The following is a 72,089-nucleotide window of genomic DNA, read 5'->3' on the forward strand; positions in this document are numbered from 1 at the left end:
AATCCTTTAATAATAAGTATTCCTAACAAAGCCTTACTTATTCTTAAGTTGGGCCTCGTTGGGCTTGTTAGACCAAGTTTACTTAATTAATACATGAGATAATGACAAGGCCTTTTATAGCCAAATACCATAGTCCAATAAGTATTAATCTAATTAACCTTTAATTAGACCCAATGCGTATAAGCTTAAGTCTAATCTTAAGCCTTATTTTAATCTCAACTTTAAGCCTATTTGTATATGACCCAAAAGGTTCCTAACATGTTGAAATGAATTATGAATTAAAATCTTTTAATTCATTACTAATTCCCTAATTAACTTAATTTATATTTCATAGATCAAGATTGGCATTTAGTAATGCATCATGACCATCCAAATGTGTAGGAAGGATTAGTGTCAACTAATCAACCTTGTTGTAAATGACTTGTTCAATATAATTTAATTTTTTTCATTATCCTTATATCCCAATTAGATTACAAAGAATGTAATTCAAAAGTTAACTTTATATTTGATCCAATTTATATTGCCATTAAATTGTGACCTTGATCTATGAATCTCAATTCATAATCAATATGTTCAAAACTTTGCGCAAAGATTTGTATAAGTTAATACACTATCAAAAAACTATAGGTTATGATCCCATGTAATAATTACCTTGGGTAATGAATCCTTTGTTGATAATCTCATTATCTCCATGTGACTCTTATTATACCTAATTATTGTTCCTTGAGCACCTCATGGTTAGAAGTACATAAGATAGTATTAAAGTAGAGTGGTCCTCATATGAGATTAATAGATTATCTCAAGTGTAAGAATCACAATTTACATAATCATTTACTAGAGTAGTTATCTATAGACATAGGGAGAACTTCCATATGGATCACTCTTATAAGATCTTGTTCAATGTACTTATTCTTATAATAAGCATCCACATGTTTTATCTCAGTATCCCTAGAGTTGAATCATATGAGATTGACTGCTTACTTCCAAAGTAAGATGATAAATCTATTGTGGCGTTTGATCAATATCCACATGTTCAGAATTAATTTATTGATCAAACTTCGACTATGAACTAGTTTATGAATAAAACTTTATTATGATAAGAATCTCACAATCATAACCACTTTATGATTTCTCTCTCAATGCCTTTTAATAAATAGATGGTATGCCAACACAATTTGTATAAACTATCATAGATAAACCCAAACAACACATTGCCTTTAGAGTATATACTTACAATCTTCCACTTGTACTAAAGCACACTATAATCAATCTTCATGATACTTCATACCGAACCCTTTTATATGTTGATTATGTTTTAGTTGAGATAATGGGTTAATAAGAGGATCTATAAAATTGTCTTCCATGGGTACTCGTGCTATTTTTATTTCTTTCATCTCGATGAATTCTTAGTAAGTGGTAGCTCCTCAATACATGCTTGGATCATTTATGAGACCTTGGTTTCTTTGCTTGTGCAATGGCTCTATTGTTATCATAATATAAAGTAATGGGATCAATAATTCTAGGAACTATACCTAGTTTAGTAATGAACTTCTTTATCCAAACTATGTCTTTCGCCGCTTTAGACGTAGATGTATTCAGCTTCAATTGTAGAGTCGATAGTAGTGCTTTCTTTGGAACTCTTCCGGCTTACTATCCCACCATTAAAAGTAACAACAAATCTTGCTTGCATTTTTTAGTCATCCTTATTTGATTGGAAACCAGCATTAGAATAACCTTGAACTATGAGTTCTTTTCCTACATAAACTAGAAAGTTATATTTAGTCCTTCTCAAGTACTTAATGATATTTTTAACAGCCTTCTAATGACCATCACCTGGATTAGCTTGATATCTGCTCGTAACACTTGGAGCATAAGATACATCTAGTCTAGTACATAAAATGGCATATATGATAGAGCCTGTTATAGATGCATAAGGAATTCTATCCATCCTCTCTTTCTTAATTTGTGTTTTAGGACACATTTTTTGGAAAGACTTATGCCATGAGACATTGGCAAGAAGCCCTTCTTAGAATCTTCCATGCTAAACCTCTTTAGTAATTTGTTTATGTAACTAGATTAGGATAGTCTAAGCAGCCTTTTAAATCTATCTCTATATATCCTTATTCCTATAATATAGGGTGCGTCTCCTAAATCTTTCATGGAGAAATTCTTAGATAGCCAAGCCTTTATAGATTTCAATAAAGGTATGCCATGTATTAATAAAACTTCATTGACATTTCCTATTAACAAAATATCATTAATATAAAGTACTAGGAAAATAATCGCACTCCCACTAACCTTCTTGTACACACAAGGTTCATCTAGATTTTTTATGAAATTAAGCTCCTTAATTGTCTCATTAATACGAACGTTCAAACTCATTAATCCATGAATTGATATTTTCAGTTTGCATACTTGATCGAGATTTATGGATTCAAAAACTTCAGGTTATGTCATATTCACATCCTCGGCCAAATTTCCATTAAGGAAAGTTGTTTTGACATCCATTTGCCCAATCTCATAATCACAGTAAACAGTTACGGTAAGCAAAATCCTAATGGACTTAAGCATAGCAACAAGAGAGAATGTTTCATCAATGTGCCTTGTCTTTGTTTGAAACTCTTTGACATTAGCTTACCCTTATACGTTTGTATATTGTCATCCATGTTATTTTTTTTCTTAAAAACCCACTTGCACCCTATAGACCTTATACCTTCAGGTGGGTCCACCAAAGTCCATACTTGGTTTTCATACATGGAGTCCATTCTAAATTTCATGGCTTCTTGCCATCTCTTAGAATCATGTCCAACATTGCTTCTTGATATGTAGTAGTCTCATCACTTATGAGACACGCTTCATTATCCATAAAAAAATCCATATCTCTTGGGGATATGTCATATCCTACTAGATCTTTGAAGTTTTTGAGCTTTCGGCTGTACATCTAATGTATCTACCTCTTACTAAAGTTCCATCTCAATCTTAGTTTGTGTTTCTTGAACTTCTTTAAGTTTTATCTTACTCCCACTACTTTTTTCAATCAAAAAGTCTTTTCTAAAAAGATAACATGTCTTAAAACAAACACCTTTCCTTTAAATATCCAACCAACTTACATTTATCAGATTTTGATCCAAGCTTATTTGACTGAGTGCACTTCACATAAGCGTCCTAAATCTTGATATGAGACAAGTTTTGGCTTGTGACCAATCCATATCTCATATAGTCTCTTAACACAGATTTGGATGAAACATGATTAAGGATGTACATTGTAGTTTCAAGTGATATCTCAAAGGGATAGGCATATTAGCTCTTAATTAGTTAATTTTTAATTAGAACCAAAATATATGAGCTCAAGCCCGATGCTTAAAGCCTCATTTTAATACTCATTTAAATATTATTTGTGTGTGACCTAAAAGGTTCCTAACATGTAGGCAATGGGCATGGATTATGAATTAAACTATATTAATTACATGTTAATTCTCTAATTAACTTAATCCATATTCATAAATGAAGATTGGCACCTAATAATGCATTATGATCATCCAAATGTGTGGAAATAATTAAAGTGTTTTAATCAATCTTTGTAGTGACAATCTTACAATATAATTCAATCCTTTGATCGTACTCTTATCCCTATTGATTCATAGAGTATGGATGCAGGTGTCAACTCTACAATTAAACTAATTATATTTGTTCTTGATAATTTCATATAACATTTTGAATAATATCTATGAAACACTTTTTATAATCTTGATTCAAATAACCTTGGCCAAGGATTTTCATGTTAAGCATATCAAGAATCATCTAGATAAGGTCCCATGACATATTACCTTGGACAATAAATTTTTTATTGTTAACTTATCATCTTCATAGGACTTTTACTATACCCAATGATTATCCCTTGAGCACTCCGTAGATAGGAGGACATAAGATAGTATCAAACTATAATGATCCTCACATAAGATAATATACTGTTATCTTAAGTCTAAGGATCACGTCTTACATGATTGTCACAAGAGTATTGTCCATAAACACTTAGGGTAAATTTCATATGGACTACTCAGTGGAATTATATTCAATGAACTTGTTCTTGTAACAAGCACCCATAAGCTTATCTCAAAATCCCTATTCCTCAATCTTATGAGACAAATTATTTACTTTATAAGTAAGTGATAAAACATTATGGTAATCTTGAGCATTTTATTAATATCTAATTATTGATCAAACATCGACTATGAATAAAGTTTAGGAACATATATAATGAGAATCTCATCATTATAAACTCGCTTTATAATTCATGAAAAAGGATTTGTCACTTTTTTTTATCTGTATGCTCACAACATACAATATTAGGAAACAATATTATACTCTTAGCCCCTTCATATACTTATTTATTCAAATTCCAAATGATATCAAACTCTATTGAATATCATTAGAATCGAATATATCAATTTTGTGAGGCTTGTAAGTTCTTTTGAACTTTTGAAGTTATCATACTTTATTATTTTGGGATATTTAGAATCAAAGATTCTTTACATTGTCTTACATTTTAAGAATATTCCTTTTAGGAATCTCACTTTGAATTCTATAATTCCATAATCAAAATATATAACTTGCATAAACAAAATTCTATTGATACTTATAATTACATTACCAATCAACCATTTGATTAAGTATGTAACTTATTAAGTTTTCTTTGCTTAACCTTTATGCAGAGATTTTCATATTAGTTTTTCTCAAAAACTCACTTGCACCTTAATGGATCTTTATCCATTTAGATGGGTCTACCACAGTCTTCACTTGGTTAAATAATATGGTATCCATACAAAATTTTATTGCTTGATGCCAACTTTAAGAATTAATGTCAAACATTAGTTCTTAATGTAGCAGTCTCATCAACAATGAGATATATTTGCATATTCTATAAGAGATCTCCATTTCTTATAAATATGTTGTATCCTACTATATGATAAAATTGTGTATATTATTAGCTTAAAGTTATATGTAATACCCGGAATTTTTATTTATTTAATAATAAGTTTTTATTTAAGTTAATTTTAGCTTCATTTTTATTTGGTTTAATTTGAAATGATTTAATGTAAATTTTAATATTAGTCAATTAAATGAATTATTTTTCTATACCCAATTAGTTTGAAATTTTAAGAATTAATTAAGTAAATTATTTGAAGGGTAGATTATATTTTGGTTATTCTAATTTTTCTCCAATGTATATGTATATGTATAAATAAAATTATATATATTGGAAAAATTATGGTAGAAATTGTAAGGGATATTTTTATAAAAGAATTTTAGAAAAATTAGTATTTTAATTGGCTAGTGGTATTAAAATTTAAGTTGGAAAATAATTAGTAATTTGATTATTTAATTTAATTGTGTGTAGAACTTAATTGGAAAATTATTTTTGAAATAAGGATTAAAAGTGTAATTTTATTTTTATGGGGTTCTAATGGAAATTTGTGAGTTTGGTAATTTTATAAATAAATAGGTCGATCAGGGGTATTTATGTAATTGTGTATTTTTAATAATTCTAATTTGGCCCAAATTGAATAGTTAGGGGCTAAATTGAAAGGCTAAAAGAAAGTTTAGGGGTTAAATTGGAGTTCTGCTGGATGAAATTGTAAGTAATTAAGAAGGTTAAGGGACCAAATTGTAATAAGGAAAAGTATGGGGGCTTAATGTCGATATTGAAAGGAAAGAAAATCGGGGAAGAAGAGAGAGAGAGAAAGAAAGGGGGCGTCGCGCATGAAGAAGAAGGAGGAACCTGCGGCATGGCGAGGCAGAATCGCAGAGGCGGCCCGAGCTCGCTTTTGCGGCCTTCCGGCTGATCTTGGTGGCAATCGGCTCCACTCGAATAGAGCTTCCTTTTGGCGGCAGCGGCGTCGATTTTGGTGGCCGGAGGAGAGAGTTCCGGCGAAGTGGATGCAGCCGCGTTTTCTGGCTTTTTCAGCGAGCTCCGGCGGAGGATGGACGATCGGAGGACGTATCCCGACTCTCCTCAGCTCAAACTTCGCAATGGCATCGATTTCGTGGCGATCGGACTCCGTTTGCGAATCGATGGCCGAGATCGTCCGTAAATCTCTCCAGACGATCAGGTGTCAGATCGGAAAATCGGAAGCGGGGATCGTCATCAGCGCGTCGTTGTGAGTCCGATGGTGTGTTCGGATCGTCGATCGGACTCCGGCGGCCGGAGGCGAGTCGACCGAGCGATCGAGCATCTCGGTAATTTTCTCTGGCCCGTTGATCTTGGAAATCCTTTGATTTAAAATTGTGCTTATTGTTTTGTGTTGTGTATTTCATATTTGTGAGTCAAAAATAATTGTCTGTCAGTTTGCCTGCCTCGTGTTTTGTGCTATGTAGCGGAGTCGGAAAAATAGTGAAGTTTGGGGACCCGACTCCCGTTGTTTAAATTGTTGGATATTTGAAGTGTTTTTCTGGCAGGTCCTGGACCCGTTTTTACGGGGGATAATTTCCGTATTGTAGGGGAGGTTCTGCCGGATTTTCGGTAGAATTCTCCCGAGTCGAGATTCTTAGACAGTCAGTCCTAGGAGTCTAGATCTAGGATTAATGATCGATTGTTTCAGCGTTTTGATAAATTGTTTTCCATGACTAGATAGTCCGTTTGTTCGGCTCGCTCCAACCGAGGCACCGGAGCAGAGTTAGGAGGTCGCCAAATCTGTGAGTTAAAGTCATATATCGCTTATGCACGTGTCATGCATAAAATTTGATTTGTTACTGTGATTATTCATTTGCAATTTCAATCTTTCATTTAATTATTATTATTATTTGCATGATGTTTTTAATTACCATTTAAATATGTTTTTCCTTTAGCACCAATTTTAATATTGCATGATGACTCGGGATGGGACGGCAGTAGAACATAGGAGTTGGATGAGTGTTCCAGTATAAATCTGAGAGAGATGAGATAGAGAAAGGACAAATAGGTAAAGTTTTAAGAAAGAAAGATTAGGATCTGCCCTGGTCGAGCATCGCTCTCTGGGCTTAGTAGAGTGTGGTTGCCGGAGTAAAGGTCCCTGATCGAGCTTTGTTCTCTGGGCGCTGGCTTATTTGGAAATTTAAGTCACTAGACTAGAGGTAAGGTCTCTGATCGAGCTTGCTCTCTAGGCGCCAGTCTTATTGCATAAGAGAGCCGAAAGGCTAAGGCTGAGAGTTAAGTGACCGGACTAGAGGTAAAGTCCCTAATCGAGCTTTGCTCTCTGGGCGCCAGTCCTGTTGGAATGAGAGAGTTGAGATATAAGTGACCAGGCTAGAGGTAAGGTTCCTGATCGAGCTTTGCTCTCTGGGCACCAGTCCTGTTCTGGGGGACATTTACCATTAAGCGATTTATATGAATCTTCTTGGTATATCCAGATAATAGGTAGGAGCATAAAATGAAACATTCTAGAGCTACAAAGATAGTTATTAAATCGTTAGCACCTCATAAAAACATTCCTCCTAGAGTAGTTGTTAATACGAATAAGAGAAACTCTGTTATAGCCATTTCTGTACATTCAATGTACTCTACGGATAGAGGAATGAGAGAGTTAAGATATAAGTGACCAGGCTGGAGGTAAGGTCCCTGATCGAGCTTTGCTCTCTGGGCGCCAATCCTGTTGGAATGAGAGAGTTGAGATATTAGAGTTGAGCTTGGTCGAGATGTGAGTTTTGAAATTGATCGAGATGTTGAGTTGGGATTAGGGTTCTACTGAAGTACTTCGTCCCGTTGCATGTGGAATTATTTTTGTTTAAGCATGGCATGACACATATGTTTTAACATGACACGTATGGTTTGCGTGATTTATTAATTATTTTAAATTTAAATGAATGTGATATTGAGATGTTTGAAACTGTTTTAGATATATGATTTTAGCTCACTCTCGAGACTGACAGTCTCCATTTACTGTTTTTCAGATTCGTGACTTTTAGTCTTCCCGCGACTCTTATTCAGTAACCTGACTCCTTCATCATCGGGTGGTGTTTGATTTGGTATGTCAAATTGTAAAAATCTTAGACCCTCCGCAGTAGTAATAGTAGGGATATCAGTGGTAATTTTCTGTAGTTTCGGGTCTCGCCTAATTCTTCGGGCAGACCGATTTAATTGTGTAAAATTTAATGTTATTGTAAATTGTGGTATTAATAATAGTAAAATTTGAGTTGAGGTTGGTTTGAGTTAGTGAGTGTCAGGCTTACTACGGGATTCGGTGGCCTTACACCTACCCATTCGCTAGTGCCGGTCACGGGCCCACGGATGGGGTCGTGACATTATACATCTTATGCTAAACACCTTCAAGCTTTGTTCCATTATAATGCTAATTTGTTTATCTTGATCTCTATCAAAATTTATCAAACTCTCACTTCTTTCATAAAACTCTTTTCTAGAAAGACAACATATCCTAAACAAATATTTTTATTTCAAGAGTATAATAGTGTTGATGTCCTCAAACCCTTTTGGATATCTAGCTTACGTTTATTACATCAAGCCTTTTAGTTTCATCTAATTGTGCATGTTTCTCTTAAACATCACATACTAGTCTATATCCTATATAGACTTTATTATGATCGTATTATAAATTAAACATATAGGAGTTAATGGTTATAAGAGTATACATCGTATGAGAAGTCTTGCGACACTTTTTATTAATCTAACTATGCCTTATAAAGTTAAGTTTCATCATCTTATGAAACTTTATCAATTTGAGTAATTTGCAAGTTATAGACAGTCTAGTGATGATTCAAGTATTCCATATCATGATCTAATCTTAATATGACACTTTACCATAACTCTTCCTAAAAACAAGCATACATCCTATGTATAGGTTAAGAATTCGGCATATATGTCTTTCTCAAAGACAACTTGATAATAATATTAATTTGAGTAATTGCAAGTTATAGACAGTCTAGTGATGATTCAAGTATTCCATATCATGATCTAATCTTGATATGACACTTTACCATAACTCTTCCTAAAAACAAGCATACATCCTATGTATAGGTTAAGAATTCAGTATATATGTCTTTCTTAAAGACAACTTGATAATAATATTAATTTGATAAGATTTATATGTTACATAATTTTTTTTATGTTATTTATTTGTCTTAATAATAATAATACAACCCTTATGCCAATTTAGGATCACTTTAGGTTTTCACAACAACGTTTTGTTTTTTACTTTCATACAAGCTTTTTGTATGATATTCTAGAAACATAAATCATTTAACTAAACAATGTAACAATTTCCTAATATTATTTAATGAAACAATTGGTCTAGAAAAAAAAATTAAATAATAATTATTAAATTCTATATAAAAAAAATAAAACTAATAACTAAATTAAATGGCAACAATTGCCTTCAGGCTAGTCTATTCCTTCTTTTTAAAATTAGAAACTCGTTCTTATTTCTTATCCTTCAAAATAGCGAGATAAACCTTGCAGTTCCTTCTCCAATGTTCTTTCTTCCTACAATAGTGACATTATCCTTTGTCTTTATTGATACCTCTAATAGCCTTTAAAGCTTTCTTGGACTTTTGAGCTTTCTTTTCCTTTTTTTCTTAGACTTAGTCTTAACAGCCTTAGAAGATTCTACCATTAAAATAACTCCCTTTTGCTTTTTTATGGTGCTCTCTGTAATTTTTAATATATTAATAAATTCAGTATCAAAGTATTCAATTTATTCAAATACAAGTTCATACTAAACTACAAATAACTATCAGGTAGAGATTATAAAATTAAGTCTATACTTAATTCATGGTCTATCATAAAACCAAGACACCCTAGATGTTTGATATATTCAAGTATTTTTAGTCCATGTGCATTCATAGATGCACATTTGGCCATCTTGTGTCAGAATAATTCCTTTGAGGTCTCATACATTTTGGTCTTCAATTTCTCAGCAAACATTTTCTTTGAATGCAAGATAATGGTTTGAGCATCATATTCTCATGTTATTTTTATAGTTCGGAAGGCATCCTTTCTAACATCACACAAACAACTTGGTCAACGTCTTCTTGATGCTTTTTGCACTCTTGCACCACCTCCTTGGGTGCATCTATGACAGGAAGAGGCACCGGAGGTGTGTCTAGCACATAAATCTTCTTTTCTTGTTTAAGAATAATTCTCACATTGTGATGCCAATCAAGAAAGTTCAGCCTAATAAGCTTGTTCATGTCAAGAATATTAAGCAAAGACAGTTTTTCACTCATCTTTTCTTACAATCTTCCAATATAAAGATAAATGAATATAAGATAATTTACACAAGTAACTAATAAAGGTCTTGCAACTAGTTACTTAACTCCCACTACTTTTCGATACAAATTAATAGCACTTACTTTCAATTCGGGATGCTAATGATTAGGCTATCCTAGTGGGCTAGAATCCCGTTTATTTTAATAAGACCTTAATTTTGATCAATAAACTATGTTAAAATAAATTAGTTAGATAACTATTTGTCCATTGTATCTCTCTACGACTTCTAGATCAATTAGGCGACAATAAAATTTTTCTAAACATAATTTATAATGTTCTAAACATCATATATATTTCACCTAATTTATACCTTTATCTTTATTTAATCAAGGCTTTGTGTATCCAAATTATATAAGATAGTTAAGTAAGACTCATCAATTAAAATAGAGAACATATCCAGATAATAGGCAATCTTGAGTTTGCTCCACAAATTGACCTATGAACAAGACTCTCGTTCCTATTTTAATAATAGAAGACAACTTAATCATGTCCTTAATATTGCACGACATATTTATTATTAAAAGGTGATTAAAATCTCATGCTTTAGTATGAAGATACAAATATCGAATATAAGATTTCATGATTTGGCATGATCATGCATATATCATACATCACATATATAATATAAGCCAAGCATGCCAAACTGCTATGGATGATTATGAACTTTCTAAACTATTTATCTCGAGTCATCAAAACCTAGTTATTGCCTTCATGATCTCCAAATCTTGAAGCAATATCCCCTTCACCTCTATTTGACACTATATCTTCATCCGGATTATAAAATAAAATTATATCTAACTATTTTAAAACTATATAACCATTACATAAAATTTAGAGAAAAATTGAGTTGCATTCAAGAAGAGTTAGATGTGAAAAGAATTTTATAACCCAAAAAAAATTAGAGAAAGGCAAGGAACAGAGTCCTTATTTCAAAAATATCAAATCAAGATATATAACCATTCAACACAATCACATTGGTCTTTGTAGTCCATAACCATCCATTATTCCAAACATAATCATACTATATAAAGCATAAAAAGAATCAAGATAGCATAATTCAAGTTATATAATCATTGCATGCAATTAGGATTAAATAGGGTATGGAGAATTAAAATAATTAAATCATATTCAAAAAAGAAAAATTCTCCTATTCTAAAATATAATTGTCGACTAAAATAAAAATTAGGACATAAAATCAACCTTTGACTAAACAAACTTTACTAATCCTAGTCATACTAGGAAACCAAGATTTAATCTTAGTTGTAGTAAGTTACAAAGAATTAAAACTAATTAAATTGGATTTAATTAATAACTAATTCATATAAAATATCATAAATTTTAATTTTATATCCTTTTGGACACAAAGTAAAACATTAAGAATAGAGTCAAACTTATGTCTTAATCAAGACAAACAACCTAGTCATACTAGTATACTAAGATATAAGTCCTAGATTAATTAGGACTAATGAGAATTTTAATTAATTAAATCAAATTTAAAATATAAAAATTTCCTTTAATTCTTGTGATTTTTGGCAATATCTAAAATTTAGGATTAGAGTTGGACTCTTGTCTTAATCTAGACAACTACCTAGTTCAATTAGGATTCTAAAATTACTTGTTCTTGTCATAAAGGATTAATAGAACTCGTATTAATTGAAACAACTTTTAATTAATATCCTAATCATATTAAGGCAAGTAATTATAATCCTAAGATATATGTCATAAGACAATGAGTTATATGTCAACTTGTATAAGGTAAGCCTTATCCTTATCTAAAAATCCCTATAAATAAGATCACCTCCTTATTTAATAAGATTTAAATATCTAACAAGACTAATTAATCACATTAATTATAGAATTAATTAAGTTCCTCATGGTTCATCATCAAGAAAATCAAATTTTCTATCAAACAATTCAAGATAATCAAGATTCACATGGCAATCATTAAGAAACAAGGCAACTATATAAGAAACATATCAAGATTTAAATTAACCTTCAAGATTGATTTAGGAACTCATCTTATGCATGATCTAGGTTTGATGTTCTTCCTAAAAAGGCTTACCATTACACCAAGAACACATACATATGCCAAATTCCACAAGCAACCCATACTATGCGCATAACTCATCAAATCAACACTTGATTTGTATGTTGTGTGCATATATGGTGTTATGAAAATCAAACCTTAAATTTCTAGAAAACTAAAGATCCATTATTCATCTTTTAAATCATATTCATTAATTTCTAAAATATCATATCAAAACCCATATATATATGCACATGCCGAATTCTTAGGATGTGTAGTATATGCATAGTTTTGCATTGATCATCAAAAATACAATTTCAAATTATCTTGAATGAATTTTGAACATCAAAAAATTATTGTAATAATTATCCATGAATATATTCAATTAATTTTCTCATCCAAATTTGATTAGAGATTGGGTGTTGATGATTACGTCAAAATTGTCTATGCCTATGGCATGGACTCCTAACACCCGAATCATAATCAAAAGAGATCCAAAAACTTTATAAACTTCTAGATAATAGATTCTATTCTTTAGGGCTTATATTCAACAAGAACCATCTAAAAATTTTGACATATAGTTATGACAACCAATAAAATCTCTAAAACAACCTAGAAATTCTAAATTTGCATGCTTTTGATCAATTAACGTTATGCAATCATTATGACTAAATTAATCAATGACGACTTTGATACCACTATTAAAAATTGATATATAAACATAAAGAAAGACACAACGAAAGCAAAATAATTTTTTTTTTAATTCCCACCAAGGATTACATTGATGTAAAGTAGTCATAATTGATAAGTGCTAAAAGCACTTACTATTGAACTTTATTTAATATAGATTTTACCTTCATTTGAGTTTGATTTGTTTGTTCATGCTTGATTTTTAGCTCTTCTGGGAATTTTAAAGATATACATGTCAAGGAGTTGAATGGAATCTAAAAGCATGAGAATCGAAGAAAGGAAAGATATTTTTATCCAAGTTTAGTCTGACATGGGGAGCACAAGCTGTCTGACCTTCCTATGTGAGTTTTAAAAAATGGTCGAATGTAAGATGCCTCCAAACGGGAAGCTTACAACCTTATGTGGCCTTCCTGTATGATCTAGAAGAAAAATTAAAGCTACGAAAAGTCATGGACATCACACAATCGTGTGGCTACCTATATGGTCCCCATGTCAAATGTATTATTTCACTATTTAAAGATCTTTTAATTTCATTTTAAAGAGAATTCCATCATTACTTCATTTCTAGATAGAGAAACTATTAGAGAACTCATTTTTCTTTCATTTCTTAGGGTTTTATTAGTTATTATTCAAGGAAGAATATCAAGTTAGAAGACTTTCATTATCTATCATCTATGAATAGTTTAAAATCTTATTTATTTTATTTCTCGATTGCAATGTGTAGAAACTAATTTTCTTTCTATTTAGGTTTTGATAAACCTTAATTTGTGTTTTATGGATTGGTTCAAGTTTATACAATTAAATCTCTTCTATAAGTTGTCTTATTCTTTTGATTGCTTAATCATCTATTTCAATTGATAAGTCGACATATTGATTGAGATTTATTTTCATAAATTGATTAGAGATAACTATTTATGAATTGATCACATCTTAGGGATTGAGAATTGATTGGAATACTAGAGATAGATCTACAAGATCATTTGATTTAATAGTTTCTTAAGCTTAATGCATGACCTGAGTGAGTGGGTTTAAGAAAATAATTTTTCCCTCCTATCAGAAATTAGGAGTTTAATCATTTAAGAAAGGTTTTTATCTAATTTTATAGAATGCCAATTTAACTCTTGGATTTGATTTAATTGTTGTTTGATTCATGTAGTATTTAACTTATTAGGGAGATTCATTACCTGAACATGCTTGTCTTTGATAAATATTCTAATTATTTTAGTTCTCATTTTTAACATTAATTTACTTTTAAATTTCACTATGTCCTTGCCCCCTAACTCATTCTAAACTATACCCGATATATATATATATATTATTTATAAAATATAAGTAAATAAATGTAATTTTTTGAATAAATTATTGAATATTATTTATTAATAATAGTTAAATTATTAAATAAATATTTTTAAAATATTAATAAAAATATATTTCTAGCATAAAAATATACAAAATAAATATAGTGGATATTATCTGAACTCACTTTATAAAAATATTTTCTACCTCGTATCCACTCTGGTCCTTGACGGGGCAGGAGTGGAAAAGGCCAAACTCGATCATTGCCATTCCTAAATAAATAGTAAAATTAAAAAAAAAGAATACTTTGTCTTCAGAAACTCAATAATTTATCAAAGTTCCATTACCACTCCAATTTGTATTTCTCTACCACCACCTCCCCCAAATCACTATCATCTTCACCGTTACTATCACCATCACATTGTAAAACCACTATAAGCAACAAGTACCCTACTACATCTATCTAAAACCATATAAATCATATTATGTTAATAATTCAATCTAGGTACATCAAAGATTCCATCTTTAACACATATTTAAAAACATCAAATATTTATCTTCAATACAAGATCAATTATATATTTTAATTGAGTTATTACTAATTAATATGAGATGTAAGATTTCAAGACAAGAGAAGAAAAACTAAAGATGATCAAAGCCAGTGGATCGAATCTGGTCTGATTTCTAATTTTGAGAGATAAAGAACATTGACGATTGATTTAATGGATATAAATAACTAGTGAAAGTGGTCGCTATCATATTTTTTTTAATATTATTATGCTACTATTTGGCTTTGTTTATATGTTAAAATAATCGATATTTTCTTGTTATTCTTTTGTTTGCAATGAGCTTTCGATAGCACTATATTATAACATGTCCATGGTAATTTTTCCATCAAGTTTGATAATGATGGTTTGTAGTGCGTAAGGGAATTATTGTATATGAAGGAAGAATTTTGAGATTTTAAATTCGGTCTGAGAATTTTGTTCAATTTTATTTAGAAGAAAACAAGATAAATCTTTATCTTTTATTATAATTAACGGAATCATTGAGAATATTATTATTTTGTTACTAATGAGCTAAAATGATAATTCGTATAGTTGAGATGTCTAATTGAATTAAAATTGAGTTTAGGGACTTAACTAAAAAAATGACAAATTTGGGGACCCAAATATGTATTTAACCTTTAATTTGTTTATTTTATCATTTTTATTAAAATTGAAGTAGTTATAAATTTAATATTTTGTTGAGGATAAATTAATCATTGTAAGTGGTTTTTTAAAATAAAAATTATTATTATTAATTATTATGTCAGCTACGCCACTAGAAGATAAGACAACTCTAGAATACATTATTATTGTTTTATCGAATATTGTATATTACTAATGAACTAATTATTTACCCGTTGCACGACTATTGTTATTATTATACTTATAAAATTAAATTTAAAGATAAACTTGATAACATTTTAATATTTAATATTTATTTATAATTAAAAACAACAAAAAATTAAATATTTTTAAATATTCTTCTTAATATTTTAATATTTTATTAGTTTAATAATGTAAAAGTTATTCTAAAAATATTTATATTATATAAATTAACACTATCAAGATAATTGATATCACTACTTTTTAGAATTAAAAATTATTATAATAACTAAAAATTAATTTATTGGTGAATATAATATTAAAAATAATTTATTGTTATTTTCTAGAATTAGAATTATTATCTAATTAAAAGACTAATTTATTAGTTCATATAATTTTAAAATATAATTAATATACTATTTCTTAGGATAAAATTAGAATCATTATCTAATTAGGAAACCAATTTATTAGTTAATATAATATTAAAATAAAATTAATATATTTTTTATGATTAGAATCAGTATTTAATTAGGTGTAACTTATTAATTAATAAATTAATAAAAAATTATAAAATTACATATAAATTTAAATTTTATATGTTAAAAATAAGTACACACGTCAAAACAAAAACTCTATGTATTAAAATATAAGCACAAATATCAAAAGAAATATATGTCTAAAAAATTTATATATATAAATGGTAATACCTATCATTATTTGTCACAAAAGGATATCTTTTAAAAATCATCAATAAATTAAAATCACGAGTAATATTTTATGCTTTTTCCTTGTGATTATTTAAAAAAAAAGATTATCTATCATATATTTAGACAGATAGTCTAGTTTACAACTGAATTAGAACTCAATCACGCAAATTTAAAAATCTAATTTAGACAATGTTTCTAATTTATAAATTGATAAATAATCTTAAAAGAGATAAGACCGATTAAATTTCATCTCCTTATGAAATCTGAATTAGCACTGCACTTTAACCGACATCCGAATTAGTTGAATGCTCAAGAAAATATAAATATTAACTTATTAATGTTAAGATCTTAAACTTGTGAATTTAAGTTTATGTTTAAGTTTAACCCACTTATATAAATAAAATTTCAATACAAAAATCATTAAATTTTTATTTAGTTAATTTAAATTTTAATATCTCAAACAAAATTAAAATTAAACGTAATTCAATTTAAAACGCTAAATAAGTTAAATTATGATTCTTAACTTTCATGAAATGTAAAATTATTAGAATAAATGTTATAAAAAATATATAATATGTAAAATTATTAAGTTTCTTCTAATTTGATTTAAAATGGAATAAGTTAAATCATAACTGTAACCTTAAATTGATTCTCAACCATTTGATATTAGCTATAAACTGAATTTTCTATGTCTAAACTAGTTCACAATTCCACCTTTTAATAATCGTAAGGAGTTTAGATAATTTTTTCAACTATTATTGTTGTTACTTGATTCATTACTATTGGATCATACATAGGCCTGAACTATACATAGGCCTGACCGAAGACTGGTTCAGACTCAAATCGGATAGAAACTGGATTAATAAAAATTAGATCAGAATCGGTCATATGTCGAAATAGGCTTAAATGACCGCTAAATTGGGAGCACTTGTTTAAGGTTGGTTTTTCCAATTGAAATTGGAATGATAGTTCTGATTCCAAATCTAAATAAAAGCTTAAAAATTGGTGATCCAAATTAATTAATTTTTTATAATTATAAAAATTGTATATAGATTTGTTAAGATTTGACAATTGAATATTTAAACTTTTAAAAAGTATAATTTAGTGTGTGAAATAAAAAATTATTAATATTTAAGTGTATAGAACTAATAACCTATATAAAAGAAGTTGAATAATTATAAAAATAGTATGCAAATTTGTTAAAATTTGACATTCAAATATTTAAAATTTTAAAAATTACAATTTGGTGTGTAGATATAATAAATACTTACAATTGAGTATATATAGCAGGTTAATAGCAATTACAGATTTATAATCTTAAAAAATATATTATTTGCTTAATAAATTAAAGAAAATAAAATGTCAATTTTTTTAAAAAAGTATCTATTTCTAATAGATTAATACATTATTCTTATTGCCACCATCTTTAAAAGATATTTCTATCCAATTTTGAGCGATATTTTATCTTTTTCAACCCATTACTATAAATATTTAAAATAAAATCGATCATTTTTTAGAATGATAATTTTAACTATAATATTAATTAGTACTATATAGCTTTATGATATGTATAATATTTATTTAAATATTTTTATTATTTTTATGAAAGATTTATCTTCTTTTATATAAATATCATCTTTCACTATAAAAATATAATAGAGTTTTATTTATCTACATTATATTTTTTATATATCTAATGACTGATTTCACACGCTTAAATATTAATATTTTTTAATTTCACACACTCAATTGTAACTTTTAAAAACTTAAATACTTGATTAATAAATTTTAACAAATTGATGCACCATTTTATAATAAACTGATAAAGATAACCTCTAATTTCTTGTTGATTTTCTATATATATTTAATTGTAAATATTAATAGGTTTATATATCAAATTATAACTTTTAAAAATTTACACAGTTAACTGTTAAAATCTAAGAAAATAAAATACACTTTTTGGTAATTATCCCATTCTTTTTTTACATTGGTTGGAACCACCAAGAACTAGCTGATTTCAAGAGCCACATAACCTGAACTGGCGGTTCAAAACCTGAACCGGCAGTTCATGACCCGTGGCGGGGCCTAATCATACGTGGATTGCAACAACTGCAATCACCTCAGTGTGTCCCACTCCCACACCACGATGACGCCACACCCTTTGCTCTACTCTCTAATAATTTCTCCAGCCTCCGTAATCAACTTCTCCAAAACCAACAAAACAGCCCACTCTCTTACCGATCGAATTTGAATCCCTCCACAATAAATTTGCATTCCATGGCTGCCTTCACTAATAATCTCTTATATTCTTCTTCTTCTCTTCCCCAATTCCCTTATCAACATAATTTATCAAAGCAATTCACTCTTAAAACCTCTCCTTTTACTATTATTATTCCTCATCATTCCAATTCTTCTCTCATTCATCCCCAAAATCAAATTCCCAGAAGAAGGTAAAGCAATCAAATCTTCAATTGAATTTGGGTTTCCTTGTTAGGTTGTAATTTTATCTTCCTGGATTTATTTCATCTGCAAAATAAAAAATACAAATATGTATGACATATTTCTTTAATGCTTAATCAACCTAATGATTGGTTTAATTTTGTTGTAGCAGGATTGTTTTGTATGCTTCCACCAATAATACAAATGCACCAAGCTCAATCCCATTGGTCAGCAGTATTCTAGCTTTCTTGATTTTTTTATTAAATTTCTCCACTTTCAAATGCTAATTAGATTGTTGGAGGAGGGAAAAAGATTATTATGTGAGACATGAGGTCATTACAGTAGGGTAATCTTGTTATTATTATTATTACTGGTATGGTTAAGCAAATTCAAAATTAGTTATAATGAAGCAAGTTTAAGCCACAAGAGTAATAAAATCATTAGGCATTTGGATTGGAGCCAGGCATTGATGGTATCTCTTATTTTCGCTGAAAGTTCAAGTTATATATGTTGGGTATTTGGAGTTTTTGCAATGCTGGTTATGGATGCAGTTAAGAGAAACTCGGTATATATGTGTAGTTGAGGATATCAGTTCAGTAGTAATGGAGTTTAATTCATCATTTGAATTGATCAGAGTCATTTATGTTAGCATACATGTGAACAAATGATTTTTCAGTACAAACTCTCAAATGTCCCAACTTGGGAGCTAATTTTGGTTGATTGTGGGTTTCGGGATGGAAGGTTATGGTGAAAATTATGAACCATAGGAAGACTTGTTACTTTTCTGTTAGGAAATCATTCGGAAAGGTTAAGTTCCCTAAAAAATAATAATCACTTAGAAATTGTTGGTTGAGGGATGCAGTATTATGCCAAGTTGACATTATATTTTTACAAAGACTGGGTCTGCTGTTAAGAATTTCTTTTTTCTTTTTTCTTTTCGTTCTAAACTGTATTGTTCATATTCATTGGTAGGAAGCATGGCATTTGGAGGTGTTATATGTGGTTACTGAGATTAAGTTTGACATCCCAACATGTTTCTGTTTTGGCTGCAGAGTACCCTGGCTTAACCTGCCATTTATGGATTAGAAGTTGCATGGCTTTATTTTCGGTTTTCCCTCTTAACTTAGGCACTCTGTCTTGCACTTCCCTGTACCAGGATGTATAATCTTCTAGAATTTCATCTGAATACCAAAAAGGGGATGCATTCTGTCATGTGGGAAGTAGATGGGAGGGAAGCTTGGAGAAAGAGAATAAAAAAGGGTCTTAAACAATGATTTCTAGCAGCCAACCTATAATATCTAGCTTTGATCGCCTGCAGAATGTTTGTAGGCATAGATTTTATTTCTTATCTATGCTGAGATGTTTCATCTAAAATTCTCTATGGCTCTGTTTTTTTCTTTTTTTCCTTATTTTCCCACTGAAAAACTTGGGTTGAGAAACTATCATATAAATACATAACCCGTGATACATGCACAAAATATTTTGGGGTTGGGGTTGGGGTTTTACGCTGTACTACAAATGCTTCAGATCCTATTGATCCTCATGTTTGAGAAATTATTGTTGTGATTTGGTGTCAGTGGTTTTTTTGGCTTGATTATTTCCTTGTTGGTTTCACTGTGTCTCAATTTAATGGCTTGCAAGTTGGTTTTCTTCCGTAAACAAATGGTGTAGATAGTTGTCTCAACTTGAAGATGGTGCACAAAAGGCCTTTCTTAGAAGGCCCTAGTTTCTTACTAGAAAGTTGTTGACTTTGCATGATTCTAAACTTTTATGGCAGATCGTCAATAATGACAGACAAGAAAGACTGCAACCTTATTAATTTGATTGCATATGATATATGGAAAAGGCTACTTAGCCCAAGAGCTTTGTACTGGTTTAGTTATCCTGCTCAACATGATATCTTTCTATTTGTAGCAAATGATGCCCACACATCATTTTTTCTAGGACTAGTAACATTGTACTTGTATTGAAGCGTTTGTGCTTCAATACAATATTTGATCTCAGACATTTTTACTTAATATGTCATCTCTTCTTTTATTATATATGTGGATGTCCACTATGAAAAGGGTGTTTGTGTGACACCATAATTTCTCCTTTTCTTCCAAATAAATAGCTGTTCTACATCCACGAGTCGTTATGTATTTTGTTTGAAACTCTTGGAACTTGGAACACTTGTGGCTTGGATTGTGCTTGGTAAATGTTATGGGTGCGTTTGGGATTGCGGTTGGGTGTTCAAAAAGCAGGTTTGGAAATTTTTTGATTTAATATATTGATTTTTTTTAATTTATTTATAAACTGCTTTTCTGAAACCTGCTTTTAGAAAATGCATAAATTCACCTGCTTTTTTGAGAAAAGCAATTTTCAAAACTTAAAAAATCATTCAAAATAAAAATTGAGGTTGGAAAAGCGCTTTCCCAAACTCAATGCCAAACTCACCTTACATAGATTTATTAGCATTCGAGTTTTTATTCATTTGATTGGTTATATGTTAAAGACCATTATAAGAGTATAACTGTTACAGTCTTGCGTTTGGCATCAGGTTATGGGTCTATAATTCACCACAAGATCGAAAGAAGGTGAAGAGTGTTTGCTGGAATTCTTCCTTTTCGACCTATGTTGAATGATAAGGGCTCATTAGAGAGAACCCTACGATCTTTGAACTTTAGGAGTTCACAACCTTCAACAAATTTCTTCTTGTCTTATTCCATTAGAAAATAACATTTAAATAGTTACAAGAGAGGGTAGGCTAGCCTCTAACTCTTAAAGCCTACTTGCCATAATTAAGAACAAACAATTAAGGAAGACTATATAAGGAAGATCCTAAGATTTACCTATAATAACTAAATAGGAAATTAACTAGCAAAATATTAAGAAAGACAATTAAGGAAAACTTAATGATTCTAAGAATTACCTATAATAGCTAAATAGGAAATTAATTAGTAAAATATTAGAATACTGTAACGTCACTCCCTCCCTCGGAAATGCACTTGTCCTCAAGTGCAAAGATAACTGTTGCTGTTGTAGAAAATTCACCTTTCCCTCTTCATGCAGCCTCTAACTTGTAGTCTATGGAGCACATATGCCCGTATTAGCATAGATAGAACTTTTAGGCTCCAATTTTACCTTATTGTAGCCTCATCCATCCTTGGGTTGTTCATTATTTTCCCAAATTTTCATGGAGAACAGCCTTGTGCATTGATGACCTTTTACGTACTGCTCCTCGCAGTTGAAACAGAGCCCTTTACTTCACCTTTCTTCCATCCCTGCCCTAGTGAGACGTTTCACCATCGATGGCCTAGTTGGATTGGTGTTGATTTTTCATTGCATAGGTGGAAGGCTATTATTTTGCCACCCTCCCTGTCTCTCATACAAGTGGGCCAAACTCATTGCACTAGTCAAGACTTTTGGATGTTGAACTCTACCTCTAGTGCAATATAATCTTGCAAACCATTAATGAATAATTGCACCTCCTGCTCTGCAATTAGAGGGTTTGCACATGCTGCAAGTTGCTTAAACAAATGCTGGTACTCCGTGACTGTCCTATCTTGCTTTAGTTTTGCTAATTCACCAAATTTATTATTGCGAATAGGCGGGCCAAATCTTAGATTATATTGTCGCTCAAAATCATCCCAACTCTAGTAAGGTCAGTCTCTTTCCATCTTTAAAAACCATAATTGTGCGTTACCTCTAGATGGAAAGATGCCAAGCCCACTTTATCTTCCTCAGAGATATGCTGGTGACGACAAAAATGTTCTCATCTATTTAACCAGCCTAGAGGGTCATCTTGACCACTATAACAAGGAAAATCCAGTTTGGAATACCTTGGCATAAGAACCACTCTCAGCTGGTTCCAAACTACTATTTATCATTGTTGGCTTTGTCAACTCTGCCTCCACTGACACTGCTATCCTGATGTCCACTATGCCATGCTGACTTCGCTGCTGCAATCTCTTGGGACAGACCTTCCAATTTCTCAGTTAAGTCTTTGTCCCTATGAGCCATCTCTTCAGCTACATGTAATTTGTCATCTTGATACATCTTTATAAACGCCTGCTACTGTAAACTTTATAAATCACTCATTTCAGCATGCTCTGATACCAAGTTGTTACGGTTCTCCATTTGGGATCGGGTTATGGATCTATGATTCACCATAGGATTGAAAGAAGATGAAGAGTGTTTGCTGGAATTTCTTCCTTTTCGACCTGCGTTGAATTATAGTTAAGGGCTCATTATAGAGAGCCCTACGATCTCTGAACTTTAGGAGTTCACAACCTTGAACAAATTTCTGCTTGTCTTATTCCTTAAGAAAATAACGTTTAAATACTTACAAGAGAGGGTAGGCTAGCCTATAACTCTTAAACCCTACTTGCCATAATTAAGAATAAACAATTAAGGAAAACTTATATAAGGAAGATTTTAAGATTTATCTATAATGACTAAATAGGAAATTAATTAGCAAAATATTAAGAAAGACAATTAAGGAAAACTTAAAGATTCTAAATATCACCTATAATAGCTAAATAGGAAATTAATTAGTAAAATATTGGAATACTGTAACAATAACCTTCACTAGTAGGCTTTTATGTGAATCTAATTTTTTATAAACATGCTTCGCATGTGACTTGTTATTATATAAACTTGTTAAAAATCTCATAGTACATATATGTTGTTTTATTTAGTAAATTAATGCTAAAAATATTAGTATAAAAAATCAAAATAATAAAAAAATATTTTCTTTTTATGTTACTATTGTTAGTTTTTCTTTTGCACGTGATTTGTAAATTTATAAATCCAATTTTATTGTATATCAAATAATCTTTAGCCTAATATTATAAATATTCTGAATTAAGTTGAATATTCTAAACTAAATTACAATAAATTTTTTCTTGTTATTAAATTTACTTGTAAATGTGAATGACTAATTTCATAATTTTACAGTGACTCTTTATCCTAAATAAAATAATACCTTTGAATAAATTTTGTTAGTTTATTATCTACCTTCTATAGTAAATGACTTTTTATAATTAAACAATGATTCTTCTCCTAAAAAGGAGCATATTTTAATTACATATTTACCTCATCTTAAGATAACAATTAATAAAAGATTAGTAAGGGCTCTTAATTAAATTTATTTGCTATTCCCTATCGTACTTTTTAAAATATTCTAGATTATAAATATTCAAATAAAATGAGGATTGTTGCATGTATAGTGTGTTAAATTCAACATAAAGTTTGCGATTTTTCCCTTTCACATATTATTGTTTTTGTTTAAATTATTTTCTATAAAATATATATTTTTATTGTATTTTAAATTAATATTTTGTTTTAGAAAAATTAAAAATTTATATTAAAATAATTGGCATAAGGTAACTTTAAAGGCAAATATAATTATTACTTATGTTTAAAACTGCTTAAATATTAATTTTTAATATCTGCTTAAATTTTATTTAAATTTAAACATATTAATAAATAAGATAACTCTATTTTTGTCAATTCATTAAAACTATATGCCCAGTTGATCCAAAACTATTTTCCCCTGATAACCACTTCTATATATAATATGATTTATGGTATGTATGGTACTTGCAGAATTTTGAACAGGATGCCGATGTTCCTATGCCAGTACTTCTGATAGATCAAGATTCTGATTCTGATGCAACAAGCGTACAAGTAAGCTTTGGAGATCGGCTTGGAGCTCTCATTGACACGGTAAAATAATCTTTTTTACTAAGACCATTGCTGCACCGGAAATTGTACTTTCATCAGCATGCATCTCCAAGAAGCAGTTAGCCTCTGTAAAGGGTAGTTGGCCCTCCCACAAACCCCAAGCTCCCCATTAATTGTATACTGTGACCCACGGCCTTTCTCATAGAATGAAAGGCTTTAAAGATATCATTTTGATAATATGTTTCTTTTCATTTATAATGCATACTGAGGTATCTGCAGTGATAAAGATTTTTGAGTGGAAGCTTAGGCTTTGTTCACTCGAGGAAAGTAACTTTCAATAGGAATTATTTTCTGTAAAGTTATTTTCTAAGAGAATTAATTATTTATCTTTTTTTTACTATGAGAAAGACTGAAAGCCATTTGGAAATTGTTCTTGGTGTTTGAAGCACATTAGAAAAAGTTGATATTGCTTAAATAAGAAAAAGATGCGAATGCTCCATATTTTTTCATTTGGAGTAAATTGGGATGGTCATTAAGGGAATTAGTTGTGTTTGGTGATGAGACAGGTGGGTACTTTCCAATGTGATTCTTTTACAAGTTCTTGTCGTTTTATATCATGTAAATTTCTAGAGAATGGTTACCTATTTGGAGAGACTTCCTGTTTCCCAAATAGGAAGTTTCTTTTCTTGAAAATGGCTTAATTTTCTCTTTTAGATAAACAATTTTAAGTGACAATTTGCTTATGCACATCAAACACCAAAAGCCTGCAGAAAGTGTCTTTTAGTATATTATTTTTCACAAAATAAACAGTCTCTAAGTCATCAATTATTTATGCCATCAGAGATAGGGTGCTTTGGCATACAACCACCATCGGCTTGAGCCAATGCATGTGCTTCAACTAATATTATATACAGCTTCATGCCCAATGTGAACTTTAATTTATATTTTTGGACTGTGACCTATATATTTGTTTCCTTGAGCTAATGCGTGAGCTATTATCAACATCATTATTCAGTCTAAAATGGCCTTGATGACAGACTTTGGAGCTGACCTTGTAAGAAATTGCTTAATGCATGATTATTTACTTAAGGCATTCTGGAATAACACAATGAATATAATTGGTTTATCGTAGGACAGATGAAGGCCTTGAAAGATTTGGGATTGGATGTGGCAAAGGGTTCTGTTCTCACTGAAGGATCTGTCAAGCAAATAAAATTCTTCATTACACGCTTGTGAGTTATCTTTTTTATTCAGGTTCTGTTCATTATGAAATGGTTTATCATGTCTGTTTTTCTGGTTTGTTCATTATCTTGTACCATTAGTTAGACAGTTTCCTCATTTTGCTGCATGCAATAGGTCAAACTATTTTCTTTCAATGGGCACATCTCCATATAAGATAACAACAATCATCTACATAAAATTATTTCAACTGTATATATTGATGTTCCATTTGCCCTATGGTTTAACCAGCTGACTTAGTTTTGGAGTGTTTATCCTCCTGTTACTAGAAATTTTACGAGTTAAATCTGGGTTTGGATATGAGTTGGTTGGATAAAGCTTGAATTTGAATCAAGTCTTAACTCAGAGATCTTGTCAGAATCAGCTTTTTTGTCAACATCATACATTAAAGAACAGACTTATGAAGAACCTCGTGAGCTAATAGCTTATCATATGTGTGGTGCTTTTATCCTATAGTTTGTCTGAGCTCCTGATTTGCAGATGTATTGTTTCCTAGATCTGTCAACAAATTTGCAATTGAATACTAGTGACAGAATTATAAGAGGAAACTAGATTTTGAGGCAATAAGAGACTTGGAGAAGTAAGAGAGATAATTCCATGTTTCAGTTACTTTGCCGGTAATTGGATTGTATGAGAGAAAGCATGAACCTCCATAAAAAAATTGAAACTGATGCGAAAGAATCTTCTGGTTTATCTCTTGCTACTCTTTTCAGAAACTGGTGCCCCAGCCTTCTTTTCTCGCTTTTCTTTGACACTTAGAGAGTGTATTTCATTGTGTTTTCATCAATCTGCATGTATGGAAATTTCATAAGATGTTACATTACTTGGTTACATGAACATTTAAAATATATACATATGCCAACATATCAGCCTGATAATTACATAATACTATATGTTTTATTACAAGTCTTGGCATTTAGAGATTGCTTTTGATTATGCCAGAGACAGTGGGCGCAAGGTTGAAGATCCTGACATGCTAGAGAGAATTCGACTTACCATCATTAACAATCTTTTGAAATACCATCCGGTATGCATATTGAATTCCTATTGTTGTCTTAGAACCTTACTTCTTATTTTCTATGTTATCTTTTGAATGCTACAGGGTGCTCTAAGAAAAGTTTATGCTTGACATCTACATGTTATGACAATGAATTTCTCTCTTTTGGCTCTCTTGCTAGGAATCTAGTGAGCAACTTGCTATGGGTGAGGCTTTTGGAATAAAAGCTCCTGAGAGAAAGGTAGCACTGCCATTTATTTTTTATTTTAACTTACTGAACTTGTCATTACTAATTTGTTTTACCATTTGTCTCCTGATCTTAAAGTGACCTGGTTAGTGCTTACTCATTCTCTTGAATATTTTACCTTCAGTGTTTGGAACATGTTTGTATAAGAGTAATTATTAATGTTCGCCATGGAGAGTCAATTGAAGCTTGATACTTCTAATTTGTGATCTGGCTGTTGCTTTGACATAAACTTTCTGACATCGCCATACAGTATTGCACTATGTTACTGAAATAGTAAACTAAAGAGTCTCCATGCTTAATAGCACTCAGCATGATACTGTGTTTTTGTTGATATGCCTCTATCATTTTTAGTTGGTTGAGGATTCACACCTTGCCTTATTCTTGGCTTTGAGATGATTTAAACTTTTTCAGATATTTGCTTCGTCATAGTTAGGCACATATGCCTCAAAATATTACATTTATGAGGAATAATAGTACTTAAATGTGTCTGAACTTTGAAGAAAGTCATAAATTAACAGCTAAGAGTGCTCCAATATGTCGAATGTATATGCTCAAATCCACAGAATATGAAACCTCTTGATGATGATACCACTGGATTGTAGGTTATTCATATAAAATGAAATATTTACCTTGAGCAAGGTGGCTTGTGACTGCAAGATTTGAGTTCTTTGAGCACTAAATTCTCATGGTGTTATAATGAAGAAAATTAAGAGATGGATACTTTTGAACCTGAAAACGACTGAATGATCTTTATTTTCTTTCTTGAATTTATGCGTACAGACTCCTTAATCCAGATTCTAGTATGAAGAACAACATTTAGTAAGACGTGATCTTTCCCTCTAGTTTTCTGTTGGCTTATTTGTTAAGTGGTCTCTTCACATCTGGTGACACTGGTTGATTGCATCAAAGTTTATTTTACGAAGATCTGATGCACCATCTTCCTGTACTTGCTACATATAATTAAGCTTTTTGTATTTTAAGATCGTCAGATGTGTCTTGCATGTGCTTTCAAATTTGAGCTAGATTCTTTATTTTTACATGGCAGCTTGATGTTGATATTGCAACTCATATTCATGTAAAAGATGATGGACCTAAGAGGAGGTATGCATCTTCAAAGAATAGCAATTTAGCATTACATTTCAGGAGCTATATGTGTTATTCTTTTTCACAACATATTAAATTAAAGGAATCTTTATTTTGTCAGCTTGCTTTACATTGAGACAGCAGATAGACCTGGATTACTTGTAGAAATGATCAAAATCATGGCTGATATTAATGTTGATGTCGAATCAGCAGAGATTGATACAGAAGTCTCTCTCTTCCCACCCCCAAAACACACACTGACATATGCCTTTTAAGTATTTGTTGCCCTCTCTTTTCATTAACTTCTCCTTGTCACATCCAGGGATTGGTAGCCAAGGACAAGTTTCATGTCAGCTACAGAGGTGCAGCATTAAACAGTTCAATGTCTCAGGTAACAGCTGACTGTGGCAGTTGTTTGAAGATTATTGAACATCCATTGTTGGGTTATATGAACTCTCAATTCATTTGCTTGCTTTTTCCTGCCTCAATGAAGTAATGCTGGTAGTCATGAATTCATTGTCTGCGTAGGGAATGTTCTTGCTATAAAAGCCAGACTTGAATTGACCTTCTTTGAATTGCTTATTTCTAATTCTTTTACACACTGATCCTTCTCTCGATTTTCTTTTTACTCTTCAGGTGCTGGTAAACTGTTTGCGTTACTACCTTCGGAGGCCAGAAACAGATGTAGATAGCTACTAACACTTGGAGCCACTTTTCAGTTGGAAACCGAATGTAAAACGGTCTCTGTACCAAAATCATATTCAGCATAAAGTCACCTGTTAAGCTTGTATGTATATCTCTAGATACTGAAGGACATGCCCTTGAATTGAAATCTGATGCTTGTGGAACAAAAATGCCTGGGACCCCATCCTTCATCCTAAGAGATAATCAACATGGAATGTTGAAAACTCAAACTTTGCTTGTTTCTTGTCTAGCTATACTTTTGAGGATCTGTACACTTCCAGTGTTGAAGTCAGAAGGCAATGAGATCAGAAAGGTTTGATCTTTTCAAACAAAAGCTTTTTCCTTTCTTAATGAATTGAAACAATAGCAAACATTTAAAATAAGCTAATAGTTAATTTAATTGGATATATATATATAACATATATATATAGACGGTCATAATTAATAAATTTGGTGGATTAAAAGTCAATAAACATTAGAAATATTAATTTATTAAATTTATGAAAAATAAAAGTATTAAATAATATGAGTAATTTATTCTAAGCAAATAATATATATATATAATTAATAAGTTACTTTTTAGAGATAAATATAAAAAGCATTTCGTAGGTTTTCTAATTTATAATTTCAAATATTTTTTTCAAATAAAGAGAAGGATCAAGTATTTTTTTCCAAAAAAAAGTATTTTATCTTTAAAACATTTTGATTCACAAAAATTTAGCCGTTTTTATTCCATTTAGTCTTTTATTATTATGTTAATAATATGAGTTTATAGTTTAATAACGCTTAGTTTTTTATTTAACTATTAAATCTATTTTATCATATTAATAACTTTTTAAACTATAATTTGATAATAAAACAATAAAATTAGGAGTTATTAAGCTCTAAATTTATTTTATTAAATAACAATATGATAATAAGAGTGAAAATGAAATTTTTTTAATGGTGAGATTTTTTTTATTACGATTTATAATTAGATATTTTTATTTTTCTGAAAAATTATATTTAAAATTATAAAATGTTGAAATTATATGGTATTTTTTTATACCTATTTTAAAGTATTGTTATAAAAAAAGTACAAATTAAATACAACGATAAAAATAAATATATTCTAAAACAATTCAAGATGGTTGCATTCTTTAATTTTTATCTTATACTTTTTTTTTTTGTATTTAGTAATTTGAAAATTTATCGAATAACTTTTATATTTTCAAATCTACCACCAATCATTAGCATTGATATAATAAAAATTAAGAGAAAATTTATATTATTTATTCCTAAATGTAGATTCGGTCGAAGTCCAACAATTTTATTAGGCACAACTTAAAAGCATGTAGAGAAATTTATATTATATACACTTAAATCTAGAATTAATTGTAAAAGTTCTTATTTTGTTTTGTTATATTTTTATGCTTTTACATTATGTTTTTACGTTTTCACACTATACTATTTGGAGTGACTCATGTTTCAGTATAAAATTTAATACACCAGTGGATTAGTGAAGTTTGATTTTAGTGGAGATGTTAATTTCATCATTTGAAATAATAAATACATGTCATGAAGTCCTTCATTATTTACTTTCTTATCATGGCAAAGACTACTAGCAATTTGCTCATGCATAATTATATTATTAATTTTATATTTAAAATTTTATATTTATATTATATATAATTTAACTTATAATTATAATAGTATAAAAATAAATTATATTTTTAATTTTATGATATTCTTATTTACACCTATATAATGTATTTTTGTGAGATTTCTATATGTATTATATGCTAAGATAAATAAATATGAGAAGTATATATACTTGTCAATTTTAATTTTTTATATATTTTATTGCAATATTAAACAGTTGATACTTCATTCAAAATCTATTACTTCTATTAAGTCATATAGTGAGATTTTTGCATAATCTTTTATTCGTTGCTTTAGTATTGTTGCGACTACTAAGATTTTCTTAGTATTTGTGCAAGTATTGCCACTTTTTTTTCGTAATACAACAGCTGCGTAAAATAAAGTAGAAATAAGAATTAATATAATATTAAAATAAAATAATTTAAGAAAAATATGGTAACTCAAATATACTTAATGAAAAATAAATAGCACATCTACATATACCTCGAAATATTTAATATTCTAAAAATATTAAATTAATAAAGTACCATTAAAAAGATTTAAATAAAATAAAAATTTATATTATTATAACAAGAACCCAATCATGTTCAATATATATCTTCACAAAAACAATTTTAAATAATCTACTTCTTTTTTCTTTAATACATATAAATAAAAAATTAAAAAATTAATAATATGTTGCATTGACAAGTTGATCGGTGTTTTTTTATGGAAAAGAAAAAGAGAAATTGGTTAAAAGAAAACATGTTATAGAAACATGAGAAAAAAAAAATCAGATTAAGAGCTTTTTATGTTATATAATTAGTTACTTTTGAATGATTTTGGTTGATTTTGGGTTTATATTTGGTTGATTTTCATATCTATGAATAATTGTCTTCAATTTTTTTCTTGATTATATATATATATATATATATATATATATATATATATATATAGTTTTCCCTTTTGGTATCAGAGCCTTTCCGGATTCTTGGGAAGAAAAGATTATCTGCATATAAGAAATTTTAAAATCATTTTAATCTACATCATATCTCTAATAAACAAACTTGTTCATTTATGCACAGTAGTAAGTCCCGTCTGATTTAAGGGCAGTAAATCTGGTGGTTTGGTCCACGTTTGTTTAGAAAGTTATTTTGATTTATTTTAAAATGAATTTAGAACCTTTTTTCCTGTAGATCTTTTTCTTTCTCAAACTCTTCTACCTCTGAGTCTTCAAGGTCAAAAGGATTAGTAAATAGTGAGGAAATCACTATTGAAGATTTTTCATAACATATTGATGATTGAAAAATACCCAAGATTCAAAGGAAATAAATATATGAGTTTTCAAAGTTTCATCTCTTCAAAACTGATTTTACTATCAAAACTGAAGAAAGAGATATTCAAATTTCAAAGCCTTTTGAAGAAATTTATCTTTTGAACCCAAAGACCCTCCAGAAGTATAAAGAAAAAGGCTATAAATACATTCATATAGGCCTTGTCCAGGTAAGAATAAAACCCCTTACCAGAGAAGGTTTAGATACTTTCATCTTAGCAGTCTTTACCCCCTCTTCATCATCACCATCTGCAATAACCCAAAATCTAGAAGCAGAAATCAACATGATTTCAAAAGATTTTCAAATCAATAAAAAGCTTTTACATGAAGATTTCTATTCAAAGAAAAACCATTCCAAAAAACTTTGGTTTTTTAAACATTTTCCATAAGAAAAGGACAGTATCCAGGAAAGATACTACCAATTTTGCATACAAAATAGAATCCAAATTAAATTTTTTGATTGGTTTCAGATTTATTGCAAAGAAAATAGTATTCTTTATCATTTCAAAGAAAAACTCATTAGTCCTGTTACTGTAAGGAACAAGACTCCAGAGTGGAAGGTCGGAAAAAACCAAACCATCCAGTCTGAACATCCTCCCTTTAGGAAAATAACCATTTCTTATGGAGAGAACGAAATAGAAGCCGCACCTTACAAATTAGTAGGAGAGGAGCTTTAGAAAAATGTCAAGAATATTGTTCAGCAGAACAATTTCTCAAATACCTATCTTAACACAATAGGGAAACAACTTGTTAGGATATAAAGCAAGATTCAAAAACCTCCTACAGTCATCACCTCTCCAATCTCCAACATTGGTCATCCAAAAGAGATAAGCCAAACAGAAAAGCTCAAAAACCAGTCTTCAAACCCTACCAGATCTCAAAGCCTAGTCAAGACCAATTTCAGAAGCAAACTGAGTTTGCTAGAGCAGTCAGGGAACATCTTAGCAAATTAGCCACTTCTGAGTCCTCCAAAAACCTAGTACCTAATACTCCTCAAAGCAGTAGGAATATCAGTGCTATAGATCAAGCACAAAGAATGAATCCGATGATTCAAAGCTTGAAGGTGTCACTGAAAAACCCTCCAACATCAACAGATTGAGATGGCAAGCCCCTAGATTGACTTGACATACTTCTAGGAATACTGCCCCGGATTTAGGGATAGAAAATAGAAATAATATCCTCACCCAATCTAGATTCAATGCCTCTTCTGTCTATGAATGGAACATAGATGAAATGTCAGAATACAACATTCTTGGTCTCTTACAACAGGTGACCATGGCAGCCAATACCTACAAAACCCAAAGCGGTACCTCTGATAGAGCCATTGTTGAGCTCCTTATAGTTGGATTTTCTGGCCAGCTTAAAGGATGGTGGGATTACCATCTCACACAAATACAGCAGCTCCAAATCCTAGGTGCCATCCAAACCACCATAGAAGCGACCCCCATCTTAGATGAGCTAGGAAATCCTATTGAGGATGCTGTGTCAACCTTAATCTTGACGATTTCCCTCCATTTTATAGGAGACCATTCTCTACTAAAAGATAAGAACACTGAGCTTCTCAGGCAATCTAACCTGCAAAAAACTTAGCAACTTCTAAGCTTATAAAGATACTTTCCTGACCAGAGTCATGCTTAGGGAAGATTCAAACCAACCTTTCTGGAAAGAGAAATTCTTAGCTGGTTTACCTAAGATACTAGGTGAAAGGGTTAGGAATACCATAAGAGAAGCCCATAATGGCCAGATCCCTTATGATTTCTACACTTATGGTGAATTAGTTAGCCTTACTCAGAAAGAGGGATTGAAGATTTGCCATGACCTTAAACTCTAAAGACAACTCAAATGGGAAATGAAGAAGACTAGGCAGGAGCCAGGTAGCTTTTGTAATCAATTTAAGTATAATCCCATATAACTTTCCCCTACCTGCAAAGGAAAATGCAAAGAAGATTTTTCTAAATCTTTTAAGAAAAAATATTTTTTCAAAAATAGGAAAGCGCCCAAAAATAAAGAGAATTTCTACAAAAGGCCATCCTCTTCTAAATTTCCAAAACAAAATTCCAAAAAAGATTTTAGCAAAATTACTTGCTACAAATGTGAAAAAAAGGGTCACACTTCAAAGTATTGCAAGTTTTCTAAAAAATTTCATGAGCTCCAAATAGAAGAAGAAATTTTGAACAAAATTTCAGCTCTTCTTGTTGATTCCTCTGAATCAAAATTTTTGAATAATGAGGAAGAGTTTCAAATTGATGAAATTAAAACCTCATCCGATTATTCTGAATCAGAATCAGATGATATTCCAAAGAATATTAATATGCTCACTAGGCAATAAGAAGCTCTTCTTCAAGCCGTCAAGAATATTAATGACCCTCAAATCCAAAAATAAGTTTTGAAAGAAATTCTAAAAACTGAAACCCTAGTCCCTTCTTCTAGTAAGAACACCTATGATCTTACTATGATCTTGGAAAAAGGAAAAAAGTTAAAGAACCCTCTCCCTACTATCCAAGAACTTCAAAAAGAAATCAAAACCATTAAAACAGAACTCAAAGATTTGAAAGAAAAACAAAAAAAAAACGATTTTGTTTTGCTCCAAAGCTTGATTCTTAAATAAAATAGTGATTATGATTCTGAAGAAGAAAATGATTTTCAAAATCTTGAGGTTTCTGAAAATGTCCCAGAAAAATTCATTAATGTTTTAAAAGAAATAACCTCAAGAAAATATTTGATTCAAATAAAACTCATTTTCCTTGATGATTTCCAGATAGAAACTATAGCTTTGTTTGATACGGGAGCAGACCTCAACTGTATCAATTATGAGCTAGTTCCTAAAAGATATCATCAAGAAACTAAAGAAAGGCTCACCTCAGCCAATAGTTTAAAGATCAGAATTGCGGAAAAACTGAAGCTGCAATTCTAAACAACAATATTGCTCTAAAAAATATTTTTATTCTTACAAAGGATTTACAACAAACTGTTATTTTGGGAACTCCTTTTAAAGACATTATAGCTATCCTTGGGTTAGACGAATTATCCGAAGAGGATCGCTTAACTGTAGCAAGAGCACGAAAAATTGAGCGTTTCTTATCACAACCCTTTTTTGTAGCAGAAGTATTACGGGTTCCCCGGGGAAATATGTCGGTTAGCAGAAACTATTCATTTCAAAGTAACTACTGCTGGTATCATTTTTAAAGCTAAAGATTCAAAGATTGTTTTTTCTTTTTTAGAAAAACCCAAGAAGAGAAATTTCAATCTTATAAAAGCTCACTCAATTTATAATTTTGAGATAAATGCTTTAATTAAAGGAAAACAAACCCAGCTTTTCCACCTAAAACAAGATATGGGTTTAAAAAGAATCCAAAGCCAATTGCAAAATGATTTTGTCCAAAGAAAAATTTATGATTTGCAAAAGAAAATTAAAAAAGAAGTTTGTTCTGATCTTCCTAATGCTTTTTGGAAAAGAAAACAGCATATGGTGGATTTACCATATGAAAAAGATTTTAGTGACAAACAAATTCCTACCAAAGCCAGACCTATCCAAATGAATGAAACCCTTGAAAGCCATTGTAGAGTAGAAATAAAAGATTTAGAGCAAAAGGGTTTAATTACCAAATCCAGATCCCCCTCTAAAGATTGATACAAAACTGCATTTACAGTTCCATTTGGCCAGTACGAATGGAATGTGATGCCTTTTGGATTAAAAAAATGCTCCTTCTGAATTTCAAAAAATCATGAATGATATTTTCAATCCTTATTCAAAGTTTTGCATTGTTTATATCGATGATGTGTTAATCTTTTCAAATTCTCTAGAGCAACATTTCAAACATTTGGAGACATTTTTCTATATTGTTAAGAAAAATGGTCTAGTAGTTTGAAAGTCCAAGGTATCTTTATTCCAGATAAAAATTAGATTTCTTGGACACTACATCTCCCCGGGAAACTATCACCCCAATTGAAAGGTCTCTAGCTTTTACTTCAAAATTTCCAGATAAAATTTTAGAAAAAATTCAATTGCAAAGGTTCCTTGGCAGTTTAAATTATGTCATGGATTTTTATCTAAATTTGAACTGTTTAGCAAAACCCCTCCATGATAGATTAAAGAAAAATCCTCCTACATGGACTGATGAGCATACAAAGATTGTCCAAAGCATTAAAAAGCAAGTTTCTGAAATTTCATGTTTACACCTAGTTGATCCATCTGCATTCAAAATTGTTGAAACTGATGCATCAAATTTAAGTTATGGTGGAATTCTCAAACAAGTTCAAAACAACAAAGAATGTTTTGTTCAGTTTACTTCTGCACACTGGAATGATACACACAAAAATTATTCAACTATCAAAAAAGAAATTCTTTCGATAGTTTTATGCATTTCAAAATTCCAAAGTGACCTTTTAAACCAAAAATTTCTTTTAAGGATTGATTGTAAATACGCGAAAGAAGTATTACAAAAAGATGTTCAAAATATAGCTTCAAAATAAATTTTTGCCAGATGGCAAGCTATTCTTTCCGTTTTTGATTTTGAAATCGAATACATAAGAGGAGATTCGAATTCAATCCCAAACTTTCTAACCAGAGAGTTCCTTCAAAAACAGGAGTGACAATGCCAAGAAAATCGAGAGCAAAAGACAAAGAAGAAAAGCCAACAACAAATACAAAAGCTGTTCAAAGCCCAAAAAAAGGAGATTTTGCCCTCCTCTTCAAAGCTTATCAGAACCTGGACTGAGATCATCTAGGAAGAAATAGATAAAAGCAAAGAAGACCCGGCCCAATTTCAAATTCAGGAGTGGCTTGCACAGCAAACTCCCGAGTTTTTAAAGATGGTCGAAGAATATTCAAAGCAAGTAGTAGAGCTTTACCCCGAGATTTCTCCAAAGTCATCCTCCTCTTCAAACAAAGGTAAAAGTAAACTCTCTATTCCTTTTTCAAAACCCGAGATAGCAATTTTTTCTCAAAATCTACCTCAGAGCTCTCAAAGTATTTCAAAGCCTAACTCACAAGAAATAGTTTTGTCACAAACAAAACTTTTCAAAACCAATAAAAATGTAGAAAAGTAAAACTTTCAAAGCATCTTAACTATTGAGGAAGGATTCTGTACAGAAAGCCCCTCAAAACTTGTTTTAAAAGTTTTCCCTCCAGGATGGAACTTTAAACCCTGGAATAAATCAAAACCCCAATCTTACTACCAGTCTATCTATGAGGTAACTGGTTCTGCAAAATTCAAACACTTCAAAAAGCATAAAGACCACAAAGACCCAGTATATTCCTCATGCACCATCTAAAAAATCCTTCACCCTTCAGATTGCGGAATGGATTTACATTCACCAAGATCTTTTCCAACCTCCCTCCAAAGCACCTACCCTTCAAGCCTAAATACATCTTTCAACTATTGGGATTACCAACAAGCTTGGTTTAATACCTTTCTTTTACAAAATGAAGGACAGAGCCATTCTTGGCTTTTCTACTTCGACACAAGCACAATCCAAACTTCAAAAATCCCATATTGGTAACCACGGTGGAATTGTTATGGCAACATTCCAGAAACCATAATTCTAGAAGTTCTCCCTTTGTTTAACCTATTCGAAGCTCACTATAAACCCAACAAATAGAAAGACGTTTTCCTCCCTTATTTCTATTTTGTTCAAACTTCTTTCTCCTCTGGGTATGTGTATGGTATTTCCATTTCAACCAAGCAGCAGATGGAGAAATCATCCTTGCCCGAAGATTCAAAGTTAAATGGTGGGATAAATTCAACCACCAAAAAAATTATCTTTAAAGAGGGTACAAAGTTTTCTTTCAAAAAATAGCTTCTTGCCACCTCCGAAAGAACATACCACTTTTCTGGCATAAAAGTCTTTCATTATTCCAAAGCTAGCGGTGGCTCAAACAGAAAAAGATTTCTTACAATTGATCAAACAATTGTCAAAGACCGCCTCTTCAAAAGGAAAATCTAAAGCTTCATCTTCCTCTTCCAGCACTAGCTCAGCAGCAATTGATCTAGATGGTGACTCGAACGAAGATGACTGTTTTGGGATATTTAAGCCCATCAAATGATATGTTTGTAAAGCCCTTGGGTTGAAAACCAGAAATGACAGTCCAAGACAATTCTGCAATGGGCCAAATGCCCAACATAAAAAAAAAGTCTTTAAAAGAAAAGAAAATAGATAAAAGACTTTCCACCGTTACTTTTTTAAAGAAAAAGATTCCTCAATGATGAAGCGTGGCAGACAATTCCTGCAAAAGACGTGGAGCCCCTCACTCCATTATCAAAAGCATCCAAAAGACCTGGAGCCCCTCACTCCATTATGAAGAGCATCCAAAGCAAGAATTATTGAGCCTCAAGGCTGAAGACCTCTATAAATAAAGGAGCTACCAAAGAAGAAGGCGGACTGAAAAATAACAAGAAACTCTTGTATTCTTCAAGTCATACAATTAGAAATATAGTGAGAAAAGAGAGTGTGAGCTAGAGAGTGATAGTGAGAAACCACCTTCCTCTTGTATTCAACTACTCTTGTAAGTTATATTTCTTTTGTTTAAGCTTTCATTTTAAAGTTTTTATTTCAAAGTTTGTATATTTGTTCATCCATCAATAATAATTTGTTATTTTATTATCTTATTTTTCATTTTTATTTAAGATTTAACAAGTGTATGCTGTGCTTGCCTCGTCTGAGGATCCTGCACACCCGAAACTTAGATTATATAGTTTCATTATGAATTTTTATGTAAAGCTTTTTACTTTTTTGTTTGTTTTAAGTCTTTATGTAATTAAATCATTTTGTTGATGTTCGGTTGATATTTGGTTGATGTTTGGTTGATTTCAGATACATGAAGAAGTATCTTTAATTTATTTCTTTAAATTGTTATTTACTTATTGAAGATAATCTAGAATATTAGAAATTAATCTTTTCTTGAAAAAATAGTTTTAAGTTCCTTGACCCAAAATATTAGAAATTAATTTTTTTCTTGAAAAATTATTTTTTAACATTTAGATTTACCCTATTTTGTGCTTTATTATGGTTGTTTTCTATTTGTTTTATTTATACGAAAAAGAATTAAAAATGAAAAAAAATTGAAATCATGACTGCAATTAAAAAATGATTTGCATAAATTTTCATGCTATTAGATAATAAAAAGTAAAACAATAACTATAGAGAAATTATAAAATAATATAATTAATTCTATAATTAATTAAAAAAGGATTATAAAAAAAGTAATAAAAAATATACTGATATATTAATTTTTTATTTTAAGATATTTATAACTTCAAGGTATTTTATTTTTTAAAAAATGATAACCTCAAAATAATTTGTGATAAATATAATTCTTATTTAATTTAAATTATGAAGGTAAATGAGTGTAAAGTAATTTATAAATTAAAATATAATAAATAATTAAATTTATAAATGAAAAAAATGGATAGTTACTTAACAGGCTATCATATTTTTCAAAAACTGAAAAATATGGATTACAATTGCTTCAAATATAATGTTTTAATTTAAAAAGATATCTACTTAAAATTTAATTTAATAAATAAATAAATTATAAAAAACACTCCAAGATAAATAGTAGCTAAAACATGTTACCATGACAATTTTAAAATTTCAAGCTATCAAGGTATCTTTTAGTTAACTAAAAATCTAAGCTAATTAAAAAAATATAATTACATTAATAATATAGATTTAAAAAAGAAAGTATAAAAAGTATAAGAAAAAATAAGTAACTTCTAAAATTTAAAAATAAATAAGCAAAGAAAAAAATGAAAAATTATTAAAAAAATTATTTTCTCTAGGATAAAACATATGGCACTAAAACAAAATTGTTTGAAAAGGAAATGTTAATATTGAGAAAAAACACAATGAAATGAAGTTGGAAAATTAAGAGTGTATTTTTGCAAAAAAAAAATCAGCTTAAAAAAAAAAGATTTTTGTAAGTGTTTTTCTTGAGATAAAAGTGTTATTTACTGATGATTTATGTAAGCAACCTTATTTGTAGCCCAATTTTATAAGCCCATAAGGTTTTAACCAATGATTTGATTACTGACTCATATTATATTTTTTAAGCCATGAGCTAGGAATTATTAAGAATAATCATTGATGACTATTAAAAAACGTGATTATTAAAGGTTTAAAGAAGTGGAAAAAGTAAAAACTGTAGTGGAGATCCATAATATAGTTTTTCAGTGTAATAAAATTATATAGTATTTATTTTTCGTTAATAAAAGAATATTTCCATGTGTTTGTATAATGATTTATTGTAAGGTACCTCAGAATTAATTTTTTATATTTTATTAAAAAATAAAACATGAAATAATTATAATATTATAGCTTTGTGGTTTGTATTTGTTCATTTACAAATAAATAAAGAATATCATAATAATAAGATGTCTAAAAAGTTTGAGACAACTTTCATTCGAATCCGAATGGAAAAAAATTAAAATTATAAATAGATAAATATTAAAAAAATAAAATTAGAAAAATTTAAAATACAAATATTAATTAATAACATATATATAAATTTATAATATATTTTATAATTTAAAATAAAAATAAAATTATTTGATAGAATTTTATTTTATAAATAATTCTTTATAATAAAATTTAATATAAAGATTTCATTTTGAGGGGCTCCTACATGCCTATCTTTTTTCTTGGTTCTCCATTCCAAAACTATCATGTCACTAAACACCACTTTGTCAGAGTCTCATATTTTCTCTCGAAGTCTCAAATTACTTCTTATTCTTTTCTTCTTTAGCTACTGCATATTTCTTTCTTTTTTATCAGATAAAAAAAGTAAATTTAATAAAAAAACAAGTTCATGTTTAGTGACATATTCTTATATTCTATTTGGGAAAAACAAAAAAAATTCGAAGTTAACTTTTATATGTAAAATAAATAAATATTGGCAATTCCATCCAGTGGAGAGATGGCAGCCTCTAGAGTTTTGGGACAAGCGGCACGACGGGAAGCCCTAAGCCTAACAGACGCAGCGGCCGCGAGAATTCGCCACCTACTTGTGCAGCGCCAACGCCCTTTCCTTCGCCTTGGTGTCAAGGCCCGCGGCTGTAACGGTCTGTCCTACACCCTCAATTATGCAGGTTAGAGATAGTAATCGAAAATATTGATTCTTTATAAATAAGGGTCTACGAGCCTTAACTCTCCTGTCTTTCTTCTTTAGAAACCCGACAAAAATGTATTTATTTTATAAATCAGTACAAAGCTTTGACTAATGTATGATATATATGTACTAACAGATTTCATTTAGAAATTATACGGTTTGTATGTTAGCAATTGAGGGTTGGATCCTATGATATATATATATATATATATATATATATATATATATATACTCTATATCACTCTCATTGGGTCCAAAGCTTTGTTCTTGATTTTGTTTACTTGGGATTGTAATGGGCAGATGAGAAAGGAAAGTTTGATGAGTTGGTTGAAGATAAAGGAGTTAAGATATTGATTGATCCTAAGGCTCTGATGCATGTTATTGGAACCAAGATGGATTTTGTTGATGATAAGCTCCGGTAATTGATATAATTTAGTGATTTCCTCCATTTTTTTGGTGAATTAATGCATTCATCTTTGCTGTTAATATTCAATTATTATTATTGTAACTTCTTGCTTTTATTTAGTTATGCTGCATTTTAAGAAAATGTTGTACAAGTCTTCACCATAGTATGAACAAGGTCCCTTTCCAATGCCTTTTAACTCTATTGGTTAGTCCTTTTTAAATTGATGGTCTCATTGAGCAGAAAATTTGCATTTCTAATCCTGGAAGCTTGACTTGTGAAGTTGATTACTAAGCTCGCTTTGTGCTTACATGAGGATGTGGTTCTTTTTAAGACGTCTTAATGATGAATTGCTCTTTTATCACTGAATGAAATTCTTTCTGCTTTGTCTCTAATCTCCTCGAGCAATGATTTCCTTTCTTTAATTTAATCTATGCTGCTCTGGTTGTTTATTTAATTGTATTTTTCGTGCAGATCTGAATTTATTTTCATCAATCCTAACTCTAAAGGTCAATGTGGTTGTGGAGAGTCCTTTATGACGACGAGTAGTTCAGAAGCTGCTAAACGTGGTGTTAGTGGATAAGTTAGTGGTTTCACTCTCATGGTATCATCTTATATTCTTTCTCTGAGCATTAAGGTTACTGAAACAATGTCATCTTGGATGTGAGAATAACAGCTTAGGAGTCAGTAGTCTTTCCTTATGTTTTCCTTCAAGTCGCTCCTTTTCCTTATGTGAGAATATAACTTGTATGTTGGACACTGCATTGTATATATTTATACTTCACCAAGGGTTTTGTAGATATTAAATGTAACTGTATCATTTGACAGCTCTCTGTTTTAATAAGAGAAACAGTTATAGTTTGTTGGCCTTCATATTCTGCATAACTCTGGATTTGTAATGCGGATCATTTCTATTTAATTGCTGCATTGGCTAGTTTCAACATGAAGATGCATTGATAGCTCAGCAAGTGATCAAACTAAGAATATTTGCTGGTTAATTATGCTGAATAGGGTCTTTGATGATGCAATAGTAGATGATTAGAATAACATTTCTCAAAATTCTCCTTTCTTATTGCTGTAAGTGATTTTTTCTTTTTTTTTGAGTTATAAATAAGGAAGGGAGAGGACTTAAACTTAAGACTTTATCCAAGTTGAGATATGCACTTGCTGTCAAAGTAAGTCTATGGATGGGATGAAAGTGAATTGAAGTATGCAATTAATGTAGTTGTCAATTTACGGAAAAGAAAAAGAAGGCGGAAAATAAAAATAAGAAACACTAGAGTTTGTCTTTATGCAGTTTTACAAATATGTACTCTTTGTTAGCTTAAGATTGGTCGCTCTTGGATACATTTGAATGTGGTAATCCTTGGATGAATATATTGAAATTTTTTGTGTATTTTTTTAGGAGGAATGAATACTTGAACTTCTAATATTTATTTTTGCCACTTTTAAACACTTCTAGTTTTTAAATTTAATATATTTGAGAAAGGTGCAGTTTTACCATTAATGTTTTATGGCGAAGAGCGTATTTGCTTTCTAACTATTTTTCTTTGTGCAAAAGAACTCATAAGCTATGGTTTAGAGGTAGTTTTGGCCCTCGCTCAACTTTGGCAACAAATGAAGTTAACGGCCGTTTGAAGCTGCTGACTTGACTTTAAAAGTGGGTCCATATAACGGTATTATTTAGACTTTAAACCATATTATCTCTCCTATTTGTCTCTTTTCTTCCTAAAGAATTAGTTTTCTGTAAATTTAGAATTTAGAGAACTTGCTAAAACTAAAAAAAAGTGAAGGATACAAGGGGATTTAGAAATTGAAGTGAGGAATCCTAAACCAATGTCATGCCTTCTTCTTCAGCATTATCTGCAAGTTCAATGAGGTGGTAAAACATTGAAATCGATTGTGAGGGAGCATAGAAATATTGCTTCTCTCAAACAAAGAGAGGTTGGAAGGTGACAGCTCTTAGTTAGACTTCTTACGCAGGGAGAAATTCTAGCAGGAGTTTTTATTTATAATATATATAAAAACATAAACACTAAAATAATTTTAGAATAAATCAGTAATTACTTTTTTTAATTTTAATTAATTAATTTTTATATCCTAATTCTAATAGAATTAATTAGTAATTGATATATTTAATCCTAATTGTATTATAATATTTTATTTATGGAGCATTAAGTACAGCCATTTTCAAAATTAACAAGCTACACTTTAGGAGGTCATAAGAGAAAATTTTCATTTTAATCATGTACTTCTATAAATTTACATTTTGATCATTAATTATTTATTTTCTTTTCTTTTATTTGTAAACTCAACATTATTTTTTGTATTTCTTTCTTTATTAAAATGGAGGTTTTATTTCTATATTTTATATTAAATAATTATTAAAATAAAATAATTAAATTATTTTAAGAAAATAAATAAAAATATTCAATCAATAAATGATAATTATAATAACAGATATAATTGGATAATATAAACATGTAAAGCTTAGCATTGATACTAAGTCATTAAATCAAAGAAAAGCAAACATGAATATTTTATGATAGATAAATTTAGTTGAAGTCTAATTATTTATTAAGTTTTGTAAAATATATAATGACATATGAGTTCCTACTTTATGACAAAGAAAACTCATAAAATAGTTAAATATGTTTGAAAAATATTATATTATATACTAATTTATTAAATATATTTATACTATGACTTTCATAATTTACATGTGTAACACGTGTGACGAGCAATACTAGCAGTTGTTCTAGTCACTTGGTAAATTTATGTGTTTTATTGATCTATGCTGGTGTTGATAAAATATGAATGATTTGATTTTTAATTGATTTTATTCATTTTAGGTTGAAAGTTGTTTCTTTGAGTGGCTGTGAGTATATAATTAAGGTTGTGATTAATGAACTAAAAATGGATAAAAAGGTTTTGTTAGCAGAGAATGCAAAATTGTATTTGAAGGATAGAGGTGTAACTCCAGGTTATGATGTTAAAAGGCAAATTAATAATCTATGGACAGAGATGACGAGGTTGAAAAAAACTAATCAGAAAGAGTGTGAAGAAGCTACGAAGAAGATGATAAAAGCATATCTTGTTGTATTGGTTTCTTGAATTATTTTCTTTGTTGTTATGCCTTCGAGGTTGATTTGGTTGTAATTTGACACTTTCATGAATTAGTTTAATGAAAGTATAATTTGAGATTTATTTTTCTTGGTCTGATATGCCTGCAATTGGTATGTATAATGATATAATTGTAATCTAAAACACCTAGGCTGTGATCACATAAAAGGTAATTTGATAACAGTAAAAACTAGAGTTATGAACACAAAAGTCAATCTGTCATAACAACATAAAAGCTAATATGTCATTACATTGCTAAAAGCTAATTTGTCACATTCAATCGAGGTCACAATGTGCAAGCAAATAATCAAAAGTTACATAAAGCAATCGTAATACAAATTTGTTACAGAATGAAACTTGCTTGCAATTGTGCAAATAAAACTCCCAAAAGACATCATCTAGTTCTCTGTTGTAGATGTAGCAGTAGTATTTACAGTGTCCATCTTTATGTTTCTTCTTTTTTCACCTTTTTGTCCTTTCACTTGCTCTTGCAACTGCCTGGTAATAATGGCGTCACCTTTTCTCCATTGCAAACCTGGAGGCTGGTAAGGAAAGCCTGTGGGTTTGAAGACTTATCAGCCTTCTTTAAATCTTATAGCATTCTCCATCCTAGTTACAGATCTTGTCCTTGCCATTTTTCTCCTCAAATCTTTCTCTACTAGAATTGAAAATCTGGCATTTGGGTCTGAGTCAACTTCCACTAGTTGTTCACTTTTTGAGATCATGCTTTCAGTAGACATTCCAAGCTAGTACAAATTCACACCACAATTAAACAACAGTTAAAATAGGTTAAAACTCATATATACTAAAATAAAAAAATAACCTACATTGTAAGTTGTCCTGCCAATATTAAGGTCTATATGGAATCCAAATCCCATAATGGTATTATTTCTATTTCTAACATATGACCCTCCTAAGTTGGCAACAATTTGCTTATTTGTAAGTGTTGGTGCACTAAAACAGGTAAGTGTTGTTGTGCTAGTGTTGCTGGCAGGTGGTGTAGTACTAGTTGTTGGTATTCTGCTAGCATTTAGTCTACTGGCATTTAATGCTCTATTGGCTTTTCTTATGCTTACAAGTGGTGATCTATTGGCACTAGGAGCTTTACTGGCAAGTTGTGCTGTGTTGGAGCTTGAGTTTTGAGTTACTAAAAAGTAAAAAGCATATAGATTTTCAATTAGTTGAAAAGATTAACAAATAATATTGAATTTTATAATTGTCACCTGATTTTCTTTGTTTGGACAACTAGCTTTGCTATGTCCTAATTCATGATAGATTCCACAAGTCTGTTCTTTTTCCTTGTTTGAACTTACGAGATTTAGTTCATTTGAGATCTTAATACTTTTCTTCTTAGGCCTGCCACTGAGTTTCACTAAAGGTGGAGGCTCTATAGGCTAAAACTCCTCAATTGTCATAAAATTCTTGCTAAGAATAGGCTGGAGAGGAAAGTAATAGGCTGCCAAATATGTTGACTTATGACAATACTTGGACATTGCTGAAAGGGGGTCAATTTTTGAATGGTATATAGCATAAATAACTAGAGAGAATGAGATTTAGTGAGATCTCATACCCTATATGTACATAACTGTTTGTCAAGAAAAATAGTGTTTATTTTCACCTTCTCTAATTTCGTACCCTATATCCACATTAAATATTACCCTACAGCCACAAGCATTCTCCTTATTGTCTTGGTACAAAGACATACTAGCTAGAGTCTAATCATTGTTTAGACAACTTCTTATCGTTAATCTTGTTTTGTTTATAGTCTTATGTCTTCTAGCATAGTTACTATTACCTTATGCCTAGCCTCCGGTATCCAAGAATTAAGACATTCTGAGATTATGTCAACCATATGAGGTTTGCATCTATCACTTAAACAAGCTCCGCAACCATACACTGGAGGGTATTTTGTGAGATCCTAGGTAGCCTTTTTACTCATTCCAAGAACAACTAAATTGTCTTTAAAGTCTTCCTTAAAATTGCTCCAAGCACAACACTAAGATTTTTTCTTGTACTCCCCTTCTCTCCATTTCTTACTCTAAATAGCATATATATGACGAAGACACCATCTTTGCTTTGTATTAGGAATGACATTAGCAACTGCATCATTAAGTTCTTGCACCAATATAAGATTCATAAGTTAAAAATCATCGAAAAATTTAAAAAATAAAGTTTAACACAAAACATCAGCTTTTGCATATCTGAGATTAAAATGACTCTCTAATTTTTGCACCAGCCAGTGTAAAAACCATTTCCAATTGGCATTTTCTCCTTATCAATGACAATCCAAGCAATGGTACCATATTATCATCTCCATCTTTACCTACATCTATTAGCAACTGACCTTTGCAAACTCTTTTTAAAAAACATCCAACAAGATTTTTAATTAGTCTATAACCAACCTTCCATTTTAGTTTACATGCCTCGAAGCATATACATTCTCCTAAACGCTCTATTATCTTCCCTTTGTAATTTCCTATACAACTCAATCTTAACTTTACTATTAGGATTACTTTTCTTCAATGTTGCTGCATATACCTCCAAATAACCAAATTTATCCTTGAAGCTCCTATCTAGTTCTTGAATTACTTTTGTTTTAGACCTTTTTACACTTGCGCAAGCTGAGATTAACCTTGAGCTCGCTTTCAGCCTCACTCACTCTTCATGTCTGTAACCTTAACTGTGGGTTGCTATAGGTTTTATCATTGAAATCTATAACAATAGGGCCTAAAAAACCTATGCTCATGGTCCAAAGTCTTGATCGCCAGTCCTAGATTGCTCCCATCTTTTTATATTAGCAAAACAAATACCTTCCTACTAGGTTCATTTGGATTTATCCTTAGCTTATATCCAAATTTCACACCATAGTTAGCTATTATTATTCTAGCCTCACTAGCATTAACAAATGTCACTCCAAGTAAGAAATGATTTGCACCATCTTTCCCATCATACCCTACTCTCTCTTTGGGTGGTATATCAGTATCACTTGATTTAGAACTCTCATCTTTATTTTCATCAGCCTCTGCCTCACTATCATCATCATCTTTTTCATCAAGACACATCATATTGGTTCACCATAATTGTTTCCCACTGGTATTATTCTAGAGTGGCTACCACCATCCCTTGTGCCCATATTAGCATAACTATTTTGTATACGTATTTCTATATTGACTTCTACACCTAAACTATTTTTATGAGTCGTAAATTTATCACCACCAAGCCCTACATCCTCAACACCAGATCTAAGTTCATCACCACTATTACTTTCCTTAACATCATGCCCATACCCGACTTCAACATTATAGGCCCATCTTCTTTATCCCTAACTATGCCTAGCTGCCTCACCCTTTCTCCTAACCTCATCAGTCTTCCCTCATTTTGTTCAAGCTCATTATGCGGTCCTTTTATTGCTAAGATGTTAGGCTGAAATATTGGTATCTATACATTATGATCAACAGAAAATTGAACCTCACCCATCCAACTATGTTGCCTGATATAGTTTAAGACCCTCTTAATATTGTCATCATTATTTTTCAAGATTAGACTCTTTTCCAACTCTTGTCCTAGTTCTAAAACAAATATTCTATCAATATTACCAAACCCTAGAGATTTTCATATCTAAACTATAACACAGAAAATCAATATTAAAATCATATATAACATCCACATCACTATTAATAGAATCTAATTTCAGATTTAAAACCTAATTACTACCATAATGAAATCTTAAATCAATTAAAGCGTCCATTTTATAAAAAGACATAAATGTAACAAAAATTAAAATGCATGCACATCACTATTAATAGAATCTAATTTCAGATTTAAAACCTAATTACTACTATAATGAAATCTTAAATCAATTAAAGCGTCCATTTTATAAAAAGACATAAATGTAACAAAAATTAAAATGCATGCAAAATAACATATACAAAAAAAAATAACAGTCAATGGTGACCTCCGTAAGGTTTTGTTGGCTAATGCACTTATTTTTAGACTTATTTCCACTCTTGATACAACATTCGAAATGTGAAATCCTTAGAAATTAGGGTTAGAAAGAGAGTGAAATTTGGGAAATTTCTTTGTCTTTGTGTGATAGTTGGAAAGTTAATGCTCTTCTATTAGTTTTAGCAGGATAAGCTTCTCATATGTCAGTTTGTTGGATCCTACTAGTTCATTTTAATGTTATTTTGGCCTAATAGTCTAAACAATCCAAATATGTACAAAATTTTGCTACTTTGGCCATTTTTAAAAAGATATAAATTTAGCTAATTGAGTGTAATTTTAGCCCAATTGAATTGTTTTTCAAAATTAAGCAATTTGAATAGTGACATGGACGTCAATTAGAAAATACAAAATCCAAATTGATGGGTTTTAATATCATATTATTTATACATATTGCTTAATTTTTATTTTTTATTTCCTAAATGGCATCTAAGTTATCATCCACGTTGCTTAATTTTTACCAGTAACTCAATTTGGACAAAATTGCACCTAGTTGGCCAAATCGTGGCTAAATTGATAATTTTTAAAGAATTGGGAAAAATAGCAAGTTTCCACAAAGGTCTGGAGTCTTAGGGTATTAGGCTTATTCGCAATGGAATATTTTTGATATATAAGCTCCGTTGAGTAAGAGGCTGGGAGTGCGGCTATTCAAGGTCCTCCCTAAGCGGAATGCAACTGCGTCACCATGTCGAAGGTTGTCGAGTCCGTAATAGGCCTGTTTGGAAATAGGCCTTCAGGGAGGAGATCTTAAGGAATCACGATAACTGCAATGACCACAAATTATCAAAGAAGACTAGGAGTCGCTACCCAAGTAAAATAACTAGGAAAAATAGAGAGGGGTGAAGGATAGCGGCTCGGAGTCCTTGCAGAGAGCCTAACTTTCCCTCTCCCCAAATTAGAGATTTGGGTTTGAAAGTTAGGTACATATTGGAAAGGGATTAGGCACCCCAACACGTCCGGACACAGAGTTCGACCTCCACTAGATTCTAAGGCTTTTGGTTTCCCTAATCATACTAACCTAGCCTAGTTACTACCCTTTTTATTATGAGGACATTTTATTATTTTGATTAAACATGCATAAATGAAGGAAGAAATTACTAGCTTAACATGCATTTGCCTAAATGGAAGGCACATTGGTGCCGCTAACCTTAGGGAGGTACGTTGGTACCTTAGATTTTATATGACATGTGAAGGTGACCAAGTATGAACTAATTTTTATTAAACATGTGAGTGATGGGTTCATTTTATCCTAGGTTAACTAGGTGAATGAAAAATAGAAGGCGAAAACTCACATTAGTGAGTTGATTCATTTTAATAAGCATGTGAGATAATCAATTAACCTAAGCTAGTTTATCTTTAGCATTTGAGGTAAAATCTAAGCATACTAAATAATCATTAAATGCAATAAAAAAAAAGAGAATAAATGAATTAATGGATATAAACAGATACACAATTATAAAGGGGGGAATAACTAATATCCTAACTAACACTAGTCATACACATAAGTACATAAACACATAAAATGGACTAAAATTAAAACTAAATCTAGAGAAAACTTTTTAGAGAGGATTAAGCGAACTCCAAAAGATTAAACCTGTACTATAAAGATAAGAAGTTAGTTTAAACACTCATAATTTCAACTAAAGCAATATATATGTATTAAGCCACTTAACATGCGAAATTGCATTTCAAGCCTAAAACTCACCAAGATAGCTATTTTAATACTTAAAAGACAGGCTTTAAACATATAAATGAAATCCCAGACATTTATAAACTCAATAAAACATAAAGGTGCCCATTTAGCCCAAAACATGTTACTAATCTTGCAAATGAAGCACTAAAATATGATTAAGCTAAACAAGCAACCTAAGCACATATTTAATCTAAAATCAACCTAAAGCATGCTTAATAAGTTTAAATCTATCCTAAAACACATTAGAAAAAAGCTAAACATACTGGGTAAACATCATCTCAAACACTCGGACACATTGCAAAATGCCATAATCATCAAAAGTTTCCAAAATGAAGCTTTAGAGCTTATATGGGCTTACCCTGCATGGGTAAGCCTTAACCCATATAGGGTCAGGCTTACCCCATGTGGGTTAAGCTCATAAAAACTTAAAGCTTCTATTTTTGACACTTTTTGATGCTAAAATTTCCCAAAATCAATTAGACACTATGAATATGATTGAAATAAAGGTAAATATGATTAAAAGCAAGTTGAATTTCGGTTCTTGGGCCCTTGAGGTGTACCTTTGATGATTTTCAAAGTGAAAATGACTTTGAGGAGGGGAAAGGACGTATAAGCTCCTAAGAACACCAAGGGACACTTAATACTTTTGGAGTTGATAAAAGAACCTACAAAACCGAAACTATTAAAGATTTAAAAGGAATTATTGAAGGTTTTCTTTTGGATAAAGGATAAAGGATGGAGAAAGTATGAAATGGATTGTATTTAGTGTTTGAGGGAACAAAATGGAGACTTGGAGTTCTTTAGTGCTTTAGGGGTTGCTGGAGAAGCTTAAAGGAGAAGTCTTGAAGGTGGTAGAAAGTATTTTGATAATGTAGTGTATGTGGATAATGAAAAATATATTCTTGATGTTATAATAGAGGTTGGAGTTGGGTCTTTTAGGTTTTTAGAGGAAGAAGATGTGTGTTTGTAGAGTTTTTGGGGTTTTTAATTATTGTTGGAGAATGAGAGAGTATAGCTAGGGTTTAGTGTAGAGAACAGGATGACTATATATATCAAAAATAGGGTCTTTAGGACTTTGAAGAGTGGTCTTTGATTAGTTAAGAGAATGAATGGTCCAAAATCGATTTTTGAGAGTTACAAAGTGTTCTTCGGTGATGGAAAGTTTCCCTATAATGATTTTAGCCGTTGAAAGCTCTAATTTTGATGTAGATAGTCCTCTGAAGGTTAAACCCACATGGGGTAATCACCTAGCCTACGTGAGCTTAGCCTCACTCCACTTGGGCTTACTACATGGGCTTAGCTTAGCCCATGTGGGCTTAGCCCTACTCGTGGATTTGAGGCAAATGACCTAGGTTTTGAGCTGGGTGAGGTTTCTAGGCTCCGGTTTTGTGTTTTAGGAATTTTTTTAGTATTCTTCTATCTAGGTTTTGAGTGTTTTTAGATTCCTTCAGAGTTTCTTTTCTTCACTATCTCAAAGTTCACTCTACCGGACTTAACGTAGTTTTGTCATTAGGCTTACATAATAGAGGAGCAAAAGCTAAGTAATAACTGGAGTAAAAACTACCTCTAAACCATAACTCATGAGTAATTTTTATACAAATAAATAGTTGGAGGGCAAATACGCTCCTCACCATAAACATTAGGAGCAAAAACCTTTTCCCAAATAAATTTAAACTATATTCTTATAACATTTAAATATTTACGTGTAATGTATATGAATTTGTTAAATGAAGTCATATATTTTTATTTAAGAAATTAAATAAAATCACATATTAAATAATATTTAAATATATCGAAATTTAAATTAAAAAATCATGAAAAGAGTAAAAACTTAAATTTAGTTCAGTTCAGTTTATATTTTGTGATAAAATTAGTTTGTTCAATTTGTATTCTTAAAACCAAAATCATTTTTGTTTAGTTTATTTCTAAGGTCAAGAATTTTTGGTTAACTAAATAAACTGAAATAACCAAGTCTTTTATTTTTTATTAGCAAAAATGTATCAAATATATTATAAAAATTAATATTTCAAAGTGAATTTTATGTAATTCTTGGTTCACTTTTTTTGATTTATTTTTTTATTTGGTTTAATTCGATTTATATTTATATATAATTTAGTTATTTTAGTTTAATGATTTCAATTTAATTTAAAAATCGGTTTGGTTTGTTCATTCTCATAAAATATTTCATTTTTTGATAAAATAATAGTTTGGTTCGGCTTTGAATCGGTGAATATTCAGTCCTAATCATACAACCAGTTTACTACTCCTTTTTTTGGGATCTTGTAGATAAGTTTCCTGGTTGGTCAATAAATTTATTTAGTTATTGTTATCAAAGGCTTAATTGCTAAATAAATATTGTACTTTAAATTTATTTTTTAAATTTAGCACATAATCTTATGTTTTAACAACATATTTTAATATTAATTGTAATTCTAGCTTTTGGTAAAATTATCGGTCAAAATTGCCCAATTCCATCGATAATAAAAATAATAATAAAAAGAGTTAAACTAGTGTTAGAATTATTGATTCATCTCATAATAAAAAAATATCATTTAAATAATAAATATATGATCTAACATATATTTTCTTCTAATATTTTATTTATCTTTATTAGAATTTAAAAAACTCATTTAAGCTTGACTAACTAAAAGTTTTTCCTGCAACTGGTGCAAGTAGTGCTAGGCTCTTTGGGTACTTAAAAAAACTCATTTAAGATAGTGGGCAGCATTCTCAACTGCTATATTGCTAATAGAAAAAAAGAAAAACACTGAATGGCTGAAGGTGTGCAACCATGCTTAAGTTTGCCGCTGAATGCATTCTTCTCTTTGTCAGGATGTAGACAAAACTGTCCCACTTAGACAATCCAATAGCTTGAACTATGAATATTTTTGAAACTAGAATTTAAAACTATGTTGAGGCCAGACTGATTTTCGAGTTTCAGTGTCATTCACATAAATACAAAAAGAAAAAGTTTCAAGGCAACACACAATGATTTTGCTACTTAGTCCAGTGTCATTCACATTAACAAGAAGAAATTTCACTTCTCAGCATCTGCATCAATAGAAATTCAGACCAAGTTTTGTAGTGACAGAACAAATACCAATGCCACTTTCATGCGAATCATTGGTCTTTGGGATGAATCCTTCAAGACAAACCAAGCTTTTGTAGTATTATTTATTCTCCTCTTTATCAGAATATCAGAGTGAAATAATAGTACTAACTACAAGGTTTGGCAATGTGCAGTACTTTGTAGTCCAGATTTTGCAAATTCTTCCTGTTATAGAATTGTGGCAGGTCGGGGAATTTAAAATAAATAAATAAATAAAGTAGAAAGGGAAAAGAAATTATCAAACACCATAAATTTGATACCCAAGGTTAATTCCTCATCATCTGAGCTATGGTAACAAGTAAAAAGAACATCATAATGTATACCGAGAAAAGATAACAGCATAAGTAATGAAGCTTGTCAATGAGTTATGCTTTCTGGCCTATCAGATTGTGAGTGTCCTGAGGAAGTTGACATAGTTACTGAATTTACATTCATCACCTCATTCTCACAGGAGAAGATAACCGGTGTCTTGACCATTCTTCCAAAGCCTGGCGGTGAAGAGTGTTCATCCGGATATAAGGTCGCTTTTCTTTAATGAATTTTTCAGCTGTTTTCCAATCTTCCACCACACCTAATGCCACCAACAGTGCACATGTCACAGCAACGCTTCTTCCATGACCTAAGAAAGCATTTAGCGATTACTTAATAGATAAATATTTTTGCAAGTATGCACCAAATTTTACAAGATTATTGTCTGTAATAAAACAGCAAGAATCTGCAAATAACTTGACAAAAGAGGACAGATGTCCTTATGTGCGGAATGCTCTTTCGCATGCAAACAAAAGAAGTATGGATAATTTTCTCAAATATTTAACATATCAGAAGTTTTATTTGGGACTCTCAGGACCATCTATTGGGTACTAGGTTAGTCCAGTGTAGAGAAATAATTATTCATACCTTTTGCAAGAAAAATAGTATGAATAATTATTTTCTCAAATATTTAACAAATTGGATGAATAATTAATCTCTCAAAAATTTAACATATCAGAAGTTTTATTTGGAACTATTCAGTCTGTGATCTTAACTTCAATACCATCTATTGGGTACTAGGTTAGTCCAGTGTAGGAAAAATATGACTTTGAGAGAAAGAGGGACAGAGAGAGAGTCTGATTAACCATGTAAATCTTTAGAAGAAACAAACATAAGATGCATTATTGATCCCATTGCTTTTTATCCATCACAAGTTGCATTCAATAATGGAAAGTTGGAACACATGCTGCATTATCTTCTTCTTTAAGGACTTGTACAGAAAATCAATATAACTCATTTAAAACTAGAACTACTCTTCAAAAACATAATATGATGATTGTTGTCAAATGATCATACATTTTTCAACACATAATGATTTATAACTGCATTATAATGATGAACCATGGAATTTCAAGCGCTCAAAACCTCCATGCAGATTCCATTTTCTCATTACAAGGAAACAAACAAGTAAATAAATTAAAATCAGTTACTAGAGAAGATAAAGGTTACGAGTCCACTGTGCAATAAATTTATTGATTCCCCATTTGAACACTTTTATCTAAGAGATAGAAGGCAATAACAATCTATTGCTATAGCACAAAAAGAAGATAATTCTAAAGATAGGAGCCTGGATTTTGAGAATTATCATAAGCATGAACATAGAATAAATATAAAATGCAATTAACTGAAAATCTGAGTTTAACATGCTAGAAAGATTTAGTACTTCAGCCAAGAAGTCAAAACCTTAACTTTCAGTCCTAAGACAGGAAAAGTGGCCAGAGGATGATCAAGTTCAAGTTAATTATTTTATAATATCCAAGACAGGGAGAGTAGTAACTACTTGAACATTTCAAAATTTACAGAGGTGTTTTATCCAATGAAAAAAAAAAGGACGCAAAGAAGAGAAGATAATTAGTCAAACTATGCAAAATAATTCAAATGAAACACTGCGTCAAGCAATTAAAATATGTAAACATATAGGTAAAGTTAGAATAGATACACTCATGTGGGATATTGTTGCCAAAATTACAATTTGGAGATGGTAATCACCTTACTAACACATCCACGTTTGTAAGTACATCCTAATTGAATAGAATGTTATGTGTGATCAATACATCGGCAGTATATAATGTAAAATGCTATTACAACACAATAAGATTGTTAAAACATAGCCATATCTATGGTTAACACTACTAGATATTGTATAACTTAAAATGCTATTACAACAGAATAAGATTGTTAAAACATAGCCATATCTATGGTTAAGACTACTAGATATTGTAAGAATGTCTATCATTCAAGCAACTACTATAGGTGCAGAAACTTAAATATCTTTTGTAAGTTTAAGGAAAAAAGAACAAAAAAGCTTCAACTTATTAATTGTCAGTCTAACTTCCAATTCATTGCAGTGGAAGTAATGATCAAATGGAAGTATAAAAGTTTATTATTTTATTATGATAGACTCTTGATTCGAACTAGATGAATCACATGCCTCCAGACAACAACAAAAGGAAGCACACAAGCATACAGACAGATACGTGCACGCCCACAAAGAACCACAAACCATGGAAAACACAGTGTCCAAGGAAGGTGACCTAATCAGAGATGTACACTTTCACATTCTTTATTATTTTATTTTATTTATTTAAAAGTTTATTTATTTTGCAGCTCAATAGAAAAGAAGGAAAACAGATACACCAAAAAGAGCTGGTATGATACAAGCTGGGGATATTTTCAGCAAAGAGGACAAGACAATTAGAATGTGCTTAAGGCAGTTATAGTAGCCTAAAACCTAACAATATATATTACCATTAACATTACTTCCTACATAAACAGAATGACATGCCCGGATCATTTATGATGAGCAAGCAGTGTGCTGACTACTTCTATTACACTTTACCTTGCATTATAATCATACAAATTGAAAACCATGTAAAAAACATGGACAAATCATTTTCTCACTGAATCCAATAAAGAGATGAACTATTAGGTTGCCTCCTAATCACTATAATACAAACAAATGTTTTATATAAGCACATTGGCGGTGATTCCCAGAATCTTCTACTTTATTGGCTACTGGAGAGCAAATTGAGCTAAGCAATCAACAAATTAACATTATTTAAGTAGCTCTGTCTCATATATGCACAAGAACCTACAAGCTTAACAATTACCAAACCAATAACTTTACCTGGATACAAAGCTACCGCAAGCATTGCTGAAATTAAATAAACAACTTGCCACCACTATAATAAGCCTACTAAAATAAGACTGACAGTACGTCACAATCAAACGACTACACAACCAGCAATTAATAGTCAATGCAGCAAGAAAAAAAAACCATAATTCAGTAGTAGCAGGAGTAATATGGTAAAATATTATAACCTCATTACCATATGCACAGTGGATAAAAACTCGCATATTCAGACCTCTTTTCCTGCAAGCCCACTTAACAGCTGATTCGATATCTCCAGGCTGAGGAGACCTTGTATCCCAAGTTGGAACGCACAAATAAGAGTGCCCTTTAAACTCCGATTTCCTTGGAAATTCACAAGTACAATCTATAATAGCAAGATCACCAGGTGGCAATGTTTCATTTGAATGAGGCCACCCACCAACATAAATACCCTCACAAATCTCATTATAAGGCTCTTCACCACTAGTCAATCTACGCAATCTTGAAAAGAGTCTAACAAAGTATAAGTATGGACTGAACATTAAAATTGACCAAATCGGGAAACTCCCATCTGGGTTTTTGCCTAAAAGCATTGGAAGATTTATAGAAGGGTGAGAAGCTAGTGATACAAGCACAGATACCAAAGAAGCATACAAAAAAGGTATTGATAATAAGATGAAACCAAGATTTCTAAGGTACACAAAGAAGAGGAACAGTATTGTGGCTTTTAATCCCATCAAGATTGATATACCTACACCCATCATTTCAAGATCGGTTACAAAACTGGAAATTTGAATCAAGAATTGAAAAGGGTCTTTGAATTTGATTGTTGCAATGTCAAAAGAATTTTCTTTCACTTGAACACAGCTATAAACAAAACAGAATGTAGTGAATTATCTTGATAAAGAAGATTACAAGAAAAATACCCGTCAAGCAAACTTATACTGCGAAAAGTCTACAATTTTTGGCAGCGAATCTGATTTTGGGAGATGCGATGGGTCCAAAAGATTATTTTAAGGTTTCTGATAAAAAGAAAAAGAAGAAGATTATTTTAAGGTAAAACTACCATAATTATTCTTTTCATCCATCATAAATGATTTTCTTTTCGATTTTGATACTGTTCTTAATTGTTTATTTTTATTGTTAAGAAATTAATTTAATTGATTCCTACATAATTTTTAATTTTAACATAATATAATATAAATTGCAATTTAATTTTTATTGTAAATAAAATAATTCAATTAATTTTATATAAATATATACTTAGTGTAATTTATTATATTATATTTACCATGTCACCTTTTCTTTTAGATACAAATCAATTAAATTAACTTTTACTCTTTTTTTTTTGGCTTTTAGATAGAAAACAATTAAATTAATTTTTACTTTTCACAAAAAAAAGTGTTATGAATTGATATAAATGGCAAATAATACCTTGAATTTAGAATATAATATATCATGTCCTTAGCTCAAGAAGTATGAGTGTAATAGACAGTCACACACATGCTAATTTATCTTTATAATATAAAATTTAATTTTGAGAAAGAAAGGACACAAATCGTATACAAAATAAAGTGAAATTCCTTTTATCTTCTCTTTATTTATTTGTAATACTCATAAATAAAATTTTATTTATTTTATTTTTTTAGCATTCAAAAGATAATTAAAAATAATATTATTTTATGAAAGATTATATTAATAGTTGTATTTATTTTATTTATTTTATTTATTTAATTTTTAATTGAAATTATATTAATTTATCTAAGAAATTACATTAATATTTGAACCTTTATATTTATTTAATCTTTCTAATAAATAATTTCAGTTTTATAAATATCAACAGAAAGATAAGAAAATAAAAATTTATTTATAGATTTTAATATTTTTATGGGTAATATTTTTGAATGATTTTTTACAATAGTTTTATATTTTTTATAAAAAATTAAAATTTTCTTTTATTGTATTGAATTTCTCACTTTCATGCATATTTATATATGATAATTTGTAGATTCATTAAATATAAATTATTGGTCCATTAGTAGTGCGCTACAGGTTCATCGAGAATTTACAGTTAAATATAATTACAAAGAGCATTGTCATTATGATCAATGTAAAGTTTAGATTAATACTTTGTGAATGGTATATTTATTAATTTACATATAAATCTATTTTTAATTTATAAATTTATAAATCTTATAGACATGCATGATAAACCTATAATTAATAATTTATGAACACTTTATTTTTAACCTATGAACATGTAGTTTATATTATATTTATCTTTTATATAAATTGAGATTTTCATTATCATGCATATTTATATATAATAAATTCTAGATTTATTAAAAATAAATTATAGGTTCATTGGTAATACACTGTAGGTTCATCAAGAATTTACTGTTAGATATAGTTAAAGCAATGTGATTACTATATTCATTAAATATAAAGTTCAGATTTATTATTTATGAATTGTAAATTCATTAACTAATATATAAATATACTTTTTAATTTATAAGTTTCTAAACTATTACTATAAATTTTACGTGTATGGGTAATGGATGTATAGTTTATAAATTTATGAACCTTATATTTTTAACTGTAACACCCGGAATTTTTATATATTTAATAATGAGTTTTTATTTAAGTTAATTTTAGCTTCATTATTATTGGGTTTAATTTGAAATGATTTAATGAAAAATTTAATATTAATCAAATAAATGAGTTATTTTCTATACCCAATTAGTTGAAATTTTAAGAAATTATTCAAGTATATTATTTGAGAAATGATTATATTTTGGTTATTCAAATTTTCCCAAATGCATATTTATATAAGTAAAATTATATATTGGAAAATTTTGGAAGAAATTATAAAGGATGTTTTAATAAAAGAATTTTGGAAAAATTGGTATTATAATTGATTAGTAGTATTAAATTTTAAATTGGAAATTTATTTTGGAATAAGGATTGAAAGTATAATGTTATTTTTATGGGGTTTTAATGGAAATTTGTGAGCTTGGTATTTTTGTAAATAAATATGTCGGTCAGGGGTATTTTTGTAATTGTGTATTTTCAATAATTCGGATTTGGCCCAAATTAAATAGTTAGGGGCTTAATTGAAGGCTAAAAAGAAGTTTGGGGGTCAAATTGGAATTCTGCGGGATGAAATTGTAAGTAATTAAGAAAGTTGAGGGACCAAATTGTAATAAGGAAAAGTTCGGGGGTCTAATGTCGATATTGAAAAGAAAGAAAATCGGGGAAGAGGAAGAGGAAGAAAGGGAGGAGAGAGGGCGTCGGCGTCCATGGTGGGACCGGAGGCCAGCCGAGGCTGGCGCGGAAGGAGCGCACGTCAAGCGAGCACGATGGTGGCGGTGGAGGCGGTGGCGGCTGGCGGGAAATCACGCAACGTGTGGCGGCTTTGAAGGCCGTTCAGCTTCCGGTGTTGGCCGAGTCGGCGGCGATCGGCTCTCCTCTCGGCAAGGGCTCTCTTTTAGCGGCCGGCCTTTGTGGTGGCCGGAGACGGAAGATCCGGTGGAGAGAGAAAATGGTGGCAGCCGGCGTTTTTGGGTTTTTCCGGCGAGATCCGGCGGAGGATGGACGATCGGAGGACGTATTCCGACTCTCCTCAGCTCAAGCTTCGCGATGGCACCGGTTTGGTGGCGATCGGGCTCCGTTTGCAATCGACGGTGGAGATCGTCCGCAAATCTCTCCAGATGATCGGGTGTCAGATCGGAAAATCGGAAGTGGGGATCGTCTTCAGCGCGTCGTTGTGAGTTCGATGGTGTGTTCGGATCGTCGATCGGACTCCGGCGGCCGGAGGCGAGTCGACCGAGCGATCGAGCGTCTCGGTAATTATCTTTGGTCCATTAATTTTGGAATCCTTTGATTTTAAATTTGTGTCTATTGGATTATATTGAGTATTTGATAATTTTATGAGTCAAAAATAATTGTCCGGTTTACGCCTCGTATTTTGTCTTTGTGTGGCGAGTCGGAAATAGTGAAGTTTGGGGACCCGACTCCCGTTGTTTAAATTGTTGGATATTTGAAGTGTTCTTCTGGCAGGTCCTGGACCCGTTTTTACGGGGGGTAATGTTCGTGTTGTAGGGGAGGTTCTGCCGAATTTTCGGTAGTTCCTGAGTCGAGATTCTTAGACAGTCAGTCCTAGGAATCTAGACCTAGGATCTATTGTAATTGTTTCATCGTTTTGATAAATTATTTTCCGTGACTAGATTGTCAGTTCGTTCGGCTCGCTCCTACCGAGGCACCGGAGCAGAGCTAGGAGGTCGCCCAATTCTGTGAGTTAAAGTCATTTAATCATTGCGCTATTGCTAAGTTTGATTTTAATATGCTATTTTGAAAGTTTATGCATAATATGGTTATTAGTATCGCAACGTAAATAATTTCACTGGACTATTAATTATTGAAAATAATATAAATATTATTATTAGTAACGTTATAATAATACAAATATTATTATTCTGTCGACACGAATTGCACGTTGCCTTATCCTAAATTTTTAATCTTTATTTTGATATGTGTTGAATGATTTCATTAGACAATGATATTTATTAAATGTGGTGATTGCGATTTGGGAAATGTGGCTTGTAGAACATGCCACTTTGATGGGTTACATCGGATCGCGCGCACTTAAGAATGATCATGGACATGTAATAAGATATTTATGGGTTTGCCCTGGTCGAGCATGGCTCTCTGGGCTGATTTGAGTAAATTGCCAGAGGTAAGGTCCCTGGTCGAGCATTGCTCTCTGGGTGCCAGCTTATTTGGATACTTAAGTGACCAGACTGGAGGTAAGGTCCCTGGTCGAGCATTGCTCTCGTGGCGCCAGTCTTATTGGATTAAGAGAGCCGAATGGCTACTAGATTTCTTATTTGGATACTTAAGTGACCAGACTGGAGGTAAGGTCCCTGGTCGAGCATTGCTCTCGGGGCGCCAGTCTTATTGGATTAAGAGAGCCGAATGGCTACTAGATTTTGGGGTTTAGGGTTCTACCGAGCCACTTGTCCCGTAAAAGTAAAAATATATTTTTATTTATTTCATTTATTTATTTACTATGGTATTGATTATAATATGGATTGCATTTACGTGCATGGTTGATATATTGATTCGAATGATTAATATTTTATGTGAAGGAAATAGTAGGGTATGATTATAGTATGGTTTGATATACTGATTTGAATAATCTATGTTTTCTGAGAAGAATGCAATAGTCCCCAGATTATTTGATTTTAACTCACTCTCGAGACTGACAGTCTCATTTTTACTGTTTTTCAGATTTGTGACTGTTAGTTCTCCCGCGACTCTTATTCAGTAACCCGACTCCTTCATCATCGGGTGATTTATTTGATTTGGTATGTAAATTGGTAAATCTTAGATTCTCCGCAGTAGTAATAGTAGATGTATCAGTTGTAAATTTTCTGAGTTTCAGGTCTCGCCTAGTTTTTCTGGCAGACCGAAGTATTTATGTAGAGTGTAGTATTTAAGATAATTTGTGGCTTTAATAATATTAATTTGAGATGAGATTTGTTTAAATCAGTGAGTGTTAGGCTTACTACGGGTTTCGGTGGCCTTAAGCCTACCCATTCCCTAGTGCCGGTCACGGGCCCACGGGTGGGGTCGTGATATTAACATATGAACCTATATTTGTTTTTTAAAATTCTTAAACTATAATATATGAACCTCGGGTTTATATGTAATGCCCTTACAGTTTATAATTTATGAACCTATTATTTTTACCCTAGTCTTTACTGATGAATTTGTGTTTATAACCTATGATTGTATTTTATAATTATGAATATAAATTTACTAGTTTTAATATTACAATATTATTATTAAATTTTCAAGAATTAAATTATTATATTATGATAAAAGTAATTTAAAATGAAATTTTATAAAACAAGATGTAATAATAATTAAAAATATAAATATATATTAAAGTGTGATTATATTTTATATTTCAATAAAAATTTAAATTATTAATAATGCTTCGCGTATATATAAAATTTCATTTTAATATATAGTATTTTTATTATAAAAATATTAGTTTATTGTTATCATCCATTTCTCGGATCTATATATTGAGAGAATTACGGAAAATCTAATAATGAGAGTTACTACCTTTATCGAGTCTCATAGATTAAGAAGGGGCGAATCTAAGAGAATGATGGGATTAATTGGACTTATAGAGAAGAAACCTTTAGCAAACCACTAAGAAAGAACTCCCAAATTAAAAAATCCATTGAAGAACGATAAATTTTTTTCTAGAATCCAGAAAAGGCAGAACTAGATTCTCATCCCCTCTTTGATTCAACAGCTTCCTCATCTCTTGAGACTCGCAAAACGACGACTAATGGTGACAATCTGAGGGTTCCCCTAAATCAGCATGATCAACATTCCTTGCTTCTAACTTTATTTTTTTATTTATGACAATATATAAGGAATTATTTTTAATGATTATTCCACATAATTTCCGTGGTTAGATAGGATTTCTTTATGTTTAGCATGCTGATTTTATTAGTTTTAAATCTGATAATAAGAACACCTAAGGTTCTAAATCTGATTTAATTAGGGTTTCAAACTTGATTGATTAATAATAGATATTATTAGATTATTATTTTCATTTTCTTATTAATTATACGTGCTCTAACTAATTTCTTTTCCCTTTATGCATGTAAGAATCGATACTGGAAGTGAAAATTGAGGAAAAACCGCAAAAAGCCACTCCAAGCCTTCAAAGCCGATTGGCTTAAGACAAAGCCAATTTGGCTATACATTGAGCCGATCAGCTCTTCACCCCGAGCCAATCAGCTTTGTACATGATTAGGCTGATTTTTGATTTTGTTCATATATTTTGGCAATTTCTTGGAGTGTAGCTTGGTTTTAGAGTTTTTCTTTTATATTTTTTCAGTTATAGGCAGGTCATTTGGACTGCTTCTCTAGGCCAGGCTGTCACATGCCCCACCTGGTTCGTCCTCGAACCACACATCTACTAGGGGGTCTTGCTCTGATACCATTTGTAACGACCTGGAACCAGATCACATGAGATATTGTCCGCTTTGGCCTCTATTGGTCTCACGGTTTTGTTCTTTTGGCAAGTTCGAGAATATGACATCCTAGCCTAGAAAAGCTGTTCGACAAGGGCGGGAAGTGGAAGCTAGGGTAAAAGATAGGATGCCTACAAGGAGCGGCTTCTGGCAGGCTTCTAGGATGCCAGTACTTAAGGTACGGGGGTACACGAATGAATCGAATTGAACATCGAGACGGGATGGGAATTGTTGATAACATATATGTAAAGAGTTGAAACTAATCACAGGAGGCGCCTTTTGGTTGTTTGGCTGTGGAGTTGTAGGAACTCCAAAGTTAAACATACTTGGTTTAGAGAAATTCTAGGATGGAGGACCTCCTGGGAAGTTCTCTGTCACGACTGAGCCCGTGACTAGCACTAGGGAATAGGTAGACTTAAGGCTACCAAATCCTGTAGTAAGCCTGACCATTCACTAACTCAAACAAAATGCAATCTAGACTCTGTCCATTGGAACTTTTTCACAATTAAACTTTAGCCATCATATACTACATTTTAAATTTAATCTGTCAGCATAAATAGGCGATGCGTAGTAAGCCTGACCATTCACTAACTCAAACAGAATGCAATCCAGACTTTGTCCATTGACACTTTTCCACAATTAAACTTTAACCATCAGATACTACATTTTAAATTTAGTCTGCCAGCATAAATAGGCAATACCTGAATTTACATGAAATTACAAAATGATAAATTTGAAATTTCTACTGCGGAGGTTTTAGAATTTTAAAAGTCAAACATACCAAAAAATCAGTTACTTTAAACCCGAAGATGAAGGAATCAGGCTGCTAAATGAAAAGAACTGCAGAAAAGCTAACAACACCTGAAAAATAATGAAATTGAGACTGTTAGTCTCAAGAGTGAGTTAAAATCATATATCCAAAAACAAATACGAACACTTCAATAACATATTTTTTAAATTTAAAATAAAATATTAAGTCATACAAAAACACGTGTCATGCCACGCTTCTTATAAAATGAATTTATATACTATGGGACGGAGTACCTCAGTAGAACCCTAATCCCCATTACTAATTAGTCTTAGCCTTTTGGCTCTCTCGTTCCAACAAAACTGGTGCCAAGAGAGCGAAGCTCGACTAGGGTCCTTAAATCCAGTTTGGTCACTTAAATTTTCAATAAAGCAAGCACTCAGATAGCAATGCTCGACTAGGGACCTTTACTCCGGCAAAATCACTCTACTCAACCCAGAGAGTTAAACTCGACCAGGGCAAGTCCTAAATTTACCTTTTTAAATTTACCTTTTACTGTCTATCTCAGATTTATATCTGTGCGCACGCGGTCCTGATGCAACCCATCAGGTGGCATATTCTACTACAATCTCATCCCGAGTCAATATGCATCCACAATAGCATTGATGCAGAAAATGGTACATATATGAATAGTAATTAAAAAAATAATTAAAATATTAAATCATTTAATTAGAACTATTACGTAAAATCTTAGCATGACACATGTAAATAGATATATGATTTTAACTCACAGTTCTGACGACCTCCTAACTTTACTCCGATGACTCTGGTGGAGCGAGCCAAACTGACAAATTTGTCTAATCAAGGGAACAATTCAATGAGAAAAAGTAAAACATTTATAAATAACCCTAGGTCTAGACTCTCAGAATTAACTGTCTAAGAATTTTGACTCGGGTAAATTCTATCGAAAATTCGTTAGAATCTCCCCTAAACACGGACGTCTACCCCTGTATAACGGGTCCAGGACCTGCCAGAAAATATTTCAAATTTCCAACAATTATTTAACGGGAGTCAGGTCACCAAAACTTCATTATTTTTTCTGATTCCGGCACACATCATAAATCACGATTATTGACAGACGGTCTGAAAATTTATTATTTTGACAAACAAACCTCACATAATTTTTTTGATACTCAACACAATAATTAATTACATAATTTTTCTTAACAAACTCTAAAATCTACGGGCTAGAGATTACCAAGATACTTGATCACTCGGTCAACTTGCATCTTACCGCCGGAGTCCGATCGCTGCAAGACTAGTACCGTTGGAAAGCTTGAGCTGAGGGGAGTCCAGATATATCCTCCGATCGGCCAAAGATCGTTGGAACTCTCCGAAAAATGCCCGAAAACTCAATTTCCATCACTTCGCCGGAACTCCTTCCTCCGGCCACCAATGCCGACACCGCTACTCCCAAAAGAAAGCCCTCAACTTACCGGTCATCTTAAGACCAACCTTGCCACCATTGGCCGCTGGGAATGCTCGAAACGGCGTCGACAACCGCTGTCTTCTTCGCGCTCTCTCGCTGTCTAGCGCCGCCGTTCTCCATCGATGGTGCTATCGCCACGCTCACCATCGCTTGTTGCTTTGACGGCCAGCTCGCGCACCTCCAAAGCCCGCCACCGACGATCGCGCAGCCGAGATTTCTTCTTCCTCCGCACGATCTCTCTCCCCGATCTCTCTCTTTTCTTTTCTTTCTTTCTTCCTTATCGCCATTAAGTCCCCAAACGTTTCTTATTTACCATTTAGTCTCTCAACTTAATTAATTACTAACAATTTTGCCCTGCAAAATTTCTATTTAACCCTCCAACTTTTCTTTAGCTTTTCAATTAAGCCCTTAATTTGGGCCAAATTACAATTATTAAAAAATATAGAATTACTTATTTACTCTTGCTTTTAAATGTGAAATTATCAAAATGCCCTTACCAATACATTTAATTATAAAAACACCAACCATGCAAATTTTCATTAAAACCCCATATATATTAATAAAATTATACTTTTAGTCTTTATTTCAAAATTAATTATCAATTTAACCTTAACACTTAATTTAACTTAAATAACCAATTTGCTAACTATTTTTCAATTAAAGTCAACACCATTTGCTAATTAAAATTTATCATTCCTCAATAAATTCTTTTATAAAATATTATTTACTAATTCTTTCATAACTCTCAAATATAGAAATTAATTCATATATTCATATTTGGAGAAAATCAAGTGACTTATATATATATATATATAATTTATCCCAATTCAATTATTAAAAATAAAGCTAAATTAAATTAAATAAAAACTCGTCTTTAATTATTACTAATATTATTATAATTAAGAGAAAATTCCGGGTATTAATATGGGCTAGATTTAGATGGACCTCACATGTTATAATACTTGATGTGTAATATATAACTGTTGCATTTATAAGAAATAACTTGTTAAACAATAAAATTGAAGACAAATGTATACAAATAAAGAAGTTAGCTTTTGGATCCATATCTGGATTTGTGACGTAAGCTTCCTTATGGAATCGAGAAATATCACTCATTAGTAAAAGTATCCCGGTTACTCAGGCAGCGACTTCCGTCTTCGTGCTAGTCTTTGTGACTAATTAGCGTGTTCCTAATTAGATTGAAAAGTCTTGCAGTGTCGTAGTCACTAGAGATACTTGTGTCCGCATCTAAAACCGCCGCCCATATATATTATCAAAATAAATTCAATATTATAAAAAAAGAAAAATAAAATATATTAAGAATACAAATTTAAAATAAAGAGTATAATAATATAATATAAAAAAATGAGACATAGTAAAAAATGTATTGTCTATTTAATATAAGCAAACATCTATTATCTAAAATGACTGCACGTGTGTGAGGTGCTAGTTATATAAAAAATTATGGACACGGGTCCATAATATAACAAACTGATATAAATAATTAGTTTTTCAACTAAATTTTCTTTTTAATTTATTTTAGTTCGATATTAATATATTTCTATTCTCTTAAAAATAATATACAAAAATATAATAAAAATATTAAAAAAATAAAATCGATCAAGTTTACTGATAGAGTAAATTACTTAGAGAAAATTGTATAAGAAAAAATTTAATGAAATTAAACTTATATAATATATATTTTATTAATAATACCAAATTAATATCATAAAAAAATTAATAAAATTATTAAAAAGGTTAATTTTTTATCATATCAAAAACAATAATAACAAAACAACTTTTATAAGAAATTTAATTTATTTTTTGATTATCTTCGCTTTTGACATGTTCCTTACTCAAATTTTTTATTAATATTTTCATTACTTTCTTAATTTCGCTTTCATTAATTTGACTAATTTCATATTATTGGTGTACAATGCCTCAAGAGTATTAAACAATACCGGTATAGTTCATTCAATATGAATTTTTTCATCACATGTTTAAGTCTTTAGAAATTAAAGTAAAACAAATTGAAGAATACAAATAATAAAAGTTTTGCTTATAATTTGTTTTCTAATGATAAGGTTTATATATGTAAATGAACAAATTCTCCATTTTTAATTTAATTTTAATATAACATAATTCATAATTGATAAAATCTAGCGATAATAAAGTCATTTCGTTGGTAATTTTTATCAATAAATTAGAAATGATTGAAGTGATTCTTATCATACATAAGTAATTGATTGAACTTTATACTTCTTATAATTCCTAAATTTAATTCTTATATGGTAAATATAATTATAGCTTACAATAATATTAAAGTATTTATTTACGACTTTATCTTTTAAATTTATATAATTATGTAATATCCTAATATAAAACAAGAGACTGTTTTTATATTTATTTAATATTACAATCATATAAAATTATATACCTATTTACTTAGTAACTAGCCTAGTGCTCACCTTTTAGCGGAAGTCATTTATATAAATAAAATATTCATATAAATCAAAATTAATATGTACATCTGTAGTATTATTAAAAATAAATTATTTAGATACATATATAAATTTATATAAGAATATAAAATTAAACTTTCTTTATATAATAACAAGATTATAATTTTATTAAATAAGGAAATAATGATAAAATTATTTACAAATTAGAAAATTCTATTATTTGAGGAGTATACATTTTTAGTAATACTATTTTAGAAATAATTTCTTTTTAATTTTCTCATCTATTTGTACTTCAATTTTATTTGGAGATGGAAGTAGAATATATGATTCAAAAAATAGTCATTAATATAAACTGATTATAGTAATAATATAGCCGAGTGTTCGTCCATTAAGCGAAAACCATTTTATACGAATAAAATATTTATGTAAATTAGAAATTGACATGCATGTATACAATTTATTAGTCATAAGTTATTTAGATATATATATATATATATATATATATATAAATTTATAAAGAAAAATATAAAATTGGACTTTTTTATGAAATCGAATAGAAAATATATAAAAATTAGATCAAGAAAATAGATAAAAAATCTAGGAATAATTCCTTGTGAAAGATACTGAGAAAAAGATTTCAAAGTAATTAAATGATTAAGAGCAAAACTACAAAGAATTAGATTAAATTTATAATTAAAGAAGTAGATTAAAAATCTCAGAAAAATTCTTATAATGATAGGGTAGAGAAAAGAATTTTTAAAGTCATTAATTGCTTGAATTCTTAATGCCAATTAACATATCTCTTTAATACTTATACAATTATAATTTTTTAATATTTTTTCTCATATAAATTTTAAAATCACCGCAATTTAAAGAAGTAATTTAAATGTTTTAGAAAAAATGTGAAGAGAGAGAAAACAAATTACTAATTAGAAAAGTATATTAAAAATCTTAGAATAAGGGATGAAGAAAAAAATTCAAAGTCATTGAATGTTTGAGAATAAAATTATAAAATCCTTAGTACCAATTAATATACCTCTTTAGTACTTATAAAATCATTATTTTTAATTACTTTTTTTAATATAAATTTTTAAAATACTACAATGTAACAAAAATTCTTATGAAAAGAAAAAAAAAGCAAGTTACAATCATGCTTTCGTGTGTGTATATATATGTATATTTTATAAATTATGTTCAATGTTTAACTGTACAAATCAAAATGCTATATGTGATAAATAGAAAGAAAATAAGAAAAGAGAGATTTTCGAAACATATAAATGTATGAATGGAAGGTAATCTAAGGAGGAAGAGAATAGATGGAGAATTAGTTTAAATTGTATTTAGTTAATAAGTTTTTTCAAAAGGGGAAGAGAATTGAAGAGAAATGATTCTCCTTCATCCCCTTATATCTTTTTTGGCATAATACCGAAACTGATATACGTGGTATCTTTTAAAAAAATTTCATTCATTACAAGGTGCTCTTCACTTCTCTTGCCATCATCTTTTTATTTCAAAGGATGTGATAGTTCCAAATAAGTGCAATTATCAACTTTTGTAAAGTTTTAATACAAAACTTTTAAATTTTTCACTATGAAGTATTAGAAAAGGCAAAAACCATTGCTACATATGTTATTCAAAGATTTTTTTTTTTCTGTTTGGAATAAATAAATTAGAAAACTAGATATTGTCTCAGATAAATATAAAAAATTAACAAACAGTTTATCTATGTATATTAAAGCAAATTGAGGATCTATGATATATTGTATAAAGAAATAATTAAACCAAATAGAAATAAACTTATAAGAATAAATTAAAAAGAAAAGTTATTTTTCTAGAGGTGCAGGCTATGATTGCAACACTCTTTCATCATTCCCTCCAATGCACTGAACTTGCTCTATATTTGAATATGCAAGATAATCGTCTACATCAAAATTTTATTAATAAATTTTATTAAAATATATTAACGCAAAATCCAGCAGATCGCTAAGCTCGGAATTTTTCTTTATGGCTTTGTAGATGGCTTCTTCTTGAAAATCATTGAGGAGAGGTCTTAAGTTACCTTTCAAAACTTCAAATAACTTCTCCAATTCTTTTAGTTGCTGATGGCATGGAGGTGGGACGTTAGAGGACTCAGAAGAACTCGCTATAGTTATAGAACTTTGATTCTTTAATGAATATATCTTCGGAGAAGAAACTATATAAAATTTTGCTAATGTTTAAAAAAATTATTTTATTTTACAAGTTTGGCTTTTGTGAAAAGTGAAAAACTTAACTTTTAAAATAAAATTAATCACTACTTTCTTAATTGCTGAACCTATAATTACTACTATTGACTTGTATGGTTATTATTATTAGTTTATCGATAACCTTTCAGATTCCACAACTCATATACCAAAATTAAGTTTGTAATTAATAACCAAATTGGTACTTTGTCAAAGATGGTGACCTTGGTTCTTAGTATATTTGAAGATCACAGTTCGATTTTTGAGTTCACCATAAATTTTTTAATTTTTAAATTTGTCTTAGTACGCAAATATTTATTAATCAAATCATTTAAATTTAATAGTTTGTAAGACTAATAAATTGATACCTCACACTTAAATAAACAGTGAAACTTATAAAAAGAATACATTACACTAAGATAAATTTGAGCTTAAATAAAAACATTAGTACTTATTAGGTTCAATATAATAGCTTAATTTCTAAGTACTAGGTTCATTATGATTGTTATTTTTAAGTACTTGGTTTAATCTTAATAAAATATATGTTTTTTTTTTAAATCAAGGGTCTATGATTCAATAATATATATTGAATTAGCACTATAATATTAGATTAAAACTTAATTAAGTTTATATATTAAGCATGTGGTTTATCGAGTGTGTACGGTTTTTAGAAATAGAAGGTCTACGATTCAATGGTAGACATTGATTTAGTACTATAACATTAGATTAAAACTTAACTAAGTATATAATTAGATTGTGCTTTAATATATTATGTACAGTTTTTGAATAGATGGTATATGATTCAATGATTCACATTGAATTAGTATTCTAACATGAGATCAAAGATGAATAAAGTTTGTATACTATGTGGTACTAGGTTCTGGACCAGAACACCAATTAAGTAGTGTAACATGTAATCAAAGATTAATTATGGAAAGATATTTCAGTGTTATGCCAAAAAATTGATATGGATCTATAGTTGAATTATCAACTTTGGTTTATAGATATTGCATTAGTGACTAACATGAAATAGATTCTTAAATTTGCTTAGATTTTCAATTTGATAATAGGCTATGGAAATTATATTACAGATTTATAAAAAAAATATAAGTACAAAAAATTAAAAATGGTCACCTTAATTTACCACACCTTGATTTATAGGTACAATTTATATATAGATATGAGTTAAATAAAAATTAAGTAAAATGTACCACATCTTTATTAATAGGTCACAATTTGTAAGTTAAAGGGTAAAAAGCAACCAAATGAAAATATAGAATCAAAAGCGGTTGGTGTATAATTATTATTAATTTATATAATGGGCTGCTATGAATCATGACACTTGGCACATGCCACCATAATTATATGTTAGTAGATAATTAATAACACATTGAGACCGTGCAAGATCTCTTGCTTTGGTGCCACTTTATGCATCTTTTTTTTTGAGACAATATCATTATGGAACCAAATTGACAACCTATGTGTATAAATACCATATTTCAACATAAAAACATGCACTCAGACAATCTTTCTCTCATTCTATAAATCCTTATTCAAATCATTAAAATGATTATACAAGAAACCAACCCAAAAAAATATATATCTTAGATACAATTATCGACTAGGAGAGCTAGATGTTCAATTGAATGGAATAACCCTCCATCACTTGCATTCCTAGAGGCACTCTTTTTTTAACAAGGTGTCATGATCCGTCTGTGGGCCCGTGACTGGAGCTAGGAAATGGGTAAGCATAAGGCTACCGAAATCCGTAGTAAGTCTGACTAATCACTAACTCAATTAAATTATAATTTTATCCATTATAACACTATTTCATTACTAATTTTCAGCCATCCAAATACTATATATTTAAATTAGT

The 72,089-nt window shown here is 30.4% G+C and overlaps 3 protein-coding genes across 9 annotated transcripts; 2 read left to right on the forward strand and 1 right to left on the reverse strand.

The window, feature by feature from the left end:
- Positions 1–18,485: 18,485 nt before the first annotated feature.
- On the forward strand, positions 18,486–28,933 carry LOC8262814 (ACT domain-containing protein ACR12). Of its 5 annotated transcripts, XM_048375698.1 has the most exons (12): positions 18,731–18,797; positions 18,959–19,013; positions 20,564–21,029; positions 21,326–21,362; positions 24,376–24,495; positions 25,591–25,685; positions 26,635–26,719; positions 26,871–26,930; positions 27,982–28,037; positions 28,141–28,246; positions 28,342–28,410; positions 28,656–28,933. In XM_048375698.1, exons 3-12 carry the CDS (start codon positions 20,989–20,991, stop codon positions 28,716–28,718), a joined length of 732 nt encoding a protein of 243 aa, XP_048231655.1. In that variant the 5' UTR covers positions 18,731–18,797; positions 18,959–19,013; positions 20,564–20,988; the 3' UTR covers positions 28,719–28,933. The 5 variants fall into 5 exon arrangements, 4 of the variants coding, with proteins under 4 accessions (XP_048231654.1, XP_015576016.1, XP_048231655.1 ...); XM_048375697.1 differs by lacking the exons at positions 20,564–21,029; positions 21,326–21,362 and having other exon boundaries at positions 18,491–18,797; positions 18,956–19,013; XM_015720530.3 differs by lacking the exons at positions 20,564–21,029; positions 21,326–21,362 and having other exon boundaries at positions 18,495–18,797.
- Positions 28,934–40,325: 11,392 nt separating this feature from the next.
- On the forward strand, positions 40,326–42,038 carry LOC8262813 (iron-sulfur assembly protein IscA-like 1, mitochondrial). 2 transcript variants are annotated; one of them, XM_015720527.3, is made up of 3 exons: positions 40,326–40,715; positions 41,063–41,180; positions 41,640–42,038. In XM_015720527.3, the coding sequence occupies exons 1-3, from the start codon at positions 40,571–40,573 to the stop codon at positions 41,746–41,748; spliced, it is 372 nt and encodes a 123-aa protein (XP_015576013.1). In that variant the 5' UTR covers positions 40,326–40,570; the 3' UTR covers positions 41,749–42,038. The 2 variants fall into 2 exon arrangements, with proteins under 2 accessions (XP_015576013.1, XP_002521181.1); XM_002521135.4 differs by having other exon boundaries at positions 40,340–40,742.
- Positions 42,039–53,327: 11,289 nt separating this feature from the next.
- LOC8262812 (uncharacterized protein YnbD) lies at positions 53,328–57,240 on the reverse strand. Of its 2 annotated transcripts, none has more exons than XM_015720534.3 (2): positions 56,488–57,240; positions 53,328–53,711 (listed from the first exon to the last, which is right to left on the reverse strand). In XM_015720534.3, exons 1-2 carry the CDS (start codon positions 56,996–56,998, stop codon positions 53,527–53,529), a joined length of 696 nt encoding a protein of 231 aa, XP_015576020.1. In that variant the 5' UTR covers positions 56,999–57,240; the 3' UTR covers positions 53,328–53,526. The 2 variants fall into 2 exon arrangements, with proteins under 2 accessions (XP_015576020.1, XP_015576019.1); XM_015720533.3 differs by having other exon boundaries at positions 56,452–57,232.
- Positions 57,241–72,089: the final 14,849 nt, after the last annotated feature.

This window comes from Ricinus communis, chromosome 6 (assembly GCF_019578655.1).
Source record: "Ricinus communis isolate WT05 ecotype wild-type chromosome 6, ASM1957865v1, whole genome shotgun sequence".
NCBI lineage: Eukaryota > Viridiplantae > Streptophyta > Magnoliopsida > Malpighiales > Euphorbiaceae > Ricinus > Ricinus communis.

Excerpts from the sequence above, each read along its gene's own strand:
- LOC8262814 (XM_048375697.1), top strand. The coding sequence starts at position 18,625 with ATGGCTGCCTTCACTAATAATCTCTTATATTCTTCTTCTTCTCTTCCC. Across the intron at positions 28,038-28,140 it reads GATGATGGACCTAAGAGGAG|CTTGCTTTACATTGAGACAG; the intron begins GTATGCATCTTC and ends TTATTTTGTCAG. Across the intron at positions 28,411-28,655 it reads TAAACAGTTCAATGTCTCAG|GTGCTGGTAAACTGTTTGCG; the intron begins GTAACAGCTGAC and ends TTTACTCTTCAG.
- LOC8262813 (XM_002521135.4), top strand. The coding sequence starts at position 40,571 with ATGGCAGCCTCTAGAGTTTTGGGACAAGCGGCACGACGGGAAGCCCTA. Across the intron at positions 40,743-41,062 it reads CTACACCCTCAATTATGCAG|ATGAGAAAGGAAAGTTTGAT; the intron begins GTTAGAGATAGT and ends TGTAATGGGCAG. Across the intron at positions 41,181-41,639 it reads TTTGTTGATGATAAGCTCCG|ATCTGAATTTATTTTCATCA; the intron begins GTAATTGATATA and ends TTTTTCGTGCAG.
- LOC8262812 (XM_015720533.3), bottom strand. The coding sequence starts at position 56,998 with ATGATGGGTGTAGGTATATCAATCTTGATGGGATTAAAAGCCACAATA. Across the intron at positions 53,712-56,451 it reads TTTTATCCACTGTGCATATG|GTCATGGAAGAAGCGTTGCT; the intron begins GTAATGAGGTTA and ends ATGCTTTCTTAG.